This window comes from Lotus japonicus, chromosome 2, assembly GCF_012489685.1.
Source record: "Lotus japonicus ecotype B-129 chromosome 2, LjGifu_v1.2".
Lineage (NCBI taxonomy): Eukaryota > Viridiplantae > Streptophyta > Magnoliopsida > Fabales > Fabaceae > Lotus > Lotus japonicus.
This window is the reverse complement of record NC_080042.1, coordinates 94207618-94269146: the sequence shown is the minus strand read 5'-3', so window position 1 is coordinate 94269146 and position 61529 is coordinate 94207618. Positions and strand designations below refer to the sequence as shown.

The window sequence follows — 61529 nt, the reverse complement described above, 5'->3', positions numbered from 1 at the left end:
AAAACTGTTTTATGCTTACGACATGAAAATTAAACTCTTATAATATCTTGATAATTCTCGTAAAAAAATAAATAAATATCTTGATAATAATTTGGAATATTTTTTGAATGAATCTATTTTAGAATTAATTTATTTTTTCCTTATTTCTATTGGTTGACATTTTTGCAGTCATACACTGTTAGAGTTGAATTGTGATAATTGTCTACCCTAAACCCTAATCCAACAAGAGTTTCCTTCTCGAGGATTGTAGTTGTAGCTGTGCAGTTTTATTCTTTTTCGAGCTTTAAGCCCTCCATGAATTAAAAAAGAAAAGGTTAATATATGGTTTATTAGAAGTAAATATATGATTTTTATAAATTGATTCATAACTAATTTGTTAATTCTGTGGTGTGATTATAAATTGGATTATTTGTGATATTGAATATTATTTGTAAGGAGTTATTATTAAAATATATAATACAGAACCAAAAATATAACTAACATATTTTAATTTTTTAAATGATTGATTACAATTACAATTACACATATATATAAATTGAATCCTAATATAAAAGGATGGAGTATTATGTTATCTGATTAAGTTAACAACAAACGAGTAAAACCTACAGACACCATCACCCAACATGGAGCGCCTCCCTCTCGCACATGCAGTTCTTATCCCCGACGAACTCATCAGAGAGATCTTGTTATCGCTTCCGGTGAAATCTCTCGTCCGGTTTAAGTGCGTGTGCAAGTACTGGAAACTCATCATCTCTGATCCTCAATTCGTCAAACTTCACCTTCGCCGATCTTCATCTAACGTCGCAAACATGGCGTACACCCGATTATTGTATGATATCAATTCCCACAACGACTTACCCCCAAATGCCTGGCCTCCTCTGTTATTCTCATCTCAAAACTAACATGGATATAATCTCTATCCAATAAAGGATGAGTACGGTTTGATTGGAGTCTGCAACGGCTTGGTTTCTCAAATCATATGGGACCCTGTAGAGCCTTTTCAGTTCGGTTCAGCTCGTCGGGTTCGTTCATCTCTTCGGGTCCGTTTCTGGAACCCAGCTACAAGGTTACGGTCTCGACCGTCCCCAACTTTGAATTTCAGAAATCGTTCTTGTTCGTTTTTTATATTCTTCTTTTGGGTTTGGATATGATTGCATGAATGACACCTATAAGGTGGTGGCTGTAGCCGTGAGTTGTTTCAGAGAGCACAAGGAGGAACGTGTGGTGAAAGTTTACGACATGGGTGGCAGCTTTTGGAGAAATATTCAATCTTTTCCTGTTTCGTTATCACATATTTCACAACTTGGAGTTTACATTAGCGGCACGCTTAATTGGGAAGTAAAGACAGACAATGTGTTCATCATTGTTTCACTTAATTTGGGGGAAGAAGAATATTCACAATTTTCATTGCCTGAAAAAGGCAAATTTCCATTTCTTGGGGTTCTAAATGACTGCTTGTGCGTTTTGCATTATGATCATAGCTTTAAGAGGTTTACCATTTGGCAAATGAAGGTGTTTGGAGCTTACGAATCTTGGACTCAACTATTTAAGTTTGATCTGGAAGAAGATCTTTTTGCTGAAAGGATTCTTCCTGGGGTAGTCTTGTCCAAGAATGATGAGGTCTTGTTTATTTGTTCCGACAAACGAGTTCTATATAACCTTAAAGATAATACATTCGAAGTTAGTAGAAATATATTGAAACTCTTAACTATGATGATGTGATTGATAGTTGGAATGTGGAGAATTACATTGAAAGCTTGGTTTCACCTCGTTGAAATTAAGTATAATATCACTTTTGTTTGGCTCACCTTGGCGCGACAGCTAGTTCTTTTGGAGTGCACGTTCTAGAGAGACCTCCGGTGGAAGTTGAACCTTTCATCTTGAGAGTCTCGTTTTCTTGCTTGTAGTTTCTTTTACTTGTTAATCTTCCGATGAATAAAAAAAGATATGAAAAGTCTACTAATGACTAATGTTTTGTTTTTTTATTAGTTCACTCTCAATGTTATATCAATACAATTTTATTCTTTGTATTGCATTTTTTTCCTTTCTGATTTGTTGGATTTTTATATATGATTTTTCATGGAATATTAAACTCTAGGGATTGAATGAAGTTGATCGTGTTCTATTATTCTATATTTGATTTATTATGTGTTTGGAAATGGTTTTTCATTTTTCTTGGCCAAAATATTTTCTTTAGTCTTGTCCCATGGGATCTACTATTTTGCCTGAGGATAAGCTTATCTAAGTCAGAATGGGGTATGGTCATTGTGATTGCATGCTTGGATGGGAGGATAAAGTCACTACACATTTGTTAGTTACCTGTACCCCTTCGAAATGAACAGGTTTTTCCTAGGTTGCAAGATTCATTGCTTTGCTGTACATGTTGGCCTTCAGAAATTAGTGAGTTTGAATTTGGCAGCATCATTTGTCTTTTGGAACCCTGCAAGGAATTAGCAAATAGGCAAGCTTTAACTTGTCTTGGTGCTCCTCTAAATTTCCCTTTGTTATACAAGAATCTTCCATGGCCCCGAAAAGTGATGCAAAGTCATCTATTAAAACTTGAAAGCAGCCCTAAAGAGATTGTATTATTTTGATAAACAGTCTTGTTTGTGAAATGGGTGCCTTGAAACCCTTTTGCAGTTGATTTGGAAGCCATAATCAATTTTGATGAGAAGTTTCAATAACTAACTTCCAGATTTCAGAATAGATTTTGAATCTCATGAAAGAGAAAGTGATCTATATGTCTTATAAAGAATAGAGGGATTTCAAGAAATTGTGGTTGAGGTTTAATTTGATCAAAATGTTGGGGTGTTCATGATTTCATAATTGCCACCTAAACTCTGTCTGCCAATCTTCCCGTATGGTTTTGGGCCACTTTCAAGTTATTGGATGTTGTTTCGTCCCTCTTGATAGCTGAGGCGCATTGTGTTTGCGCCTGTTTGGCATGGGCTATTTGAGTGGCGATTAAAGGCTTGTGCTTAACCATATTATTTTTTAGACAGATTACTTACAGCTTTAAGTCTTTGTCAAGCTCGATCCTTCGATAAGTCTTATGTGAGACATCTTAGATTGTGGTGTTATAGCTACAACTTTTGTTTCTGCAGAGCTTTCATTTATTGGATGCTCATGAAACGCAACAATTGATTTTCATACTAAATTTACTTTTTTGGTTTCAAACTATGTAATAATATAGAGGAAGACCCTGCTGGTCGGACTCCATTCTCGCATTTTGATGTATTGAGTATTGGCGTTTTGCCTAATTAATTGATTTTGTATTGACCGTAAAAAAAGTTGGTTTGATTATTTATTTGTATATATGAAATATCATTTGTATGAAATATAATTACAATATATATGATTGGTCAATTTTAAAATATTACCTTAATTTTGAAATTTTATTTTTAAATTAAATTATTAATATCTCACTAATTATTTTTTAATATTATCTGAATCTGCTTTTTTTCAGATGTAAATCTATAAATTATTATATGCAGTAAGTCTTTTGTACATCAAATAAAATACAGTATGAATCTAGTTATTGAACATTTAAAAAAATTCGAAAGGGAACATTTTTTTAAGAGTAACATTTAAAATTATAAATTATAACTTTTTATTTTTTTTTGTTACAAGAAGAAAATTAACGAAAGAGGAAAACTAGCTAATGACATCTAAATACATCGATGCATAAACATATGAGGGAGGCCGCCGCCAAACTTGAGGAGGGGACCCAATTCTGCAAGCTTCTCGAGCCAGAGCATCCGCTGTGTTATTCCTATTGCGCTCAATCGCAACCTTGCCATACACCCGATTACTGTTCGATTTGTTCAATTCCAACATTCCTCAATTATTCTCATCTCAAAACCAAAAGTTTCAGGACGTGGATTGCCATGATGGGTATGTGATTGGAGGAGTCTGCAACGGCTTGGTTTTTCTGAAGAAATTCGACTATTCAAAGGCAATCAGTCACTCAATTCGTGTCTGTTTGTGGAACCCAGTTACAATGTTAACGTCTCAATTGTCACCACCTATTCATGGCTGTAAATTTGGTTTTGGATACGATTGTTTGAATGACACATATAAGGTGGTGGTTGTGGGCTTTATTGAAGACCACGGGGAACGGGTGGTGAAAGTTTACGACATGGGTGGTACTTGTTGGAGAACTATTCAACCTTTTCCTACTACTTCGTCACGTATCTCACAACGACAAGGTGGAGTTTATGTGAGTAGCACTCTTAACTGGGTAGTACAACTGATGTACACATTCATCATTGTTTCGCTTGATTTGGGGACAGAAGAGTATTCACAATTGTCATTGCCGTATTCTCCTCTATACGGTGAAGACTTCGAATTTCCATTTCTTGCAGTTTTGAAGGATTGCTTGTGCATTTTGGAAAATAATGAAGGCGATAATAGGTTTCTGGTTTGGCAAATGAAGAAATTTGGAGTTCACAATTCTTGGATTCAGCTCTACAACTTTGTTATTGAAGATATTTATTACTTAACTACAGACTTTATTCTTGAAGGGTTTGTTTTGTCCGAGAAAGATGAGATTTTATTGATTTCAGCCAGGGATATAGTTTTATACATTTGAAATAAGTTATGGATTTCGTTACTATTGTTTCATTCGTGGCTGGAATGTCAAGAACCATATTGAAATTTGTTATATCACTATTAGGTTTTTATTTGTTTTAGATTATAAAAAGATATTTTACAGCATCTTGATGATAATGTATATTCATTTCTAGAAGTGATTTGCTTATTTCTTTGTTTAAATTGGTTTGATTTCTAATTTTATTTAATTAGGATTTAGAGTTTTGATTTGTCTGATATGAATAGTCTACTTCATGTTTCTTGGGATGGAACTGATTACAAAAGCAATTACAAAATGCTTTTGTAATCCAAAGCTTCCTTGCAGACTCTGATCCCATGAAAACTAATAAGATGTCTTGTGAGTGATTTTTCTCAAATGCATCCGTTGCAGTACTTTGGTATGGTTTGAAATCAAAATAATACTATAGTACTGAAAATGAACACCAATTGAATGTCTTGGATAAAAGGTCACCTCAAAGTTATACAACTCATAGTGAAATTCAATTCTAGGGAGAATCTTTTGTAAGTTGCTTTAAAGTGTCAAAATTTATTGTGAGGAAATATAAATTGATCTACTAATTAGATTTAGGATAAGCTTCTTGTTCCAAGCTCCAAGGCAAAACACCAGCATTATACAATTTTCTAAAATCTTATTGCAAAAGTATGTACCTCGTGTAACCATGCTCATTCATGCGTAGGTATGGTCAGGGCCGGCCCAGGGCATGTGCAGGCAGACTCACAGTCCAGAACCTCCAAAAAGAAGGGGCCTCAAAAAAAATTACCATTAAACTTTTCCCAAAACAAAATTTAGTAGTTGCATTGAAGACCAGTTCTAGACTTCTGTATTGATGTATTGAAGGTGTTCACAATTAATAAGAGAGACATGCATATACAAGTAACTTGTTATTTATTGATCATATTTAAGAGCTTAATTAGTATTGGAATGTGGAAGGTTTCCTTGGGTTGCTTAAAAAATTGATAGGAGAGAGGTTTTTTTTAAGTAGTTAATTATTTTTTTTGGATAATATTGACTAGAATATGACGTTTTGTTTATGTTAGTCACATATTTTTTAAGTTGTTGATGCTATTTACAATTTAAATAGAAAAAAAATTATTAGGAGTCAATTTTTATTATTTGCCCAGGGCCTCCAAAATGTCGGGACCGGCCTTGGGTATGGTTATTGTGACTGCATGCTTGGATGAGAGGATAAAATCACTACACATTTATTGGTTACTTGTACCTCTTTAAAAATTCGTGTACGTTTGGATACACAATGGAAAATCACGGTAAGTCGAAATCACGCGGATAAAAGCAACTTTCCTTAACTTTTAAAACTCTTCACCGTGATTTTGTCTTAACTTTGGTTCTACACTGTGTGTGCAGACATACACGAAGTGACTTTTCCTAGGTTGGATGATTCGTTGCTTTGTTGAATGTGTTGTTTTTTAGAATGAGTGTTGAATTTGGCAGCAGCATCCATAACATTTGGCTTTTGAAATTCATTTGTCTTTCAGTTTTCAGGGATACAATATTACCCTCTGGAGAAGACAAGTGATAACACTGTTGTGGTTGTAATGTAACCCTGCAAGGATTTAGCAAGTGGCAAGATTTAGCTTGTCTTAGTAGTTCTCTAAATTCCCTTTTGTTACATAAGAATCTGCCATGGCTCCTGCAAATGTATGTTTCCAGTTCCCATTTTGATGTAATGAGTGTTCATCCTTGGTTTAATAAGTATTGACAGCAAGCAATGACACTAACACTCATGGAAATTGACATGTTCATCTTGATAGCGATTCTTGAACTTTGGCATATACAAGACAACAATGGTTGTATGTGACAAGTGTTAGTGACAGTGATGGAATGGGGAGATGCATGAAATTGTGGAGATAAATTCATGTTTCTGTGGTAGTGATACAAAATTATCACATAATTCATGTTTATGTATCACCATTTTAGTCTTCCTTTTAAATAGATCCATTGATCATTTTGTGTTTTTGGAAGAATAATTTGGTCAGTTTTTAGAAGACTAATACACGAAAGTATAATATTTGAGGATTATTTTAATGGCAAAAAACCTTTAAAGAATAAGATGGTGACACCCTATTTTTGAAGACCAAATTGAAAATTTACTTGCAGTTTTCTTTTTTTGAGGCTTGGTCTTATTGGTGTTCATCTAGTCTTTGGTATTATTCTTCGCATTCCCCACTAGAGACGGACACTGATGTCATCTTTGTCCAATGATACACTTGTTATATCTGTTCCGGTATGGAACCACAGACTAAAGGCTAACCAGTTTAGAGAGCAAACGAAAGTAACAAAGTGAATAAAAATGCGTGAAATGATAGGTCCCCACCGCTTGGGCGGTCCTCTTTTATTTATAGCTTGGGTTTTGGTCCGACTGGACCATGGGTTGCCCGGCCCATTAGTTACATGACAGTCCATAGGCCCACATTCGGTCCGCCCATATCAGTCCACAGGCCCACAAGACACTGATGTTTTAGAACTAAAACGAAAGTGTCTTATTGAGGCTTACAACTTCTGGTACGCCCGTGTACAATGTGAACCAATTTGTGAGCACGCAGGCTTCAATGAAATAAGGCTAATCAACAAAGTAAAAATATACTAGGCTAATCATTATAAAATAATTCTTTCTGCGTGACACGTGATGTCTAAGTGACGCTTTGCCCATCACCTCAATCACTATGCACCATATCAATCCCCTTCCGGATTTTTGTACCTGCAATAATCATCACAAATATACTACAGATATCTTGGAACTTGTAATGTAAAAAACCTACCTAAGCTATGCTATTCGCATTAATTGAAATGTGCATTTAAAATCCACTCATGGGATAACTTTTCTCTGAAACGACTCTTCTTCTTCGAAACGACGTTTACCTGCCAACTGACACCCCTCTCTGCTCAAGCGTTACTTTTTCCAAACGTCACCTCTTAATGACGCGCCGGTTCACCGTCTCAACAAATTCAAATGTGTGGCCTGAATGAACGCGTGGATTCACACAAACCACACGCATGCTCACAGTTTGCCTCAAGTATTTTTAACCACACCTTTTTGACACACCTTTTCATCTTCTACCCTCTCTCTATATATAGCAATCCTTTTTACCCCCAAACCACTTCACTCTTGCATTTCAAAATTTTCACCATTCCTCCGCAATTACCAAATTTCTTGCATTTAACTACAAGTGTTCTTGCACATTACCAGAAGTCCTCCAGATTTAACCGAGTTCATCACAGCCTTTTTCACTGGTAAGCATTCCTCACTCTGTTTATTCATGAAATCTTACTTCCTTTTACACTAAAAGGTTTCATCTAAATTCTTCTTCTTCCTCATTCGCTTGTTTATCCAAACCAAACTCTACTTAAAATCTATTCTTCCCCACAATTCCAACTTACATTTTACCCTTTTATATTTCATAACCCTGGATCCTTTATAATTTCAGGAATTCTTTTGAAAATGGATGCAAAACACACCCGTAGGACCTCTAAAGCTCCTAAAACTTCTTCCATTGCAGTCGATACATGGGTCACTAGCAAAGTTAAAACTAGGTTCACTAAATTCTGCAATGTTAAAACTGTAATGGATTTAATCACTGAAAACACTTTTCGCTCTGATGGTCAAGATGTGTACCTTGACATAGTCCCCTGTTTACCTACTGAACCTTGTTGTTTTGGGGCTCCTGACCCTACCGGCAAAAACCACACCTATTTCTTTGAAAACATTTTCACCGATCTAAAATGTAAACTCCCTCTCTCAGATTTCACTTGCTCCGTTTTAACCTTACTAAATGTTGCACCAACACAACTCCATTGTAATAGCTGGGCATACCTGAGGGCGTTCGAACTTCTGTGTCAAGTGTTAGGTATCGAACCCACTAGCAATAAGTTTTTTTACTTCTTTGAAACTAGTGGTAGAAGCATAAAAGGCGAATATCTTTCTTTAGCCGCCGCTAGGGGAAAAGGCCTATTTACCTTATTTAGAAGCCATTACAAACAGTTTAAAGGGAAATTCTTTAGGCTAAACGAAACAGAGAAGTGCAAGGATGTATTTTATTTCAATGATGGAAGCCCAAAGTTCCCTTTCTACTGGACCGCCCGTTATGAGGCTATCATCAAACTTCCTGATGACTCCCTCACCCCTGAGGAAATGGTGGATTGCACCTTTCTATCTAGCATTGACTTGAATCTCACCGAATTTCTAGATGCCCATTATGAAAACAGATTGGGTGAATATGTGGGTAAGATTCTTAAATTTCCACATCTTTGTATCTCGAGTATTTATTTTATTTCTAACCCTACCATTTTGTTTCAGCAAAAATGACTCGCCTCTCTGATGATGATATCCTCCGTTTCCGTCGAGAACAACAGGCTGCAAGGGAAAAAAGAAACCCAGCGAAGACTCTGTTAGATGCCGATGCTAGTCATTCAGGCACCGAATCGAATCGCCCTCAAAAGAAGAAGAGAAAGAATGAAACACCTGAATCGGCGAAAGGAAAAGACTCTTCTCAGCCCTCAATGGAAAAATTTATGGTGAAGGGTAATCCTCAACATATGACACTCAAAGCTGGGTCTTCAAGTGCTCCGCCCCCTTCATGGAAAAGCCTGCTGAAAGAATTTGAAGAACTCACTTCTGAAGAAGTGACCTCGCTATGGGACTCCAAAATTGACTTTAATTCGCTGGTGGAAACAAATTTGGTGTTTGAGGCGGATCGGGAAAAGGTTAAGAAGATCGGATTAAAGGAAGCTTGTCAAGCCATCATGACGAAAGGACTTGAAATTACGGCGATTTCCAAGATGATTGACCTGGAGAGCGCTGACTTTGATGGGATTAATTCCGCCAAGCAGTTAGAAGAGAAAGAAAGAGAGATCCTGAAGATGAAAGCTACTATGAAATTGTTGGATTCTGCCAACAAAGTGAATGAGAAGAAAGCCGCAGATTTAGCCCTAGAAAATGAACGCTTAAAGAAGCATGCTGAAGACTTAAACATCACTCAGAAAGCTAAAGAGGAAGAACTTGTGAAATCCAAAGCGGAAATCACTCATCTCAATTCCTCCAATGCTGAATTGAAAAATGAAAATTCTAAATTGCATTCAGAAGTTTCTGAACTGAAGAATTCTGTCCTTGATCAATTTGAAGCCGGATTTGCAAAAGCCAAAGAACAAATTCTTTTCCTAAATCCTCAAGTTTCCATCAACCTTGCCGGTTCCGATCCTTATGCTAGGATTGTCGATGGCAAGTTGATCAGCCCTGACACTGGTGATGAGGAAGACGAAGGAGAAGAAGATAAAAATGAAGAAGATGAAAATGTCAACGACAACGAAGGCGAAGGGGAAAACCATTAATTCTGTCTCTGTTTAAGAATGACTACCGTTCTAATCCATCCTTTAGCTCTCTTTTATTTCCTAAGTTAGTTTAAACTCGTTTATAGTTTGTCTTTTGTATTTGTAAGTGTTGAGCGAGTAGCTCCACAGTTTGTCTTAAAATATTATGTAATGTTTTATTAAGTACTATTAAGGTAATATGTTTTCTATATATCATTGGCTGCAAATTGGTTAATCCTGATGGCTCTGCATCATACTTAGATAACTGTAATACTTAGATTTATAATTTCTACCCTTAAATTATTGTTGTCACTATCCATTCTCAATGAAAACGTCAGATCTTAACTTAATACAAAAATTACTATGTTATTCCTTCTAACTTAAGAACATGATCCATTTAATAACAACTATATCAATTAGACAATCAAAATAATTAATAATACTGCGCTTTACCAATCTTTTAATCAAAAATTTCAGAGTATAACTTAGCATGAATAACATTTACTAACCTTTAACCAAATTTGATCCGCCTTCGTCGTTTAGTCGAGTATGTTACGCCCACATTTTACTGTACATAGTAAAATACCCTTGAATGAATCTCTTTAAATGTCGTAAAGTTTAAACTTAACCAACTACTTTGGAATCATAAGGCCTTTGTGAACATAACTTAGTCAAATTTTTCATTTTTGACATAGTTACTCATGGAAATCAAAGTCAACATATTTGATTTCATTAGTATGCTCGCGTGGAGACTTGTGCTTAGTTTGGACAAGTTTAAATCCAATTTAAGACTGTGCTTATGAATTCGTGGCCGAATGCTCTTGTTTTAAGAGACTTACTTTTTTCTCAATTGTCTGACGTCGCCCAATTGATAGACCTTAGTTGATAAGTTTCCGCTATGGGTAAAAGAAATAAATAAAATGATAAGCCCTTGATCATTTTAAAAAGGTTATGCCTCGTTAAAAACTCTCCCGCCTGGGGTAGAGAAAAGAGTGCATACCTGTTATTCATTAATAATTGATGCCTCGTTAAAAACTCTCCCGCCTGGGGTAGAGAAAAGAGTGCATCGAATTTAGTCTTACACAACAAACATAGTCTTAAACAATACAACCAACAAACGTAGACTTCAACACACACAAACTGAAACAACGAAACATAGTCTTGGACAAACATACACTGAAACAAACTGTACAAAACCAAACAAACCGAACGAACCACTTTGCACTTCAACTGTAATAATAACGGAGATGTTGTGCATTCCAAGCCCTTGGGACCCTTCGCCCCGATAACTCCTCCAAATGATACGCCCCTTGACCAAGCTCACGCAGAATCCTGTAAGGTCCTTCCCAATTAGGTGATAACTTCGAATCATCAGGCCCCTTTGCCTTCCTACGCAGAACCAAATCACCAACTCTCATTTGCCTCGGAACCACTCTAGAATTGTATCGCCTTTCCGACCTCTGTTTTACCATTGCCTGCCTCAAACGAACCTCTGCTTGCGTTTCCTCTGCTAAATTGAGATCAACCACTCTATTCATGTCGTTCTGCTCTTCATTATAAGTTGCCACCCTGAAAGTTACATCTTGTAATTCTGCTGGTATCATCGCATCTACCCCGTAAGTCAACTTAAAAGGTGGTTCGCCAGTAGTTGATTGAGGAGTAGTATTGTACGCCCAAATGATCGTGATTAACTCTTCAGCCCATAATCCCTTAGCTTCGCCTAGACGCTTTCTAATTCCATTGAGAATGACTTTATTCGCTGACTCCACTTGTCCATTTGTCTGAGGGTGCTCAACTGAGGCGAAACGCATCTCAATTCTCATTCCTGCACAAAAATCCTTCACACTCCTGCTTGTAAACTGTGTTCCATTATCTGAGACGATAGTTGCTGGAACGCCAAATCTGCAAACCAATTTTCTCCAATAAAACTTTTTGACTTTTTCTGCTGTTATTTTCGCCATTGATTCCGCCTCAATCCACTTAGTAAAATAGTCCACCGCCACCAAAATAAATCTGATTTGAGAACCTGCTGGAGTGAACGGTCCCAGAATATCTACTCCCCACATTGCAAATGGCCACGATGAACTCATTGAGCTAAGAGTCTCAGGCGGCGCCTTATGTAAATCTGCATAAATTTGACATTTACCACACTTCTTCACATATTCCATACAATCCCCTCGTAAAGTTGGCCAATAGAACCCTGCCCTGAGCACTTTCGCCGCCAAAGATCTTCCCCCTACATGACTTGCACACACACCTTCGTGAACCTCAAACATAATTCTTTCCGCTTCATCCTTAGAAACACATCTCAATAAAGGAACTCCAATCCCTCTTCTGTACAATTGATCGCCCAACAATGTGTAACGACTCACCTCGCGAATTTGATCCTTAGAGAATGTCAACACATTAGAGCCTTCTGCCTCCAAACACTGTTTGATACGCCCCATCCAATCTGAATTCGCTAAATTTAACACCATCATTGTCTCATCTTCTTCGATACTTGGGCTACTTAAGACTTCCTGGATAACTGACTTATTGTTTCCCGGCTTCTTGGTGCTTGCTAACTTTGATAGAATATCCGCCCTTGTATTCTCCTCCCGCGGAACATAATTGACCTGCACTGTGCCTATCTGCTTTATCAATCCCTGAGCTTTCAATAAATACTTAGCCAGCTGTGCGTCCCTCGCCTGATATTCACCCTGAATTTGCCTGGAAACTATCTGAGAATCTGTTTTAATCATTATGCTCTTGACCCCCATCTCGATCGCCAACTTCAAACCTGCAATTATAGCTTCATACTCTGCCTGATTATTGCTTGCTTTAAAGTCAAACTTGAGCGACTGCTCAACTGTCACGCCACCTGGTCCTTCTAAGATTATGCCAGCTCCACTTCCCTTGACATTAGACGAACCATCTACAGACAAACTCCATTCACCAACTTCCATAGTTTTCTCACTGGAAGACATTTCATTAACAAAATCCACCAATACCTGTGCTTTAACTAGACCTTTCCTGTCAAAAGTGATTTCAAATTCTGACAATTCAACAGCCCAAGAAACCATTCGTCCAGCCAGATCAGGCTTTTGCAAAACTTGGCGAAGTGGCAAATCTGTTTTTACCACAATTGGAAAGCCTTGGAAATAAGGTCTTAATTTCCTGGCGGATATGATTAGAGCTAATGCAGCCTTTTCAATTTTTTGGTATCTAATTTCAGCTCCTTGAAGAGCATGACTCACAAAATATATGATCCTCATATCATCCTTATTTTCTTGCAACAAAACTGAACTAACTGCATTATCAGAGATGGAAATAAACAGTGATAATGAAATACCTGGAACTGGTTTGGCTAAAATTGGTGGCTTGGACAAATGATCCTTCAAACTTTGGAACGCCCTCTCACATTCTTCAGTCCACTGAAAAGTTTTGTTCTTCCTTAAGCATTGAAAAAATGGTGCTGATTTTTCCCCAGAACACGGAAGAAACCTGGATAAAGCTGCTATTCTTCCTGTTAACTTCTGCACATCTTTAACTGAGGTTGGACTCTGCATATCGAGTATCGCCTTACACTTATCAGGGTTCGCCTCAATTCCTCTCCTCGTGATCATGAAACCCAAAAAATTTCCGCTTTGAATTCCAAACGAACACTTTTCCGGATTAAGTCTCATGTTATGCTTTCTTAGTTCGCCAAAAGCTTCTTCGAGATCAGAACAATGCGCCATCATTTCCTCTGACTTGACCACCATGTCGTCTACATAAATCTCCATGTTCCGCCCCACCTGCTTGTCAAACACCTTATCCATCAACCTTTGGTATGTTGCTCCCGCATTCTTCAGCCCAAACGGCATAGTCTGATAGCAATAGTTCGCCTGATTTGTCATGAAAGCTGTTTTCTCCTCGTCAGGCTGATACATTCTTATTTGATGATATCCTGAGTATGCATCCATGAGGCTAAGCATTCCGAATCCAGACGCCCTATCCACAAGCTTATCAATATTCGGTAAAGGATAAGAATCCTTAGGACAGTGCTTGTTCAAATCTGTATAATCTGTGCACATTCGCCACTTGCCATTAGCCTTCTTCACCATAACAACATTCGCCAACCAAGTTGGATACTTTACTTCCCTAATGAATCCAGCCTCCAGTAACTTATTTGTTTCCACCTTTACAGCCTCTGCCTTTTCTTCGCCCATCTTTCTTTTAAACTGAACAATAGGTTTCACCCCGGGATTTAAAGCCAATTTGTGACATATAAATTCCGGATCGATTCCTGGTAAATCTCTTGCACTCCATGCAAACAAATCCATATTCTCAGATAATAATTTTACCAACCTGTTTTCCTGACTTGTAGTTAAATTGACACCAACTTTTAAGTTTCGCTCACCAATTTGGATTGCCTTAGTTTCCTCTTCTGATTTCATCTTGTACTCACTGAATCCTTCTCGAGGATCCAAAATAATTTCTGACTGTTCTAAATCCACCTCATAGACTCGATGCCCCTCTTTCACTGCTTCCTTACCCATGTGCCCATACTGCTTAAAACTTTCTGAATAACACTTTCGAGCAACCATTTGATCAGCCTTTAAAATTCCAACTCCTCCTTTGCTCAATGGATACTTCGCCGTTAAATGTCTTGTAGAAATGATTGCCCCCAATCTGTTTAGTGATGGCCTCCCAATGAGTACATTGTACGGTGAAGTACATTTTACTACCAAAAACTTAATAGCAAATGCCTCCGCATTCTTCCCTTCTCCAAAGACAGTTTTCAATTCCACATATCCTCGAACAAATACTTTTTCTCCAGAAAAACCCACTAAAGAACCATCATAAGGCAACAAATCAGATTCATTTAGCCCCAACTTTTCAAAAGCGTCACCATAAATCAAATCCGCCGAGCTTCCTTGATCCAGAAGTACCCTCTCAATTTCATAATCAGCAATCCTCAGCATTACAACAATTGGATCGTCTTCGTGAGGCTGTACTCCCTCAAAATCTCGCACAGTAAACGTTATATCGGGTTGATTGGTTGCCCAACTTCCCCAATCGTTAGAGTAAACAGCATTAATGGAGTGAACGTACCTCTTACGAGCTGAATTAGTCATTCCTCCGCCACGAAATCCACCAAAAATAGAATGAATTCGCCCCTTTGCTTTTCCATCTGACTGTCTATCTTGACCATCGCCCTCAATCTCTTTTCCATCTTCAGTTCGTCTTGTTGAAGTTCCTGCTTCATCAGAATTGCTTCGCCCTTCAAGCTGCTTCATATACCCAGCCTTTATCAATTTGTCAATCTCCTTCTTCAAAGTAAAACAGTCATCAGTATTATGCCCTGAAATCCTATGATACTCGCACCACTTCTTCTTGTCCACGTAACCCGTTGACGGCTTTGGCTGTCGTGGAAAACGAATAACATTCGCCTCCAAACACGTGTGCAAAGCTTCAGTCAAATTAACCGCCAAAGGTACTGCACGGTCATTTTGGTTCCGAGTCCACATCATCGAATGTCCTGGCCCACGCACTCCATACGGTTGAGCACGATTTTTGAAATTAGAACGGTTATCAAATCGGCCGTCATAACGGTTACGATTATTATACCCTGCGTTGCCACGTTCGGTCCATCCCTTCGAATATTGATCTGTAACCGCTCCCTTCTTCGTCTCAAACTGCTGTTTCTGCCCTGGAACCGCTGCATTCGGGCGGTTGTTCTTAATCCGATCACTCTGCTCCTCCCTGATGTATCCTTGTACCCTTTCGCGCAAATGCACCATTGTCTCCACAGGTTTTCTACTCAAATTACTGTTCAAACCACCCGGCTTCAAGCCCAATTCAAAAGCTGCAATGCAAATTTCTGGCATTTTATCCTCCAAATGAACAGATAATTGATTGAAACGCCTCATGTAAGACTGCAAAGTCTCATTTGGTCCTTGACGAACATTAAATAATGTCGCCGGAGTTACTTTTTGTGCACGACTGGTAGAAAACTGAGACAAGAACTTTGTAGATAATTCAGTAAAATTGACGATTGACCTTGACGGTAGAGTGGTAAACCAAATCATCGCTGATTTCTTAAAAGTTGATGGCAACATTTTGCACTTCAACGCGTCTGATGCGCCTACAATGACCATTTTCGTGTTGAAATACACTAAATGGTCCTTTGGGTCTGAATCGCCATAGTACGAGTCAAGTTTCAATGTCTTTAAATTGTCTGGGACGGCAGTGTTCGCTATTTCCTCTGTAAAAGGTTGAAAGTCCACCACCATCTCAGCCATTCTTCGATCGCCCTCTTGTAAACCCTGAGTCTGATTGATGTCAGTAAGTTGATTCTGTAACTGTTGATTATGTTGACGAAGTTCATTGAGATCGTCCATGATCCGCTGAAGAACATCGGGAGGAACATCATTTTGTTGAACATGATTCCTCTCTCCGTTCGCCCCGGATCGAGTCACCATTGCGGTGAAAATTGAAGCCTAGGAAAGTATCCAGTGCCCCACGGTGGGCGCCAATGTTCCGGTATGGAACCACAGACTAAAGGCTAACCAGTTTAGAGAGCAAACGAAAGTAACAAAGTGAATAAAAATGCGTGAAATGATAGGTCCCCACCGCTTGGGCGGTCCTCTTTTATTTATAGCTTGGGTTTTGGTCCGGCTGGACCATGGGTTGCCCGGCCCATTAGTTACATGACAGTCCACAGGCCCACATTCGGTCCGCCCATATCAGTCCAATATCATTAGCAGATTTCAAGTTTAAGTCCATATGAATGCAACTGCCTTAAATACTTAATAGAAAAAGTTTTACATTTTTTGATCTTGATGTGGGGCAAGCCCCGAAGCTACACTAGAACAGACCTTGGGTAAGAGACACCCATGCAGTCTCCATAGAGGAGATAATTACAACCAAAGGGCCTCATTCAAGAAGTGCACCCCTATATCTAGGGCATGTCCTAAGTTAGCTAGGTGGTTCGCGACCATATTCCCCTCTCTCCAAGTATGCTTGAAAGAAACCTCCCAAAGCTTATCCTTCCAATTCAGGATTGTTCTCACAAACATGGCGTAGGGATGGCGTGAGTCACACCCCTGGTTGATCAGCTCAATAGCGATACTCGAATCACTCTCTATGATAACTTTGTGGAGACGCTTGTCCCAAGAAAAATGGAGAGCTGTAAGGATTTCCCAAAACTCGGCAACAAGGACATTACTGCCAACTTAAAATTACGATAGCAAATAAATAAATAAATAAATAGCGGACATTTATTGAAACATGATATAAAAGTTCATATACACATGCTTAAAAGTTGAATAATTTGCTATCCTTACATTTGTACCATAGAGTAAAATACAAGTACAAAAAAGAAAAAGAAAAAATGACAGGTAATAATTAAACAACTCACTTTTAGGTGCTGCTAGATAGCTCAAGTGGTAAGAGCTAGTGACATAAGGGTTTGGTTGGGTGAAGGGTGAAGGGTCTCTCGGGTTCAAACCCGGAGGAGGGAGTAATTTACTAACATTTCTAACAACTAACATTTGACTATAAAAAAAAGTGCTGCTAGATACTTTTGGTGGAATTTAATTAACAAATAAATTAAGAAAATTATATATTTAAAGGCTAAATTCTTTAGTGAAAGTTATTAAAAGATTAATGAAAAGAAATTTCTATACAACTAATCTTACATATGAATGTAGGGTTAAAGTCTCCAAAGTATGATGGGGTAGTACTATAAAATAAAATAAAATAAATAAATAAAAGCAAAACATTCTTTTTGCTCATTCGAAAAACTAACAAGAAGCACACTATGGAACCGAATGAAATCTTAGAATAAATATATAAATATAAAAAATATTTAAATAATATTTTTGGTTGTTTGTTCGAAAAAAGAGAGAAAGTTCTTAGAAAGAAGGAAGAAAGCAAGAGGCAACGCTAACGCTACCCAGTGGGTGTCGTTTGTTGAAATTCAAAGTTGAAAGTTGAAAGTTGAAAGTTGAAAGTTGATACTCTCTCTCATTCTCTGCAGAAATTCACAGGCATGGGTCAAGCTTTTCGGAAGCTCTTCGATACCTTCTTCGGCACCTCTGAGATGCGGGTACGGCAACCCTTTCTTCTTCTTCTTCTTCTTCTTCTTCGATTATCTAGCTTCTTTTCTGTAAAAACAACCTCGTTTGTCTAATTTGCTGCAAATTTAAATTTATTGTTTCTTTGATCTGGTTGGCATAGGTTGTGATGCTTGGTCTTGATGCTGCTGGAAAGACAACTATACTGTACAAACTCCACATTGGAGAAGTTTTATCAACTGTTCCTACTATTGGTGGGTCTTATTTTCTTCTATCAAAGAAATTCATGCTTAATTTCAACTTCTATCGGGGTGTGTTTGGATAAACAGCTTAATTAACCACTTATTATCGCGTATTCATAAGCTAATTTGAGAAACTTATTGAAATAAGCTCATAATAGGTTATAAGTAGGTATAAGCTTTTTACATATGCGCTCTCAAATGGGGCCTAAGTATGTATGAGGATATGCTGAGCTGAGTTGAGTTGCATAGTTGTTTCCTAGATTGTTTGAAGACATGGAGGGATTTTTTTTTATCATGAAAGTAGTTTTTCTGCAGCTGAATTTCTTGTGGTAAAAGAGAATTTCCTCTCTTCGTTGGTAGGGATAATATCTATTACTTTCAGCAGTGAGTAGAATGGAATTAAATCAGAGCTAACATATATGCAATTGTCTTTGAAGTTTCAAGTCCAACAAAAAGTTAGAATTGCACAAATTTATCAACAATTATGTAGTTCTTTCTCAAAATCAGTTTCTTCCTTCAATTGCTGGAATCACGTTTTCACAAAAGCTTAAGGAATTTGATTTTTGTTCCTGAGATGGGATTCTAGCGTCTTCAAATGCTCCGCTAGACTTTACTAAGTCCTTCTCCATTCTCTTGAATGTGGTTGTTGGTTATAGTAATTCCCATTCTGCAAGAATAGAGGTTTGGCAGAACAAACATTGATTCTATAAAAATGTTTGATTCAGACTCAAGATGTAAGTAAGAGTTGAGCCATATCTGGCAGTTATTTTTAACAAATATTCTTCTAAAGCTTTTCACAAGATCACATTTCAGTTCTTTTATCCAGCTTGAGGGTACTGTTACCTTGTTTGGTATTTCTGTTAATAAATTATGAAAAGCACTGTTTATTGTCCAGATTTCCCATGTCAAGGGAGATAAATTTCCCTCTTTTATTTTATTGAACTATTTTGATCCTTCTTTTCATTAAGGTTTTCTTTGACAGCCAAAATAATCAGGTCATGTCAATACATGCAAGCCCTGGTGTTTTTGGCTGTCAAATGGGTCTGTAGTTGTTTTTATAGGCTTATAAGTTGTATTGCCTTGCAGGCTTCAATGTGGAGAAAGTTCAGTATAAGAATGTTATTTTTACTGTCTGGGATGTTGGAGGACAAGAGAAATTAAGGCCACTCTGGAGGCACTATTTTCAAAATACAGATGGTCTGGTAAGAATATATCTCCTTGCGCCTTTTTCTTTTCCCAGTGAAAAGGAAGGTTGTGCTCTTGTAGTTCTTTTGTGAGACTTTCCTTCTTTTACCATCTTTAATTTGTCCAATGAGTCTGGAAAGACAAGTAAATGTGCATAGGCTAGCAAAATTGATATTTATAAACAGGTGTGAACTTTTGCAGATTTATGTTGTTGATAGCCTGGACCGTGAGAGAATTGGTCAAGCAAAGCAAGAATTCCAGGTGTTTTAATCAAATTTTAATATCATATTATGTGCACATATATCATATATGTCCATTTTGTGTGTGTGTATTATTACAAACTAACTTTGAATTGATTCATGGATGCAGGCAATCATAAATGATCCGTTTATGCTAAATAGTGTCATATTGGTGTTTGCAAACAAACAGGATCTGGTATGTCTTTGTTACTTATTTCTTTATGTACTTTCATCTGCATTTCCTGACATCAAGGCTATCTCCGTGACTGAAGATCTCATAGCCAAAGCTTGTAATCGGTTGAAATAGTGACATTGTTTACTGAATAAGTTAAAAGGAGTGTATAGGATGTAATAATACATATTAATGTTTGGTTTTTACATCACTCCATTTATCAAAACAATTAAAATCATATCGAATTAGTTAGAAGGCCTCTGAATTGTTAAAACTTTTTATCATATATCCTCTTGTATTAGATAGAAACTTTTCATAGTTGTACCTAGCAACTTAAATTCTCTTTGTCTGTACACCAAGTAGTCCTCCTGGTTGCTTCTTCTTCAAAGGGTCTGACTCTCCAGCCATATTTAGCTTCTCCTTAATCGCACACCAATCTATATTCATATCGAAAGTTTTAGACAAATTCTCTGCCATTCAAATTACCAGCACCTCTTGTTTATCTCGTATAATTGTGTAAGATTCCTAGATGTCATGAGTTTTATGGAGTCATTTGTGTGGATTTCCCTGTAGTAAATAATGCAATACTATCCCATACATAAAATTACAGGCTTTTGTTTGTGCCAGTTCAGTCATGGAGTATCACACCTAGACAAATTGAAATGAACACCTGGATTTGTTTTACTTTATGCTCAAGTCTGGTCATAACTCATAATTGTTAATAATTTCTTCTTCTTTTGTAGAGAGGGGCAATGACGCCAATGGAAGTATGCCAAGGACTCGGTCTGTTTGATCTAAAGAACAGAAAATGGCACATACAAGCCACTTGTGCACTTAAGGGTGATGGCCTTTATGAAGGCTTGGACTGGTTGTCTTCAACTCTGAAGGAGAGACAAGCTGCTTGATACTCCTCTTCAATTGGAACATTATCCTTCTAAATGTCAAGGTTTGAACTATAGTTACTGTTATTCACAAGTTACCATCCCTGCTTATATAATTCCATGACATCATAGGTCTTGTATGATGCAGGTATTTTGGCCCTTGTTATTGACGAACGTGTAGAGTTTGGCTAGATTCATTAAAAAATGCTGTAGAAAAGTACTCAATTTTTTAGGGTTGCATTGATTAGGTTACGTCAAAAGCTGAAGTGTATAGATGCTTTGAGTTGCAGATACTAGATATATGACTCTGGTACACTGTACATAAATTTGAGCGCGACGAATGAAAACTACTTTGGAGACACGAATTGTGTTGGCATTATGAATTCATTCAATGATTACGTGCTTGACTTACTGTATAGTTGTTGTTGGCTACTGGATTTTGGGTTCATTTTGGCTTGATTTTTCATCCTATCCTTCTCTCCACTAAGATCATGATCCTCTCAATGTATCACTTGGGGTACTTATTATGACTTATGAGGAGAGAGATAGACAAAATGTTTCACTTGACATTGTCATGTGACGAAAAAAATCTTAATTCCATAAAAATATATGATCGTGACCAAACATTTAGCTCAATACCCGTTTGTTACTCTGTATCCACTGTATGCAATTTAGTTAATAAAAAGTTAAAAACATAACATGAATCACTGCATTTTATTTGTTATGATTAAACAAAGAGCATTGATTCAAAATAGAAAGACCATTTCATACTTTAATTCCTGAAATCAATTTCATTTTCTTTTATTTTTTCGGCAATTTTTTTTTACTTTATTTTAATTTTATGAAACTCAGTCTTAAAAAGGGTAGGGAAATTGGATGAGGGTTTTTTAGATAAATAAGTTCTTGGTTTTGTATAGTGAACAAGTTTTGATTTCTGTACTTAATCATATTGAAGTAAAGTTGCTAAAACATCCTTGCGTTTAGAGAAATACCTCACTTTTGGTTCTTGTTGGTAAATGAGCTCTCGTGAGTAGTGATCATGGCACGTGACTCGCAATGTGACATGCTGATATGATGGGTGATGTGCCAATTGAGGGACTAAAACCGATCTTTTTCAAATTGTAGATCGACTAAAAAAAATTAACCTATAAAATTAGATTTTTCCCTCCACCCAAAAATCACTAATTTGAATTATAGAAGTTCATCTTCTTACCAATAAATATCATTGTTCTATAATATAATCACATGAAAAAGAAAAAAATTCTGATCATTTTACAAAAAAGTGAATGCTTATTTTGGCCCTCCAAATATATAAGCGTTGATAATTTAGTTATCTAATAATTCATATATTAAAGACATTTAATATCAAATTTTAACAAATAATTAGACCATACTTGTCGTTTTAACACGAATTCATTTTTAAAAAATTAATGTTAGAATCATTTGCCTTATTCATGAGTAGAGAATCAATTCAATCAAACTAATAAGTAATAGTGTAATACTAATAAAATTTCCAGATGTTCAAAATATTTTTTTGGAAAATAATTTAGCCAAATAATTTGATAAAATCTTTCTCACAATTTCTATGCATGTTGTAACAATTTAGTCGTTTTTTATTATTAAAATATTATGTCAGGTAATACTCCCAATTAGCTCTCGTAGCTCAGTTGGTTAGAGCACCCGTTTAGTAAGCGGGAGGTCTTGAGTTCGACTCTCAACGAGAGCAATATTCTGTTGTTTTTTCACAATAGCTGTACATTTATATTTTGGCATGGATGGAGGCATGGAGCACAAGCAAAGAGCAAAATGTCTGAATAAAATTGTATTTATATTCAATATCATAACTTTCTATATGAATTTACAAAGCTACATACACAACCACAACACTTTTGTCCAAGATTTTTTCTCTTTAACCAATGCTTACCACAATATAAATTCACCATCTTTCATCTCCAATCCAATTATTCTTCTCTTTTGGCCCTGTAGGACCTTCCTCACCATACAGCTCCACTGGGAGCTTTTTAACCAAGTTAACAAATGAAATTCTAAGCCTGAAGGGAAGGGCATTTATTATCTTATCCAACTCAGTTTTTGAACCATAAACAATTTTAGGACCCCACTCTCTCATATACTGCAACCATTGAGGCTCTCTAACAACATCTCCTAGATACTCAGCTGCAACAATTTCATACTGAATACTTGAATCAACATACAAGTTACTACTACAAGCATCATTCCTAATGCCAATCCCAAGTTTTGAAGAACCTTGGATATAGGTTCCAGGATGGGGAAAACTTGCATGTCCACTTTTTGATGAGTACACAATAGCTTTATTGCCATTAATATACTCTAAGTCATATGAATCCACCCATTTGCCACCACTGTGCTGTGAGAAATATATACTCCAAAGCTCTCCACTGAAGTTGCATATACGAAGCGTAAAATGCTCCCAGTCACCCACATGCTCTCCAACCTTGCTAAAAGCAATGCTTGTGATTCCAAATTTCAGAGTGGAAGGTCCATTGAAGGGGCAAAAAACCCACATTGCTAAGTCAGTGAATGTCCCACCAAGTGCTGGCTTCACATGAACATAAAGCTTGGCACCTTTCAAGTCCCCATGTTTGACAAATTCCCTTTGATCATCATCATCACATGGCAAATCTATCCAAAACTCACCATCATTTGTTCCTCCAATCGGCAAATTTGAGCCACCTGCATCAATAGCCTCTCCTGTAGACACACCTTTTCTGAACAACATGGCTCTGTTACTGAAAAACCAATCAACAGAAGAAGGCAAGTAAACTTCTTCAGGATGAAAATAAACAGTAGGGCCATAATGCTCTATAAGTGCATGTATTTGCTGAAGGCATGGCATTGCTGGTAGCACAGGATTTAAGTTCTTCAAGCACACAACAGGTAGCTGTTCTCCCATGTTCACACAACTACTGCAGAAAAATGTTCCAACTGAAACTCCTTTCCCCATCATGCCGCGGTCACAAGGTCTCAAACTCCATACCGAAAATGGAAACTCCGGAATTTCAGAGCTAACATCGAGTATTTGGCGGTAAGGTTCGCATTTATCAGTGAGGTCAGCGCGAACACAACTCATTTCATCTAAATTCGGTTTGTCAGGCTTTTTTGTAACCAAATAGCCAAGGGCCTTGTAACCTTCAGGAGGTTGGGGAAGCCAAAAGTATGCAGAACTAGTTACAATTTCCTTGCTTCCTGCATTGGAACACCAAACTAATGTATAATCAAGAGGTTTCCTCAGAGCTGGTAACTTGTTCTGGTCGCCTATTTCAATTTTTTCAGATGAGCAAGCTTCTACTTCCCTAGCAACAAGCACAAAACCCCATAAGGGTTTGTTGTAGCTAGGTTGACAATAGTGACTAAGGACATGAAACCCATCTGGTATTCCAACAGGTTTATAAAATGCAACAGCTTTTCTCATCTCCACCATAACATTGCTGTTCCAAACCAATTCAAAGCTAGTAACACTGCACACTTCCAATTCACCCAGGTTTATAATTCCAGAAGCAAAACCCTGTCCTGTAATCACACACACATGCACAATTACAGAATACACTGACCTATAATACACAATCACACGTACCTACGTACCCATCAATCTATGTCACAAAAGAGATAAACTTTGTAGTCTTACATTACACCAAAGGAAAATTCTAAAAGATTTATGATTTATAGCGTGTTAGGATCAGCTTCTCTTTTCTTAGAATCAATTCTGACACTGGAAGCTATTCACATGAACTTCTCCTCATAATTGATTTTGACTATAGAATCAATTGTAAAAGGAGCTATTAACCAATTACAATTATAAATCATGCTATTAACTACATAATGGAATGCAATTCAGTGGTTAGCGATTAAATTACTATGTCAACTGTCAAGTGAAAAGACAAGTGTCAATTAGAGGTAGTATGAGAAAAAATGGTAAAGTTTTTGTTTACCTTGAGGCCATTGGGGTAGTGGAGAAGGAAGGGAAAACCGTTGAGGGAGAGTGACTGCGGAATTGGCATTTGATTTCCATGGAAAGAAGCAGTTCCATTTGCAGCGAAGCATGTGAAATAGTTGCGGAGAAACGCAATAGTAGAAAAGAGTTAACACTCGGTGCTTCAGATACAAACTAATCATTGTAAATCTAATATCAATCTAATCTGCAATTTCATGAAACAGTGACAGTACTTGCGTACGTTGCGTGTAAATGAATCCTCAACTCAACTATTGCTTCTTGTTTGCACATGTTTCGATTCTTCTCCAGCATCAACCTTTGTCCCCACTGCATCATCGCTGTTCTCAATCAGCAAAGATCGGGAATTATTAGATCTTTTTTTCTTTCTTTCAAAGGTGCATCATAATTTCTATATAAACTATGGAAAATAAATATTACTAAAATAAAATGATTTCAAATAGGATTAAAAATCCAATAGTTAATTAAATTATTAACTGTATTACACTATTACTTTATGCGTGATAATTTTTATTTAATAAGGCTTGCTGGATATGAGCTTGACAGCCAAACCGACAGTGATAAATAATTCATGATAAGTTCCTATCATACTTCAAAGTTCAAATAAAAATCCAAAAATAATTAACGATAAAATCAACGACCAAATTGTGAGAATTATTTAATCAATGATAGCATGTTGATTTTGAGATGAAAACTAGGATATTTCACGATCAATCTCATATCGTTTAATGAGATGACAATATAATAAAAATTAATCTTATAATTATCAATACTGAAAAAATGAGGATATATTTTGATTAACACCGAAAAACTAACATATCTCAATTCATATCTGAACTAATAGCATAATTTGCTGTAAATATCTTTAGAAATTGACCATTTAGGTGAGATTCTATAGGTGTTTCAGACATGAAAGATTGATGGAGATGATGGAACGATGTATTAGACCCCATCATATTTGATATAGTCAACTATCCCCCATAATTTTGGCCACACTGACGTAGAATCCTAACAAAATTTGCTAAAGTTTAATTAAAATATTCAAACTACTCATTCAAATTATTTTCCATGTTAATTTTTTATTAATAATAATATTTAGGACTTTTAAAAAAAATATATTTAGGATGAAAAAAATATATCATGAATTCGAGTATTAAAAGAGAAAATACATACAAATTATAGCTCGTTTATTGTATGTGAAGAGTTTATTTTTCCTTTGTTTTATTATTTCTTTTGGGCAGTAGCCTCCCTCATTAAAAAAAAAAAAAGAAAAAAGAGTTAATTTGAGTTTAACTATAACCTACAAAAAGTTAACCGATCCTATTTATTCACACAATTTTTATGAAAAACTTATGGTACAAAATACTACAGCAACATTTTTCAAATTTAAATTCAAAAAAAAATCATTTTTCAAATTAGATGTATTAATTTTTTTTATAAGCCAATTATATTGAATGAAGTACAAATGGTACTTCAATTCAAAAAAAGTTAATTTACTTTATTTCGAATTGAGAGTTTAATCATCACACATAAAAATAAAGCAACGTTACGGTCATCCGCTTACACCTTAGTGCGAGCCTGCAGCAAAAGAATCATCCAAAAAAATTGATGTTTTAACTATTAAATGTGTCAATTTATTTACTATTTTTTAAAAGCTACTTAAATAAAATAGTCTATAAAAGATTTGGACATTAGTTATTGTTGTTGCTGACGTGGGAGTCTGATCCACACCAGAAGAAGAATGGTTGGAAATCAAGACTGAATGAGATTGTAGTCAGAAAGAAAAAAATTCAAGCATTCACCATAACCTTTCCTTTCCTTCTCCTCTTTTTCCATCCACTCATTTTCTCCCTCACATTTTCCCGGGAAAATAACCGTCTCTCTCTCTCACACACACACCATCATCATCATCATCATCATCATCATCATCATCATCTTCACTGTACTCTGCAGCTTGAGCATGAGCACAACCATGCTCTCATGCCAACGCTCTTCCACAATGTTCGCTCGTCAAACCACTTCTCCATTTCTTCACAGATTCCGTCACTTCAAACTCAAACCTCACCGCCCTCGATTTCGCTGCTTGCTCGACCAAATCGTTGCTCCCTCCTCGTCGTTGACCTCCGCGAATGTCATCGCTGCCGCTGCTAAGGCCGCCTCCGTCCACGGCGCTGTCTCCTCCGCCATCACTCAGGTTGCCGTCACCGCCTTCGCTATTGCTTCCGGTGCTTGTCTCTCCACCAAGGTTGATTTCTTATGGCCTAAATTGGAGGAACAAACAGGTCCTGATTCCGCTGATTCTGATTCCACAGACTCACTCACTTCTGTTTTGGATTTAATTGACAGTACTTGTTCTTTGCATGCGTTAGACTTGAAATTTTCTGTTACTGGTTCTGTCACTACACTACATGATCTAGGGCGTGTTTGCCTAAACAACTTAATTAGATGCTTATGTCAATAAGCACTTATCATACGAGTGTTTATTCATAAGTAGGTATGTGCGTTTGAGTAAACAATTTAATCAGGCGCTTATGACAATAACCACTTCTAATTTAATAAGCTTATTTTAATAAGCTCAAAGTAGCCTATAACCTATGGCTAACTATAAGCTCTTATTCATAAACTACCATGAGCAGCTTATGAAAATAAGCTCGAAACAGCTTATATATAGGTCATTAGCTAATTTTCATAGCTTACTCATATATGTGCATAAGCTCCTAAAGCGGCCTAGTTGTCTTGTTAACAAAATTTATCTGCATCATCCTCCGGGTGTCCTATGTTGACAGGGGTAATTTATAACATGCAGGTGCCATTATGCAGGATGGAGTAGATATTACTGGCTACACTATATTTGATGATGAAAAGGTTTGTTATATCTACTTGCGTTATGTATGGCTTTCATGTTCTCTTTTTGTATCGTTAAAATACCTTTATGTGTGAAGGCAGGTCCAGAAGGCTATAGCGTTTGCAAGGAAAGCGCACCGAGGCCAAATGCGGAAGACAGGAGAGCCTTATTTAACACACTGTATCCATACAGGAAGAATCTTGGCAGCGTTGGTTCCATCAAGTGGTAAACGAGTAAGTTATCCTCTGATTAGTTATTAGAGTGTCAAAGTGACTGAACTTGTTATCTGTGTTTTATATTTCTGCACGCGTTGACTCCTTTTCCTTCTGTGCTGGATGACTTAAATGACTGTTTGCGTCCCAAAATTGTCGGCTGCTTTGGAGGATTTTTTTCTGTCTCCCACCAGTATTTGCTGGAGACTGCATTGCATACCATTATTGAACAATAAGTTTCTTGTGCATATCTTTTTTCCAAATTAATTGAAAAGTATTTAACAATGATGTCTTTCTTCGCACCAGATTTAGCCTTTGACGTTGCTGAAATAGCTAAATGAACCTTTACTAATACTGTATTTAGTATGTCATTATTAAGCAATACGCCATACATGTTAACTTTTATGCTACTATAATTGTTGTATCTTCTGAAGATGCATGCATAGCATGTCAAAGCATTTTTCGTTTTTAAATATTCCTTTGGTTGAAATCTTGATACTCTGTTTCAGGCTGTTGACACGGTCGTGGCTGGTATTTTACATGACGTGGTTGATGACGCTTGTCAAAGTCTACAGGACATTGAGGCAGAGTTTGGGGATGATGTAGTCAAGTTGGTAGCTGGTGTTTCAAGGTTAAGCTATATAAATCAGGTATCATAAAGCAAAAAAAAAACTTTCTAATACATTTTTTTCTTGAAGGAAGTGGTGCATTGTCGCTTTCCATCTTTAGCCACCGTTGTATTTCAATATCTTGTAGACCTTGATAGAGGATGACATAAAGATATTAGTTCTTTTATATGTTGCCAGATATATAAAGCATTCGTATGCCTCTATATAATAGCCTAACAGTAAGCATTTCAGTTGTATTGGTCCTTGACATGGTTATCAAGTTGTCGTTTTTGTTAGGTTAGGACTTAGGAGTATTAGACTCTTGACATTAATCACATAATTTGATAGGAACCGAATTTATTACAGAATATTTATGGAAGTACTGGTATTCGAGAGCCAGTTCTCTCCTACAAATTCTGGAATTTTGAGAGTCCAGTCTCTCCCTAAAACAACCACCCAATTTCTGAATGTCTAAACTAACAGCCACAACTCCTATTTATAACTAGAAATTTAATAACAACCCCTAGGCAGTTTTGATAGAACATAACTAACATAAACTGATGTAAATAACTAACCCAATAAATAATTAAATAATAACTTTCTAACTGCTACTGTTCACGAGTACTGTTCATGCAGTTTCCTATCAATACCCCGCCCTAAAAGATCCACCTTGTCCCCAAGGTGATAATTCAGAAAAGTTTCTTGCACTATGGCCACAGATTTGCCAACTGATTTCACATGAAGGAAGCCTGAATCCGGTGGCTTTGCCGGAGGTCGTTTGGCGGTTACCAAATGGCATGGAATACAGCCCAAGGTGTTGGGATCACCGACAAAGAGGTCTGGTGGCTTAGTCGGCGGATGATTGACAGTCATTGTCTTGCAACGGAGTGAGTCTGGCGGTTTTCGTGGTGGCCTTCCCGTGCGAACTGCAACGCTGTTCTGGAATTGCAGAGTCTCAACCTTTGTCACCCTCAATTTCATCTTTACTATAAACTCAAAATACAGCGATGGTGAGTGTTCAACCCGCAATTTCAGTCTTCCTGTACCATCGAACCCTAAGTCGGCCTTTTGGGGCCAAACAGTGGATTCGTCCTCCGTTTCCCGTTGAAAGATGCAATCCTGTCTTTCCACCATGGTCGAACAATGCTGCAGCAACTGCTGGATGAGAGAGATCTTCTCTATTTCGTCCTTTCTCTGACGTGCGATTTCCTCTCTCAAATCTGCAATCTCCTTCTTTATTTGTCTAAGAAGGCCAATTGTTGTCTCCTTCTCCATTTCTTCACGATTCATTTGCACCACAGCACCTGGATGGTGCTCGGATACCAAATTGATAGGAACCGAATTTATTACAGAATATTTATGGAAGTACTGGTGTTCGAGAGCCAGTTCTCTCCTACAAATTCTGGAATTTTGAGAGTCCAGTCTCTCCCTAAGACAACCACCCAATTTCTGAATGTCTAAAGTATAAACTAACAGCCACAACTCCTATTTATAACTAGAAATTTAATAACCACCCCTAGGCAGTTTTGATAGAACATAACTAACATAAACTGATGTAAATAACTAACCCAACAAATAATTAAATAATAACTTTCTAACTGCTACTGTTCACGAGTACTGTTCATGCAGTTTCCTATCATAATTATTGCATAGCTTGTTGGAGATTCAAGTGTACAACTAAGTTCCACGTCAGTAAAGAATGATTTAAGTGAGGAACATGTAAGTCAAAATGCCTATATACATATACTCACTGCCCTATAGTTTTTGGGTCAAGAAATGGTGTCAAACTCACAATTCGTACATTGATTAGGAAGGGTTTAGTGATGATCATGTAAGTAAGCAGGACCCATATATCTATTACCTTAAGCTTTTGGGTCAAGATGTGGTGTCACAATCACTATTCCGGTTTATCAATTCACCTTTTGGTGGATGCCTCCCACTTTTGGGGTTCCCCTTTCCCACCTAACAGTTGGTATTGAAGCCAAGGGTTTAGCTTGGCTAAATATTTGGAGATGGTGGTTGATGCTCGTGTTTTTGTCTAACCCATATTGTGTTGCACTGGTCAAGACTTAGGCTCTTAAGTAGTAGCCCCAAGAATACTTGGAAATTCTTCTGCTTGAGGGGGAGCATACATTGTTAGGACTCACACTTGAAGTGGGGAATGTTGGAAACCTTAGTGTGAGAGATGAAATCCTAAATTGGTTAAGAATGAGGTTAAATCATGACCATGTAATAAAAAGGGCCCATATTCTCATTGTCAAGATCTGATATCAAGCTCATTATTTTCGTTGGTGGCTTAATCTGTTGATGGACATCTCCTAACATAATCATCATGCAATATCTTAAGTCTAGTGATGAAATGTATTCTGCTGTTTCATCATATTTATATGTTAGAATCTTGAAACTCTATTCTCCTATCATTTTCTTTTGCAGCTATTACGCAGGCATCGAAGGGTAAGCGTGAACCAGGGTGTCCTTGGCCAAGAAGAGGTATAGAATCTGATTTATGTATATATTATATAACAAAATATTAAAGGACACCTTGATATTTAAAAAATGCAAAGATCAATATGGGAAGTGGGGAATGCATCATATTTTGGTAGAGCTTGAAGTTGGGTCAGTTTATACATAATCTGATAATCTGTTAAATTCAGAGACTGATTTTCCATAAAAAAGTTTGACGCAACAGCATTTTATACATATCATTTTAATGCATCTGGTGGCTGCTCAAGATAATATTTAAACCAGGGTTGTTAATGGCGGATAGCGTAGCGGCAAGCCCAAAAAATGATATTTCGAGCGCTATAGCGGCAAATAGCGGTGAATAGTGGAGTAGTGGTGAACCCCCAGGGCGCTACGCTATAGTGCTATTGCACCGCTATGGCGCGCTATTAACAACCCTGATTTAAACTATATGTCTTTTGAGTAAAGCATATGATATATTGGGCGGTGGAATTAGCAACAGTGAGTTTTCTGATGTGTTACATTCTCAATCTACTAGGCAAGTAATTTACGAGTGATGCTTTTGGGAATGGTTGATGATCCACGTGTTGTGCTCATCAAGCTTGCAGATCGTCTTCACAACATGAGAACAATGTACTGGTTCTCTGAGCTTCTTCAATTTATTTGCCTTTACGCCCAATATTTTGGTTTCTTTATTTTCTTTTATTTTTCTTGTCCTTCATTTCAGACTCAAGATGAAAGGAATATTATTTTAAAATTATCAGCTTTCTCAATCCTCCATGGTTATTAGTTGTGACTTGTAAAGGTTTACTTCCTTGCAATATAAGTTATTTCTTACCAACAGCCTTAAGGCATACAGGGCATTTAACATTTTGGATAAAATTTTGCAAGTTCTAGGTATGTTTCATAGGCCATTTTATTAGGTGACAATGTCTGCTTCGCAGTTATGCTCTGCCATTGCAAAAGGCTCAAGCTGTTGCAGAGGAGACCTTAATTATTTGGTGTTCACTTGCATCAAGATTGGGTCTATGGGCTTTGAAATCTGAACTCGAAGATCTGTGCTTTGCTGTTCTACAGGTCTTCTAATTGTTTCCAACTTCCATGTTTCTTTCACTTTGAAAGCGGTCAATTATATTGATGCAATGCAACTATGTGACAAAATGAGACATCGAGCAAATAGACAGTCCAAACCCTCTGATCATCTATCCACCCCCCTTAGGAATTGTATGCTACACACCCATGAGATTATCATGTCCCCAAGTACTTGTATGCGGTATGCCTTTTGTACATAAAAATCTGTTTTAAGTGTTTATGAAACTTTAATAAGCTCAAGTTCGTTATTTGTAAATCAATACCATCTATATCCACATAAAGAAGAAAAAAAGCAGTTCTACTTGAAAATTAATTTTAAACTATTTTCTGGACCTAAATATTTTATCTTTTTCGCTTAACATGAGATTGAATGATCGTAAGAAGTGACAGTTACAGTTACATTCCTGCTTTTGGATATAAATAGAAACAAAATAGTACTATGGAGATGACTTCAGTTTGGCATTATTGAAGTTTATTGACACTTATACATCGGTTTTTGTATATCAGCCTCAAATATTTCAAAAGATGCGAGCTGATCTAGCTTCCATGTGGAGCCCTTCAAGCAGAATAGGAAATCCGAGAAGATTATCTGTGAAAGGAAACTTGATACCTTCGGAGGAGAACAATTCAACTTCTTTCGACAATAAATCCGTGACATTCAAGGAGGATGTCTCTAGTATGAAGGTAAGAGTTTTTTAAGTTCAAAGGTAATCATTGTATGTATAGTCATGAGATTTGATTAAATGTTGTTTTATGGTTTCATTTGGTAGTTGCTTTCTGTCTTACACTGGTGCTTATGACAACTGCAACTCGCCTACCTGCTTCTTCTGACCGAGTGCCTGACTGCATAATATTAATAAGCACAAATTATTAAATCATTATACTGTTTGTTTATATAGAATTTTATCTTGTTTGCACATGATGAAGTTCAAAATATGTTAAGCTCAAAAAATTTAAGCAAAATGGGTATGGTGGACAGGGGGAAAGTGAGATAAAAAAGTTTATGGACTGAGAAGTGATGTTACTTTTATTTGCTCTAACTTTCCTGCATGCAACTCATAAATAAAAGTATACTTTAAGTTAGACAGAAGATTGATCAAACACACTTATGTCCTTATGTTTAACCATAATTGGTTTCAAGTATTTTATGGTTGTGAAAAGTTCACAAAAGATAACTTTAGGTGGCTATCTCCTATCTGAAGTTACTCTCTAGTAGTAGTAGTAGTAGTAGTAGTAGTAAGCCTTTTTCCTGATGTCTGGAGTGTTTAGGATTGATAACCGAGGCAATTTTTCATTATAATTATGGTTTTTTTTTTTGCAGGATCTTTTGGACGCTGTAGTCCCATTTGATATTTTGTTGGATCGGAGAAAACGGGCTAAATTTCTCAGTACTTTTGGGAATAATATGGAGACATGCATGAAACCAAAGGTTGTTTTAGATGCTGGGTTAGCTTTGGCATCATTGGTCATTTGTGAGGAAGCACTTGAGCGAGAATTGATTATCTCAGCTTCGTATGTTCTTTTTGTCCATTATCATTTACCACTTTTACATTCTGATGTTGTCCATGACACATGCATGCTTTGCTTTGTGTTCCATGTACTGTTATATGCATTGCTGGCTGCTGTAGTGTCGTGGTATAATCAAATTGTAGTTCTTAAAAGTTTCCTTGTGCATATGCAGTTATGTTCCGGGAATGGAAGTTACATTATCAAGCCGATTAAAAAGCCTGTATAGTTTATACAGTAAGGTATTGACAATTTCTTATCTTGACCTTTGAAGTCTACAATATGTTTTTTTAGTTTAGGCTTTAGCTATTCTCACTCTATAATTGTGTAGAACTGTGGCCTTATGTAAATAGTTAGGCATAGGTTTGTGGAGAAGTTTATGTAAGAGACCACTGAGAAGAAAATTTCTGTAAGTTTCATGGTTCCCTTTAAATTTTGTGGTTGACTCTGCATCCTAATGACAGGGACAGAACCAGAAAAAATAAGTTAGGGGGCAAAAATTTAGAACATACTAAGCAAAATCAATAATGATTAATTAGATAAAGCAGTGCAAGAATATAATTATAAAACAATTCATGTGTTTTCACCGACAGGTAAATACTTTGGGATAATTCATTTATGACATGGTATCAGACACTATGATCAAGTGGTCTAGAGTTCGGTCCATTATTCTAATAAAAAAAGTTAAATTTCAGCATGAGATAGCTAGCGTGTGCATTGTAAACGCTTCAAGCCCAATGAGCTATTGCATGAGAGGATATCGTAGAAACATAGTATAAAACCATTTGTGTCTTCACCTGACATATTAAACTTGTCAAATAGTTAATTCATGACAGCGTGTAGAGAAGTGAACTTTTATGCAGGGGTTTCTGACTATTAGTTTTAATATTTCTTTCATTTTTACTAAATTCTTTGTCATTCATCTTAATGGCATAATTTTATACAGCTAGCCATGAATGCTTTTCTTTCTTATTGAGAAATGCTAGCACTTGTGAATCAATAATATTATTGTGGAGATTACTTTGTATGAACTAATTTAATGATAAAAGTCATGATTGTATGTTGTGCAGATGAAACGAAAGGATATAAGCATTGATAAAGTATATGATACTCGTGCATTAAGAGTAGTTGTTGGAGATAAGAAAGGAACCTTGCATGGGCCTGCAGTTAAATGTTGCTATAGTCTTCTTGATATTGTACACAGGTAAAAAAGGGCTAGTTTCAGTCATATAGCCTATGCATATATCATTCAATATAATTATTTGATGAAGATATTAGATATTAATTGACTATTTTTGTTGTGTTACTGTTATGTATTGGTACTTTTTTTTAATAAGAGGGGAAGAAATCTAGAAGAGGAAAAAAAAAAAGCACAGAAGCAGAGTAAGATGAGATATACTCTTAGGGAGGGAACTGAAAATAAAATAGAAATTAACAAGTCAAACTGTCCTCCATTATGTTTTCCTGCCTTTCTTCCTTTTCAGTTATTTTGTATTGTCTGTTATGTGGATATAAACTTGTGTGCTGTGTTCATTCTTTAAGAGTGTAAGTTTAGACCTATTAGATCTTTGGCATATCTTTCACTTAACCCTAATCCTGTTGGCCTCAGACATAGACTCTTATTAAGATCTATACTTTACTATATAGGCTTTGGACTCCAATAGATGGTGAATTTGATGACTACATCATTAATCCTAAGCCTAGTGGCTATCAGGTTAGGATTTCTGCTTCATATTTTATGAAATGATCATCTTGTTCTTCTAATCTTTAAAATTGTGCTTATGACTGTGTTAACTTGTTAAAATTTCAGTCCTTGCACACTGCTGTCCAAGGTCCTGACAACTCACCTTTAGAAGTACAAATAAGAACACAGGTGCTAAATTATTTCACATATCTTGCAGAGGTTATGTGTTTATACATCAGTTCTTTATTTTTCTATTATCATATTGCTTACTAGAGGATGCATGAGTACGCTGAACATGGACTTGCTGCACATTGGCTTTATAAGGAAACTGGAAATCCTTTTTCATCCATAGACAGAATGGATGAACCTGAAACAGAAGCATCCTCCTATTTCTCCAAAGATATAGAAGAGGAAAATTCTCCAGATAGTTTATTAGGTAGATATAAGTCATTAAAGGCTGGGCATCCGGTCCTCAGAGTAGAAGGAAGTCACTTACTTGCTGCTGTTATCATCAGGTAAGTAACAATTCCATTTCTAGTGAATGTTATTCTATAAAGCTACCCATACTGATTGCAGTTTGTGTTTTCAGTGTAGAAAATGATGAAAGAAATTTGTTAGTTGCTGTCAGCTTTGGGCTACCAGCCTCTGAAGCAGTAGGTGACAGAAGATCTTCTTTCCAGATTAAGCAATGGGAAGCTTATGCACAACTATTCAAAAAGGTCCGCTTAGCAAGAACGTTTTTGGTATATTACTTTAGATTATTTATGATGAATGGTTTGTGAAAAAGGCACAAATTAATTTATTGCACTTACTCAGATGACAATGCTCAGATGGATCAGTATATGATTCTTATGCTTACCAACTAGCTTTCTAAATACTGCATATCTCATCTTTTCACTTTTATTTTATTTTAAATTACATGGCCAGGCTGCTTACTGCTGACCTGCTTCAGGTGTCTGATGAATGGTGGTTTGAACCAGGACATGGGGATTGGTTTACTTGTCTAGAGAAGTACACACTATGTCGAGATGGTATGTATCACAAGGTATGCTCTTTTCTGAGAAGTTCCCTTTACTAAATCTTATTTTTGTTAATCAATATAATGGCATACGTATACTGGAAGATTCATTTTCTTGTTTAGATATGCATATTTGTCAAGTCACTGAGTCAATTTTTGAAGGATTGACTGTATTTGAAGTGTTAAGTAATCCAAAAAATGTGTAAGAGAGCTTATTCTATTAAGTAGTTTGGCATATGGTATGTAAGGATTGCATACTTGTATTTAGGAAATATGATTATTTTCTCTGATTGTCATGAAAGACCTGATTTCTATCACATGAAGAGTGTTGATATTGTAGAATTTAAACCAAGCTTATACAGCGATAAAATAATAAGATACCAACATGATTACACCTAGCTACTTCTTTGTATCAATCAGTTTTTGGAATTGTCATCAGTTCTTTTATCCTTTATCATTTACTCTCTTGATTTTAATAGTTCATATCAGTTAATCTTGTGATGTTATAGATTCTATTCGAAGGATAAAATGATTGTTTTTTAAAGATAGAATTTTTTTTGACATTATGGGAATGTAATTTGCATGTTGCTCATACATGGTGTCGCACTCGCCCCACATCATTGGATGGCAGGCTGACATTGTAAAAATTTTCCACTGCATCAAAATTAAATTCATTATAAACATCACATGAAGTACATGGCCATATTTAGTGCAAAACACATCACTGTGACTGCTTTCCCTTACTGGTTTTCTTAGACCTATAACGGGTTTGTAAATGACCATAATTGCATAATTTGCAGCAAGACCAATTTGGGCGCCTACTGCCAACATTCATCCAGGTTATCAATTTTACTGAGGAAGAAGAATCTGAATACTGGGATGTTGTTTCTGCGGTGTTTGAGGGCAGGCCAGTGGATTGCATTACATCACGGCCAAAATTTGACTTTGTTGCATCAACTTCTGTGGATGCTAGCATCAATAACAAGGTTTTTTAGTTGAACAACTTGCCTCTCTTACTCACTGCAAATTGAAATTGCTTAACTCCGTTCACTTTTGTTTCTTGTCGTGTCTAAAATAATTGCCACTCAAAAATATAATGGTGCATTTTGTTTCCCTCAATTCCATGTTATGTAACTGATTAATGAGAGTATCATTGTTTAGATTTCACGTCTCTTGAATTGATCAACTAAAATAACCAGTCACGTGTTGAAAAGTTGTTTTGACCCACTGGTATGAAATTTCTGCTTACAGCAAAATATTTATATCATATTATATAGAACATCATTTATATTTTTGGTAATGTTTGTAATGACGAACACAAACTTTTACATGCCGATTAAGATGGAAGAAATCAGTTTTTCTAATACGCATAGCAGGCTAAAATGTAGGTATGAAATTAGTGTGTTTGTGTGTGTGTCTGCCATCATGCACATTGAAAGTTGTTATCCCCCCCCCCCCCTTTATTCCAGTAGATTTATGAAATGTCGATGAATGTCTAAGTGACTCTTTGCATTCATCTTGTAGGTGCAACTCTTGAGAACAATGCTTTCCTGGGAAGAGCAATTGCGCTCGGAAGTGAGTATCAAGCAAATAAAGCAGGATGCAGAGCTTTATGATCTTCATGGTTCTCTTAACCTTGGAGAAGTGGTAATTATATGTTGGCCTAATGGTGAAATTATGAGGTTAAAAGCTGGCAGCACTGCTACTGATGCGGCTCTAAGAGTTGGTTTGGATGGAAAGCTGGTTTTGATTAATGGACAGCTAGTACTGCCCAATACGAAACTCAAAGACGGTGATGTTGTTGAAGTAAGAATCTAAATCATTCGTTTGTTAAAAAGATGTAAATATTTCTGGGTTGTGTCATGCACCCTGTTAGATTGAACAGAAAATGAAAATAGGCAGATTTCATTTGTCATATATTAATTTGGAAGTGGGGATTCTTGATAGAACAACGTTCCTTTGACTCCAACATGTTGGATAACAAATGCAAAATCATGTAAATACTTTTTTCGCTGTTACTTATCTTGGTTGTCTGTGGTAACTGGTAATTAATTGCTCATGTTTTAAACTAATTATCACCCTTTTGTGGTTATTGACCACACAACTATATGTAACAAGAAATTTTGACCATGGCCATTAGGTATTGACCGTATTTATAATTGAGTATCAAAATACAACATTTTTTAAATTTTTTTTAGAAGCTGCAATAATTTAACTGGGAATCCTTGAAAAAGAGGTACTAAGGAAAATGTGTGTATTTGAGTATTTGAAATATGGTGGACTGATTCATTTTAAATATTTAATTTTCTTGTAAACGTTAAGAGTGGTCTCTGTTAAAGAAGTTAAAAATTAAGAGAGTAGTTTGACACACTGGTAAGGAACCAAACATAGCTGACAGCTGAGATTTGATGGTAGCGTTCAACTTGCTTCAGGATGTCAACATGAGATATTCATTTCAAATGAATATCTTGCATCAACTTGAAGTGTTTATTTCTGCACGTCTAGGCATCCACTACAAAAATTTCCACAAGGGAGATCAGATTATGTCAGAATGAAATAACAAATCATGAGTTACAAAAGTCAGATAAAATTGCATCATATTGCACATCAATCAAAATTAAAGATGCAAACCAAAGATACTTATCAACATTCTCCACAGTAAATACACCTCTCATAAATTGAACATAATAGGAGTTTTTTTTTTTTTTTTTGAATTTAGAACATAATAGGAGTTTAAAGATAGAAAAACTGCTTCTATTGGCACGGCATTTTATTTATCTTTTCAACGTGTGGTTAAAGAGTTACAACAGTCCCCTTTCCATCCACTTATTGTTTCTCTGATGACTGATTACAGATACATGCATGCAAATGGAAATTTTAGACTACCTTATACAAAAGAACTTACAAAGGATGAAGATGTTACTTAACAATTGAAGGATCATCACTAATATCATAATCCGACCTTTCTTGAACTGAGTTTATCTCCGTGCATAGTGACTTTCCAGCAATCAGCTTGGAATACAAATACAGAAACCGTTTTGGGAACAACTGCAAGTTACCAAATAGAAAGTATTTGGTCATCAAAGGTTTGAAAAGAGGATATAATAAAGAGATTCCAGATCAAAGTGAAAAATCATTTTATGGCATAATTACTCAAATACCCAGAATTTCAATTGGTTGTACTGAAAGAGAAGATCAATTTTTGATCTAGCTAAAACTTTGGAGGATTCTAGTTGAAATGTGATTTAGAAACAGCTGTAAATAGAATTATTAATTAAAATCCAATTTTCAATGTTAAATTAGAAATATAACAATGTTTTACTCTAAAACAGTTTCAGATCTTCGTACAAAACATATTATCAGCACCAAATCTCATTCCCTGTTGGAAAAACTTCAGGTTTTCCTACAGAACCGAGGATATAACCTAAAGGGACACAAACTAACAAGATCGAACAAGAACCCCAGCCAAACAATATTTTATGAGAGTGACAATAGTCACGCTTGCCCTGTGGTCACTAGTAAATATAAGAAAAGCATTCAAAAACGACTGTGCACATTCATTTAAACATTTAACTACTCTGGTAATGCCAGGACAGTTTCTACTTTGAATGTCAAGGATTACCTCGAAATTTATTATCTTCGGTAATTATCCCAAATGCTTCAGAAGTTTCACGAATCATGATGCCACAAGTTCCAGTCAAATGTTTGATTTTACACTCCACAACTGCAAAACATAGATTGGCAGAGTACTGTTAATGATAAGAAGCACATATATACATAACTCTTTTCATGGTCCTTATATTTAGAATTTGGAAATACCAAGTTTGGTCAAAAAATATGCCACACTAATATCAAACGACACTCATAATAGAAACACATCTTTAAAAATTTGATTAACTTAAATAAAAAATACATTCTATTAAAGTTCTAGCAACATTTTCTTTTTTTGAGTTACAAATGTGTGGACCATATTAAGGTTATGCAAGCCAGAGGGGATCTCAGAGGCCGGAGAGAGAAAGGGAGGCAGCAAGCTCATCTTTACTATTGAACTTATTGCCAAAATAGAAACTGGTTTCCTGCAACTGCATGTCCAAACCTACTGAACATCATTAACTCTTTCTATAAACACCAAAAATAGGCTTTTGACCATTCAAGTTCAGTAACAACAACAATTTTAACACCTTTCGGATGCACACAAAAGAATTGCACATTAAGAGATAAGCATCTTTGGCCAAATAAACAAACACCCAAGCAATTGCAGAATAACTGTCTTTGCAAAATGTAGTCATACCTAGATCATCTCAAAATTGAAAGTAAAAGTATCAGGAATATAAAATGTTGTAGCATTTGTTACTATAAGATTATCATTGGTGAACTCATTAAACGGAGGGGGGGGAAAAGTGTGTTCGGACCTAAAATATTAGCACCATGTAGATCTGCAACAAGGAGACATTGAGCCAATTGATTTTTCCTGGAATATTCAACAGGTCCATGGTTATTAAAGCCATAAGAGAAGAAAAATATAAATGATTATAACCATCTTTTATCTTTCTTCCTCTCTTTATTGGACAAATATGAAATACCAATAACAATAACCATAACAACCACAACAGCAGCAGCAATAATACCCGGTGGATTTAAGAAGCTGCATTATATAGTCTTTCCACATTTCATGCATTGGCTTGAAGATATCAAACCTGCAATCAAATTAAACAATGAGTAGGGAACAAAAAGAATATCATTGTAAAAAAGTTATCAACTATAATAGAATATGCTGTATAAAATATTATTTGTCCCTAGCATAAACATAAGAATCCTTAAACGGAAGGTGAAAAATGAAAGATTCCTCACAACAACAGACAATGTACACTACCACAACTGCAGAGCTATAGCAGTAACAATAAGGATCAACAGACTACCAAGAGGTGTAGTTTAGAGACAATAAACTTACTTATGGAATTCTTGCGGAAGATCCAATGATCCATACTTTTTGTGTTGTTTCATGGACATGTGTTTCTTAGAGCGTTTTGAATGGATTCGCAAAGCCCTTGTTTGAGAACCAGAAGAAACTGTACGCCCTTGTACAAAATTATCAAGAAGGATCCAGTTGTCAATTTTCATGTTTTTAGATCCTTGCATGTACTTTGGGGCTGCATCTCCCTTCTGAAGAAGCTCGTGCAACATTCCAATAATTGAACCTCCTCTTTCAGCAGAAAACTGCAGAATACAAGTCAATGGAGAACAGATAGGTAACTGTATAATCTTTGAAATTAAAGTATAAAGAAAGTTCAACTATTTAAATTAGTTATGGGAAAATATACATCTTTATAAACTGAAGAAAAAGAAACTTCCACAACTTGGTTAGATCAAGAGCAGGAGACCTTCATATTGCAGCTTTCCCTGGTTGTTAATTGGTTAAGGAGTTGTTTTTTAAGATCCATAAATTTCTCCTTATATCAAATATTTTTTCAGAAGAGATTAATTATTGATTTTATGGAATTATAATAGAAATTTTAATCATCAAATGATTGAATTAGGCTTTTTATTATTCTTGGCCATAACATGTGCTCCAAGCAAAAAATACCTCTTCATTGGTTGTCAGCAGATTTTCATTTATAGGTAGAGAAAGTTGATCATATGCAGGACCATCTTCAATGTCTGAAAATGAATTTTAACTTCATTTAGCCCATATATATTGGAGTTATATATATACTATATGATTCACAGAAAACCTTCAAAACTCAAAATGAAAAAAAAAAAGTCAAATATCTTATATACTAAAGGGAAGTCACAGACTGCCTAGTACCTTGCGAAGTGGCATGACCATAAAAACTGATATTCCCTAAAAAGGAAGAAACAAAAGCATCTCAGCTGAATGTTAAACAAGATATTTACATATATACATATTACAAATGCAGAATTCTTAAATTAACAATAAATAGATAAAATTTTACACTCCTCCAGACAGGATGGAAATGTATTGCATAAAATGCAAGGTGAGAAGAGGAAATACTTCCTAAGACATTATTTATTTATGATACTAAAAAAATTAACATGGGTGAATGTGTAATAAATTATTTACCAGCTTTGAAAAGAAAAAGAAAATAACAAAAACCAACAAAATTGAAAGTTAACTTACCTTTCTTGTTTGCATCTGATGATGGACAATGTAAGGAAGAACCATTAGAAATAGAAACTGCGGGAATGGTTGGTTTCCCATCATCCTTTATATCTTTTTTGCTCTTCTTTTCTTTTAAGAGAAGATCATTTTTGGCAACAGCAATTCTTCTCTCCAAAGCCTCCAATGTGCGTTTTCTTGAATCTGCCGCCATAGACACCTACCTTCATTCAACATGAGAAAACAATCTATTGAATAAGTAACTGCTAATATCAAAATATAATAACTTCAAAGAAAACTGATAGCATCATTTCATTCATAAGCTCTTCTCAGACATCGAAATGTAGAATGAATGCAGAGAAAAAAATATTATGTTAGGATGCATCATTAGGAGTTAGGACAGTATAAGGACAAGTGTTAAGAGATAACTAGTTGAAGTCAGAGTACGAGGGGGCATTCTGTAACAAGAAAATATGAAGAAAACCAACACCAAGAAATGCATATATTCAATGCCGCCACCTGTTTATAAGATTCCAAAACAGTAATTAAATAAAATGCTGTTTCAAATTATTTCTACTTTATCTACAACATATGTAACAGACTTAGATTGATGTTACACTGATGAGATGGCATCAAACATCAATGCTCAAGCTGTCATAAGAAGCACATTCTCAACCATTTATTCAGAAGTAAAAACATGGATCAAAATACCACTATTAACCAAAGAAATCAAGAAATTTGCAGGCTGGAGCATAATGTAATTCATCCACATTATTGTCAATTCATCAAACAGAACAAAGACACCTCCCACTAATGAAAGCATAAAACCAAAGATAGACAATGAAATAGTTACTCATACCATATGCAGTTCGTTCTACTTCTAAGGTTACAAAATATAAGAAACCAAGACTGAAAGCACGAAAGAAGAGAAATACTGCATGAAAGCGAAGCCCTTAAAACAATGCAAATCAGAACTAGAAGAGACACAACCCAAGGGAGTCGCAGATTAGAACACATACCGTAAACGGAGAAGACTTCAATGAAGTCAACACCAACGTGAATCAAAGGTGAGTTGTATCCAATTTGAGAGAAGAAACCAAAACAATCAGCTAACCCTTGTAGCGACGGCGAGCAGCGGAGGTAGTTGTTCGGTCACTCCGGCAGAGCTTGCTTTGTGTGAGACAGGAATGGTGAAGCCTAGAGGGAGCTGGGTTTTTTTGGGTATACTTCTGGTTTCATTTGGACCAAGCCTTAGGCCCAACATACCACAAAATTATGATTTTTTTTGTTGTCTAAACATGAGTAACCATTTGGAAAAAATTTAAAATTGGTCAAGAATTGAATTATGAGAAGGATTTAAATGTTTTTAATTGACTTCGATATTATAGACTTAATTAAAGTGTTCACCAAAATAAAATAACCAAATAAAGACTTAATTACCAAAAAATTAATCTTCCATTTGTAACAAAAAAAAATTACCAAAAAATTAATGTAATTTTTTTTCTTTACAATTAAGTTTAGTTTTAACATAGCTTTAGTAAAAAGTTTAGTTTTAATTTTTTTTTATTTACTAGTTTATAATTAAAAATATAACCAAAAACACATACCACTAGTTTATATTTAGAACCACAAACGCCATATGAGGATAGATATGGATAAGAACTAAAATTGCTAGCAGCGTGGCTTTGAATAAGAATCGTAAAAAAAGGCTATGAAAAGGAGTACATTATGTTGTAGTTAAGTCCAACTTAGGCACCCACTGTCATTCTTGTATAGAAAATTGGACATAGTTAACGATCATCACAAGCACAACAATTCACCTTATTGTTATAATGACTTTAGTTTCAAAAAAAAAAATGTTATAATGACTTTGGAAATATTATTGGCAACATACATGTTTTTTAATAAAAAAAAAACACTTTAATATTGGGTAAATTAATGTAGACCCCAACATTTAGGATGTGTTTAGGGAGAGTGAAACCTAAATGGTTTAGTTGAATCTAAATGAAACTCAAGATTTTTCATGCATTGGCTTGAAAATATCGAACCTGCAATCAAAGTGAACAATGATTAGGGAACAAAAAGAATATCAATGTAGACAAAGAAAGAAACTTCCACATCTTGGTTATATCTGGAGCAGGGACCTTCATATTGCATAAATAGTTCCTTATAATTGCTTCATATTGCACAATATAATTAAGAGGACTTCTTTCCCCCCAAACATTGATGGGGTACCAAGAGAGCAAAATTTGCCTTATAATGAAAATAAGCTATTGATTCCTACCCTTTTGCCTCTAAGCTTTGTAACTAAGCAAATTCAATACTAACTGGAAATGACACTATTAGCAACAGGAGATACAGAAATTTTCCTTGAAGGACGAGAAGATTTCTTGACATAAGAGGAATTCCACTCGCCGCCATCTTGAGCATAGTAGTCCATCGGATAATCTCCGCCAAAATCTTCCGTTCCTTTTACATCTCCGCAACCACAATCAACGCAAGAGTCACTCTTCTTGCAATCTGCACCACCATCTTCACAATCCTGTTTCAACACCTCAGTTTTCTCCCACCAACCAGGTATGACACCAAGCGCAATCTCTGCCTCGAAAGGAGTAAGCACTGGTTTTCCAAATGCATCACCCCAGTCAATCGATAACCGAGGACAAGCAATCTGAATCCAAGCATCAAGAGAGTCCTCAAACAGAGCGATCCTCGTAGGGCTTATCTCAGACATCAAAACCACAGTATAATCCAACCCTTTATCCCTCATCTTCTTCTCCAACCTCTCTAAAATCTTTGGATTCCCTTGCCTCCCCAATGTCCCCAAAACAACACCCCAATTCCTAGCCCCTTTTGCTTTCGAAATCGCATCTTTCCTCGATCTCTTCATGCCCACATGATCATATTCCTCCAGAAACAAGTTCCCCATATAGGGGTCATACCTAAAAGCCTTCATTGCCGGATTCGCTATCATGAACGCCTCAAGGTGAAACCTCCCATCCGCTACAAACACCAAAACACTCTCATTACTATCATCAAAGGTATTCACCGCCACCTTGGGCGCGGTGCAGCCGAGAACCTCGCCGGCGGAGAGCGGCTTCGATTGCGGGACCAAAACCCTAAACCCTAATTTCTCCAACTCAGGCTTCGCAGCCCGAATTGCAGAAGCGAACTGAATCGTGCCGGCGAGGACGACGCTGGTTATGCCATCAAGGTTCATCCTGACTGTGTCGACTAAGTGGTCGAGATTGATTTTGATGTCGACAAAGACGTAGAGGCAGGGGATGGTGGTGGAATCGATGGGGACTAGGCAGCTGTGGCCGTAGTGAATGAGCAGATCGGCGCCAAGAGCGACGGCGGAGAAGTCGTCGACGCAGCAGGCGCCGTAGGTGACGTCACCGAGGACGAAGCAGTGGGAGACGGCGGCGAAGGTGGTGAAGATGTCAGAGAGAACTAGAGAGTACATGAGGAGACCTTCAGGGAACTGGAGAGCGACGCGCTTGGCTCCGGTGGAGAGGACGCGCCAGACGCATTTGTGGACTTCGAAGCTGTAGTTGGAAGGGAGAATGGATATGGCGGCGTTGAGGAGAGGGTCGTTGAGGATTGAATCGGGGATTTGGTTCTTCACGAAACGCTTTGGCCTGGTTCTGGTGGCGGCGGGTTTATCGGAGGTTGATGGATGAGGAAGGAGGTGAAGCTCAGGTGCTTGCTTACCTTGTTCTTCCTCCATCGCCTTTTCCTTTTCCTTCTTCGTATCAAATCGATGACTCTGCCTCCTTCTCCTTTTGAAAACACTCCTTGCTCATACACAGTGATAGTACAGGTGCAAGGTCGTATTCGTATATATTAGTTTAAAAAATAATGATTAAAAAGTATATATATGCACTAGTGAATTTATTTATGCTATTTTTAATAAATAAATAAATATTGAATATGCATTTCCATCAAAAAAAAATATTGAATATGCATATAAATTTAATTTAAGCATGAGTGACTATTTGAAAAAACTCACAGGTACAGTAATTCTCCTTATTGATAGTAGTATAATGGAATTCAACCTAATAATAAAGATTAAAGAGTCCATTGAACATAGAGTATTAGAGAGGATCGTATTGGTCATGCTCATCATGATTATATCTACTAGTTCATATTCCGTTTGTCTCTCAATAACATTAAATTTTCAACTTATGATTCACTGTATCTCCCTTCACTCAGAATTGAAATTAAGCCTTCGTGTCAAATAATGCTTTTTACTAAAGTTGGGTTCCCCATTTCCTCAAGAAATCAAAATCGAAGAAGTTTGCACTTTAAAAGGGGGCAAAATGGCTTCATGTACCATCCATTTATCTAGTTACACAATGAATTTGGGTTAATATTTGACATTCATCCTTAGAATACAAACAAAGAATTAAGACTTCTCTTTCTTTGGAAACAATAAATATCCAAAAAATTGTTGTGCCACTGTAAGATTATTGTTCTCATTTAACAATGTACAGGTAACCTATGAGTTTCTCTCCATAGCAGTATTCAACAAAGCTGCGTTATTAGCTGCTCTTAGAGGTGGCCTATTAATCTTCTCAAGTAATCTACTAAATACTAATTTAACTGGTATGCAAGCTACAGTGGTGAGCCCAGAGACCTCTGGTTTAGTCAACCTTTCTGTTTGATGAAAACTTCTACCAAGTGATGGCTTTTTACTATGATGTTCAGCAGATAATGAGGAGAGAGTTCTAGTTTTCTGACTAGATGACAAGCTCACTTTCTTCGGCGTCTTTTTGAAGGACTTGTTGTTGATTGAAGGTCCAACACTGTTATGGCCACTTTTCCTCGGAAGGCTTGCCTTATTATGACTGAAACTTCCACCATTCAATTTCTTGTATTCAGTATTTCTTTCTTGATCTAAGGAGAAATCTGCCACAGTTTCAGCACCAAGTATATGCGGACGAGGAACGCGAACATTTGCTGTTCTCCTCGCAGTCCTCCAAGCTGGTGGAAGCACCGCACTTCCCTCAAAGCCAAATCCATCATTACTGTAGTCATCAATAGCAGAAAACAGGTTATCAGATGAACCATCCTTGAGGGTTTCAATTTGGATTGGGTGCCCTATTATTGACTTCCCATCCAATTCACTAGTGATAGAAATAAAGGAGACAGAATTTTTTCGGTAACTTGCATTTGCTTGAACCTTCAAATCTACATCTACGAGCATTGGCCCATTCCGCCCATGAGAATTATAACTATCACTATATAATGGAGCAAACCCTTTAATATCCCAATATCCTCTCGAAGCAGGCTCATCCTCCCAAGCACATTCATCCCAATCAACATCATGATGAGTTTTTTTCGCTACTGCTCTAGGAGTCGGAGAGTATTCATCTTCCAATCCGAACATCTGATCATGTTCATCAAGGACATCACTGTAATCATTTCTGTAGTAATGCAAACTAGACCCTGATCTCATGTTTAAATGGTTTCTTTGCCCTTCTACATCTGCTCCATGTAAAACACCATCTTTCCTATTAGAAACAACACCAGATCTTTTTACAAGATTGCGATTGTTCCTTTTTCCTTTTAATTGCCATTTGGATACAGCTTCATTGCATGTTATAGGTTCACGACGATAGAGGTGAGGCATGTCACCAGAAATTGCCAACTCATCAGGCTCCTCACTGCTAGTACTTTCTTGTTCTTCAGGATCGCCAACAGTTTCTGCATTTACAGTTACATCAGAAGAGTGAAAAAGAATGATTTGAATTAGAAGTTTAGAACTAAAATAAAACTAACAGTCATACACAACTCCAACAACAAGTTCAAAACAGAGAGATTCACTTTAAACTCAGATAAATTTTATAACAGTCTTACAAGGCAAGACAGAAATTTGGCATGACTAGATGTGAGGCTTGCCATTCTGTCTTCTTCCTTCTTGCTTCCTCAGGAAAACACATTTACCTGGTTGTTTATGTCAATGACATCATCATCACTACTAATGATCGGGGGCGACATCCAAAATGTTAAACAACATCTATCACACAACTTTCAGACCAAAGACTTGAGCCCTCTAAAATATTTTTTTGGGATTGTGGTTGCTCACTCTAATATAATAGGTGTTGCTGTTACTTGGTTCAAATATGCTTTGGACATATTTGAGGAAATGGGCATGGCAAATTGTTACCCAAGTGATACTCCTCTGGATTCCAGCATCAAGCAACTACAAGATGTTCTTAAAATTCAGGTTAGACCAAATTCTACTCCAGCTAGCTCAGGCATAATGATTGTTTAATCCTATATAGGAAGTTAAGAACTAATTTTTCCATATCTTCTAGTTAGTGTAGTGTAGGACCTTAATACACGCTCCTCGCGACTAGGGCTGGATATCTCAGGAGTGTGAAGTTTGCAAGATTGAATATCTGCGGGTGGCCCATTTGTGGGTGGCACAATAAACGGATCTAAGGTAGGCACTGACACCATCAAGGGTACCATGGCAAATCTAGAAAGAAAAAAAAAATTGGGTGACCGCAGGTCAACTTCAGTGTCTTGCATATTTTTTTGGGTTCAAGTCTTGTATCATGGTGGTCAAAAAAGCAAACTCTACATTCCATATCTAGTACTAAGGAAGAATATAGGAGTATTGCCTCTACTGTTGCAGAATCACTTTGGTTACAGTCTCTACTTACTGAGCTCCAGATTCCTTTTACAGCTCCTCAAATATTCTGTGATGATATGAAAACTGTAACACAAGCACATAAGCCAGCGCTTCATTGCCATACAAAGCATATGGAACTTGATATTTTCTTCTTTAGAAAAAAGGTTCTAAAGAAACAACTTTACGGTTATCATGTTCCAACTGAAGATCAAATTGCTGATATTCTGACACATGCACTTGCACCTACTAGATTTCAATTTCTTTGTAAAAAAGTGAGGGACCTGAGGGTTATAGACAAGTTTGCACTATGTATGGTGTACTTCTTGATTAACGGTTGTATTCTTGTTTTCGTATAGTTTTGTTTGCACTTGCAGAGTATTATTTACTCTTTTTACCAATCAGTCAGTTAGTTGTTTAGTCTCTTAGACTTTCTGTTATTGACATCTAAGCATCTCTTTGTATAATGGCCTGTATTCATAATTGTAATCAGAATTCATTCCACACAGAAAACGAAAATGGAAACCAAACAGACCCTAATACTACTTTCAGCACAAGAAATATAATAAAGTGCAAGGGAAGTAAATTGGCACAAATAAACAGATATTAGGAGTTTTATTTTTCCTTTTCAAGTTGTGACCATTAGATGATATCGCTAAGAAATGGATAACATAGAATAAATACGAAAGAAACTAAACCTGAAAGTATAATCGTTTCTTCATCCCTGTCCAGCTCTGTCTCAGAAGAATCCGAATCCAAATTTGTAGACTCAGTTTCCGAAGAATCAGATTCAACATCATCCATAAAAGCAGATTCACTCTCTTCAGCCAAAGAACTGGAATAAGGATTCTCTCCTGCAGGTTGGGAAGATGATCCTGGAAAATTGGTTAGAGTCTCCTTGTAATCAAGAGAATCACTAGACTCAGCTGGCAAATACATGCATCTGCTCCTCTTTGCTCGGAACACTGGACCCATTTGCACCACTCCTGAAATAAGAATCACAGTCAGGTTTTATGATACCCTAATTTTAATTAGTTTAATTATTTTATAAAAAAAATTAAGCTACTTCATTAAATATTTCTCTCTCAACTGCTCATCTATTTTTCTTTCATTAAAATAATTTTACCATTAGCTGGAATTGTACTTCCTATGCAAAGACCATAAATTGTTAGAGTCTGAGCAGTGAGCACTATCGTCTACTGTAATCTGTAAGTTTCTGAGAAACATCTGGATCATCAGAAGATGAGAGCTTCCCTCTCAAAAGGCAATTTTGATCCCAAAATCCTGCATGCCTCTTCCCCAAGATGTTGTTTGTAATTTTGTTTTTTAATATCATTTCATAATGTTCCTGGAGATATGACTATACCCTTCTCAACATTATAATACAATATGGCATGAAATTGGTTGAATCAGAAGCAATACCTGATTTTTCTTGCTTCTTCAACATTTGCTTCTCAAGTTCAAGAGCATGGAGGATAGCATCTTCTCTACGTGCATATTTCTCTCTCTTTTTTAATGGCATACCATGTGCTGACTCCGCCCTTTCAATACATGCATCAAATTCACCACATCGGAATGGCTTCACACGCTTGGATTTCTCCAAATTGTACCAATCTCTGTTAAAAAAAAAACCAACACAGAAGCAAATCAATAGAAAAAAAAACATTAATAACCTAAAAAGCACAAACTCAACAGGGAACACAGATCCAATATAACAAACACATGGATATACATCAATTTTTGAAAAATATTCGACACAGAAACAGCTATAACAAACGCGTAAAATCAATACAAAAACAATATCATTTGGCTAATTATCACAGTATTCTCATCTGTGCTACTATAACAGTGAAAAAATTACAGAAAATATTGCAATGAGAAGTGTGTATGTGTGTGAATTGAGCTTATTTTTCCAAACAAAGACCAAGAATGTTAATCAGTAATGAATTACAGAAATGAAACCAAACATGAACAATTGAAGGCAAAGGAACATTACACGCTTGCATCTTCCCTGCCGAGAAGCTTAACGGGAGTTCCTGATCGAGGTGAGGTGAGATGAGAAGTAGAATGGTCATCGGAGTCAAGTATTTGCCCCGGCCACCACGACCCGTTCCGTCGTCGGACCCACACAATGGATCCGACGACGCAGTCCACCGCAGCTGACCCGGGACTCTCCATCCCTCCTCCTCCCACTCTCCCTCTCGCTTTCTTTCGCTTCCCCAGTTTTTCTCTCTCGTTTTTTCTCCCTGTCGAAGGTGAAAGGACACGGTGGCTTGGCCGCCGGCGAATGAGGACGATGGACGGAGGAACCGTCGTGAGTGGAGTGGATAGTCTGAAAAGTTAGATGTAGGTTAGGGCACTGAATTCCATTCCGATTTGGGGAAATTTGGTTTTTAGGGTTTTCAATTTTGACTTTGCAATTGAAGTTCCAACACATCAAAGTTTGAATCTTCTAGATACAATGGGATATGGTTAGGTGGCAAATGTAGCCATAGAGAAATTAGTTAAGGTGAAATTTATCTTCACAAAATAAAGTGACCTTAAAAAACATAATTATAAATTATTAAATTAAATCACCATTCACTAGCAATGTGTTGGTCCGAGTGAAAGGGGTCCAAATCTCTTAAATATGTGGCCTTAAGTTCGAATATTGGTAGAAGTGGAAATATAGGCTTAGTCCACCTGCCACTATTTTGAAGCGGGTTGTGTTAGAAATGTAACTCGGCAACCCATTTTAACCCGCCACGGCTTATAAAAAAAAAATTAAGCCACCTCAATTTGGCTCGTGAATTAATGGGTTGAGAGTTGAGAGCGGATTCACACGCGAATTCCTTGCTTTATTTATATAAAAAAAAAGTTGTTGGGTAGAGGGAGAGGAATAAGCGGGGTGTTGGTACTTATGTTGCTTGGTTGGGCTCAAAATAAAAATCAACTTTTTTTAAGGAAAAAAAGGTTTAGGCATTATTGTATGAAGAATAAAAAAACGTAGAAAAAGAGAGAGAAAATGAGAAAAAAATTATTAATAGGAAATCTATTTTTTAGTTTTTAAATAGGAAATCTATTAACAGAGAAAAAAGATAAAATTGAATTTAGAATTAAGATACATGCATATATTGAAAAACTGATGTTGCTACTGTTAACTGGATTCACTTTCCTGGCAATATCATATCTTCTATGATATTTGTTTTAAAAGTTAATCCTGCATAATTTTTGTTTTTTGTTCAAATAAGGTTCAGATTTTTTTTCTTTCATTATGGTACGTGGACCGGCCTACTAGCTCATTGGGCGAGATACAATTTGTAGCCCACTCTTTTTTGGCAGGCTAATTCATTCCGGCGTGTTTATGGTAAGCTATGAGCGAAGTGGAGTTCCAAAACCTTCGCCACAAATCACGTTTATTTTACAGTGTTTTAAAACCTTCGCACAATAAAAAATTACTGCTAAACGGGTATGTCGATTGGACAGAAGATGGGGCTTTCCGTATAAGGCCCAGTTTGGAAGTGCTTATTTAAGCTTATCTGACAGCATAAGCTCTTATGCCAGTGTTTGGGATGACTTATGCAAACAGCTTATGGCAGGCCATAAGCTATTTTCAGCTTATTTTCATAAGCTACTCAGGATAGCTTATGAGAAACAGCTTATGCTTATGTACAGCTTATTTTCAATTTATTTCAATAAATTTTTAAAAATAGCTTATGAACAAGCGCTTATGTCATAAGCGCTTATGACCATAAGCGCTTAATTAAGCTGTTTTTCCAAACGGGGCCTAAAACTGTAATTTATTTTGCTTGTTGAAAATTCAAGTGTATGGGCAATAATTCTTGCATTAGTAATTATAAGAAGTTAATTAATGATAATATCAATGTAAAGACTCACAAACTAATTGCTTTGAAATTTTAGTACAAATGTGGTGTTGAATATTCTGATATATTCTTAAGCTCATCACGAGAATTGACTCATCTTCTCGATCTTCCCTTCATATCATATATTTTTAACCAATAGACTAGTTGAGAATACTTGCTTAAAGAGAAATTTGATATTGTAACTAACTCTAGGTTCACACTCGAGCGAAGGATTTCGTTTTTGAAACCAATTGCATATATTGAGAAGAAGAAATTGGCACACAAACCCCTTCCATCCAAACTCTAAAACTAACATAAAAAGCTTAGCCAATCAATCAAACAACAACATTACACAAGTAAAGAAAAAAATAGTGAAATTAAAGCGAGAAGCTAAACCGTGGCAAAAGCTAATAATAAAGTCAAGGTAGGAAACGCCGCCTCTAAAATATGGTTTCCAAGCCTCAAACAATTGAAGATGAGATGTTGAAAAATCAAGTGTGTGAGTAATACATCTTCTAATAAGTATATAATTATATGAAAAAAATACAATCTAAATGAATATATATGTGCACCTCAATCACAAATTCTCATCACCTCCTATTCTATTCCGAATCATCTTTTATTTGTTCCAAGGTAAGCACCTAGAGTACCCATCACCATCAACATCATACATACATGCACCTCCAGACCATATCTTCCAAGAACAGAACGTACATTCGTCTCGATCCTCCTCATAAATGTCAATATAGTGACGAGTTTGGTCTTGTGGCCACGTGAAGAAGCACCAGAACAACGTTGTGGGAAGAAAATAGTTCCGATTGAACTGAAATCTGTATGAAGCTCCTACATGAAGTGTGTGATATCCCAGACTATCATCCTTGGATTTGCAATGGAGAGTCACATTTGTCACGAGTGGTGCAAGCTTAGCTTCACCGAAACCGTTTATGATTTCTACTGTTACTGGGGCACCATGAGGTAATGACAATGTATCACCAGTATTGAACCTCAATGCCAGCATCAAGAGGAGGAGTGAAACAAAAAAATTGGTTTCTAGAGCCATAGTCGATATTGGATCCACAATATGACATAGTACCATGCAAGGCATGATCATAAGGATTTATAGAAGGACCATTCAGGTTTAGCCTATTATTTCGGAGTTTCCTAGATTTCTGAGATTGCTCATAAAATTTGACGCAAAATTTTGGAGATTGCTTCTGCATTATGAGATTTTGGAGTTTCTTTCCCTATAATATAATATATTATGAGATTGCTCATAAAATTCGATGCAAAATTTTGGAGATTGCTTCTGTTTTGGAGTTTCTTTCCCTATAATATAATATTTTGGGATGCTATTAAAGATCAAATATTCATTTTTTTTTAAAGACAAAATATTATGTTTCCTTTGTGTCTCTTATTTTTCTTGTTAATGTTGTCGTATTTTTTTATTTCCTCTTTGCTGTTAATTAAAGATCGAATATGTTTCCGATGTATTAAAAAATTAAAGATCAAATATTTTAGTTATAAATAAAACGTTTCCTTAATTTTAGGATGTCATTAAAGATCAAATAATATGTTTTATTCTGTCTCTTTTTTTTTTAGCAAGGCTTTCCCAAAGCCGTCAGCTATTTGAGTGTTAGGAGATCACATTAGGTTAGTAGGTGTCTCCCAATGGCTTTTTTACCCAAGTGTTATTGTTTATTTTGGAAATTACAGCTTTAGGGTTTTTTTTTTATTTACCAAACTAGTATAAATCGTCACTGTCAGTAGCGATTCTATTTTTTTTTTTACTTTTTAAAAGAATCGCCAATGCTATTAGCGTTTTTGTTTTTTTTTCTTTTTTTAAATAAATCGCCAACCATATTGACGTTTTCTTTTCTTTTTTTTAAAAATTTTTTATTTCTTAAAATCGCCGATACAGTGGGCGTTTTTTTTTCTTCTTAAAATCGCCAATCGCCAACACAGTTGGTTTTTTCTACTTTTTGTTTTTTTAATTTTTTTTAAATAGTAATTAAAATGGTATTTAATCAATTGATAATCACACACAATTTTGCAACACTTTGATCATAAATATTTGAACCGATATTTAAGGATAAACATATGCATTACATAATTTAGTTCAAGCGAAAATTATTTTTTATTGTGGAGTCGAGTAGGAATAGATTTTTTTCCGCACACGTTGGGGTCGTTGCCTTCGAGGTTCTTCCAACACTTGATTTTCATTTCCGGTTGGAAGCACAGTTGGCGATTTATTTGGAAAAAATAAGGAAAAAATAAATAAAAAGTAAAATAAGAAAACGCAAACTGTTGGCGATTTTAAGAAAAAAAAATAATAAGAAAACGCCAACTGGGCTGCCGATTTTAAGAAAAAAAATTTAAAAAAAAAAAGAAAAGAAAACGCCAACATGGTTGGCGATTTATTTAAAAAACAAAAAAACAAAAACGCCAATAGCATTGGCGATTCTTTTAAAAAGTAAAAAAAAAAAATAGAATCGCCACTGACAGTGGCGATTTATACTAATTTGGTAAATAAAAAAAAAGTACCCAAAAACTGTAATTTCCAAAATAAACTATACCACTTAGGTATAAAAGCCGTCTCCCAACAGGTTGAAGTTATCCTTGAAGTACCTATAACCCCAAGCACTTGCTTGTATGAAGCTTGTGCTGTTATTGGAGTTGATTCCCAAATCAAGATCCCTGTAATTAGTTTACATAACTTCAAATCCGAACTACCTCAAAATATTTTTATATATTCTATTAGTAACTGAAAAATTAATAGGTCATTGTCCTCCATTAGTAACTGAAAAATTTCTAATTTGTTTCATGATATTTTCAGGAATAAATATTCGGACAAAATAGTTGTGTGCTTAATATTTATCTTAAGTTATCTCCATCATTAAATGTTGTTGACCCGAGAATATAAGGGTATTTTTATAGGTCTTTTATTTTATTCATAATTTACTTTCTAAGTTTTAATTAGCTTTTATGGTATTTTTAAGTAATTTTCGTATTTTTAATTATTTTAGGATTTTAGGAGTTTTTATTATGATTTGATAGATTTTAGTAGTTTTTATCTTATCATTAATTAGTATTTTTTAAATTAAAGATTTAGTTAGGATTTAGGTTGTTTATTTTTGGGTTATTATCTTCCTAGTATTTTATTTTGATTTATTTTGTGATTTTTATTTTATTTTATTTAGGATTTTCGGAATAAAAAGAAAAGAGAAAATCAGGAAAAGAGATCTGATCCGGAGCTGCAGGTCCACGGAGCTATTGTGCACCCGCAGGAGATCAAACGGCTGTTACTTTGTCCCCAGCCATGTGGCGCGATGGTAGCACAGGCCCACCGTAAGACTGTGGTGCGAGTAGCACTGGATGCCGCCCCTTTTAAAGCACAGGCCAACTGCTGGACGACACGTGGCAGTGGTAAAGGACAGATTTTGACTTTTCCCAAACCTGGACCACGTGATTTTGAACGGAAAAAGCAGTACTCTTAGGGATATATATATATATATATGGCTTATTTGCACTTTTGGTCCCTGATGTATCACCTTTGTGCGATTTTCGTCCCCGATCTTTAAAACGAGCGATTTTAATCCCAAACGTTTACATAATGTGCAATTTTGGTCTTGCCGTCAATTGAAGACGGAAAAAGCTGATGTGGCCCTTTTAAATGATGTGGCACCTCTAATTAATTTAAAAAAAAATATTAAATAAAAAAGTAAAATGTTTTTTAAAAATAATTTTCTTCTTTCTTCTTCATCTGCTCTCTTCTTTCTTCTTCTTCCTCCTCCTCCATAACACCACCCCACCACCATCTCCTCCTCTTTCTCTAAAACCCATAAAACCAGAGAAGAAGATGCCACTGAGAAGAACCAGCAAACAAAAATAAAACCCAGAAACGCTGCACAGAAAAGACATAGAAACAAAGGAAAAACCCAGAACTAGCAAATTACGTACCTAGAACCAGGAAAGAAAAAAACCCAGAAAAAAACCCAGACTTCATCTTCTTCCCATCATCATCATCTAAAGCACACCTAAAACAAACCCCCAAAACCAAAAAACATCGAACCCCCAAAAACCCAAACTTCATCTTCATCCCAGAAAATCAAATTCATGTTTTTTCCAAACCAAAAACCTAGAAACATCGAACCCCATAAAGCCAGAAACAGAATTTGAGAAATCTTCTACAAATCTCAGATTGATGTTGAGTCCAAGAAAAAAAAATCGAAACAGAGAGAAAGAAGAGGAAGAAGAAGAGGGAATAAAAAGAGAGATATAGAAAGAAGAAGAAGCCGAAAGAAAGAAAGAAAGAAAGAAAGAAAGAAGAAGTGTGGTGTGGTGGCTGCGAAGGGTGGAGGAAGAGCTAGACTCAAAGAGGAGATGGGGAGCTTCGGAGGCGGATTCCGACGGCGGTGGTTGTTGGCGGTGGAATGGGCGAAGATTGAAGGCTAGGACTACAGGAACGGAGAAGAAGAAGTTTATAATTTTTACTGGCGCCACGTCACCTTTTTCCATTTCCAATTAACGGAGAAAAGACGGAAGGACCAAAATTGCACATTATGAAAATATTTGGGATTAAAATCGCTCGTTTTAAAGATCTAGGACGAAAATCACACAAAGGTGATACATCAGGGACTAAAAGTACAATTAAGCCTATATATATATATATATTTTGGTAGAAGTATTAGGGGAGAAGCTTTTGGTGATTGGAATTGAGCACAGACTTCTTAGGGTTTTGAGAGCTTTTGCAAGGTTCCTCCTGGAGATTTTAGGTGCTATTTTTTTTCTCTTTAATTCTTGATTATGGCCATGCTTGGCTAAACTTCTTTTAGTACTTGGGTTGTGAATCCCTTTTGAATTATGTTTTAATTTGAATCTTTATTTATATGAATTATCTTTTCCAATCTTCATAATTGAATCAATTTATATTGTTTATTCTTGAGTGCACGCAAGGAATTTGCTAATTTCTATGAGAACGGAAGTTGATTAGGAGTTAGGGACGTAAGGATTCGATTCGATTAGGCGTTCCCTACTGCTTGATTCAAGAGTAGAACCTAGTTGCGTTGGCTAGTTTAATTAGGACTTAATCTTCAATTCTCTGGTCTAGGTACTCGTAAAACAGACTTAGTATTTGAATTGGAAGTCTAGGGCGTGTGAGTTATCAACATCCTAGAATAAAGGCTAGATCGCCGAAGAGAGGATTATTGAGTTTATATAAATATTGTTAAAATTGAATCATAGGACAAATAGGTGAAACATACCCGAGTGCTATTTTCCCTAACTGAATTCTCAAATCTGTTTAATTTTCTGTGTTACTTATTGCGTTCAACATCACTACTTCTAAATCTGAAATTGGTTTTTATTTTTGTAAGTCTGAATAAGAGAATTAATAGAAACTATTATTGAATCACAATCCTCGAGGGATCGATAATTTATTACTACGGGCAACTTTGTACACTTGCAAAGGAGCTATCAAGTTTTTGGCGCAGTTGCCGGGGATTGTTTTCCAATATTAGTTTTAATTAATCTCTTTTGTTTAGATTTTTTGTCTTTCAATTTTTGTTATTCCATCTTTATTGAACGGGTGCTTCTAATTAGTGTGTTCAGTGTATGCGAGGTACAGTTGATCCAGAGGCATTGCTTTTTGATCCAGAAATAGACCGCACCTTTCATTATCGGTTAGCACAACAAAGAAGAGCCCTTGCATCTGCAATGGCAGCTGAAACAAATGCTGAGTTGGAAGCGCGACTTCGAGCGGAGTTCGCAAGGACTCAAGAGGAACAGGTGCAGGAAGCCGTGCGCCGAATCCAGCAAGAAAGAGAGCTAGAGGAGGCCAACCGCCCCCTCAGGGATCTGAATGAACCTGTCATGAGTTATGATTACCCAGGAAGTATAGCCCCTCAGAATGTCGAGGCTCAGAACTTTGAACTCAGACCTGCACTCATCAACCTGATCAGTCAACATCAATATGGAGGATCTGCCAGTGAAGATGCCCATGCTCACCTAGAGCGGTTCATCAGGAACTGCAGTACTACACGTCTTCCCAATGTCGAGCTTGTCCGTTTGCAACTCTTTCCGTTTTCATTAAGGGACACAGCTGAGGAGTGGCTCAACTCCCAACCTCAAGGCAGCATAACAACTTGGGAAGATTTAGCAAAAAAATTCACTAAAAAGTTTTTCCCTCGTACCTTGCTGAGGAAGCTGAAGAACGACATTCTAGTTTTTAAACAGGAAGATACTGAGAATCTCCATGAAGCTCTAGAGCGGTTCAAGAAACTGTTAAGGAAGTGCCCTCAGCACAACCTCACTTTGGGAGCGCAGGCGGAGAGGTTTTATGACGGCTTGGCTGATTCTGCCTGATCAAACTTGGAAGCAGCAGCTAGTGGCGAATTCGAAGCTCTTTCAGGTCAAGCAGGTTGGAACTTAATCAATAAAATGGCTGAAAGTGCAGTGAACTCTACCAATGACCGCCAAAACAGAAGGGGTGTATTGGAAATAGAAGCATATGATAGGATGGTTGCTTCAAACAAGCAATTATCTCAACAAATGACAGCTATGCAACGACAATTTCAGGCAGCCAAGATATCTAATGTGGATAGTATACATTGTGGAACATGCGGTGGTCCTCATGCCAGTGAAGATTGCGGAGCAGATTTTGACAAGGAAGTCAAGGCTTTGGGCAATTCCCAAAATAATCCTTATTCCAACACCTACAATCCGGGGTGGAGGAATCATCCTAACTTTTCCTAGAGGGAACAGAACAACTTCAATCAAGGAGGAAATAATCAGAGGCAATATTCAAATCAAAGATTCCAGTCTCAGAATTCAGGACCTCAACAGAATCAGGATCAAGGCAGTGGCAATGGGAAGAATAGCTTAGAAGAATTGATGGAGAATTTCATTAACAAAGCAAATACTAGTTTCAAAGATCATGAAGTTGCTATAAAAAATTTGGAGACTCAGGTGGGACATATGGCCAAGCAAATGTCAGAAAGACCCCCAGGTATGTTTCCTTCAGATACTGTCATTAATCCTAAAGAAAATTGCTCTGCCATAACTCTTAGGAGTGGTGCTACCTTGAGTGAGCCTAAACAGAAAATTGTAGAAAACAATAATGTCAATGATGAGTTTGTAGGAGATATTGAACCTTTAGGAGAAAATAAGAAAAAACAGAAAGAAAAAGAAGAGGAAAAGAGAAAAGTAGAATTAGAAAAAAAGTTTACCAAAGTCCCTTTTCCCCCTTTCCCCACTAACATAGCAAAGAGAAGGTTGGAGAAGCAATTCTCCAAGTTTGTATCTATGTTTAAAAAGTTGCGTGTAGAGCTCCCATTCTCTGAAGTTTTGGAAAAAATGTCTCAATATGCTAAATTCATGAAGGAGATACTCTCAAAGAAAAGGAGGTTGAGTGAAGAGAATGAGATCGTTGAGCTTACTGAGGAGTGTAGCGCTATTCTACAAAGGAAGCTTCCACCCAAACGAAAGGATCCAGGTAGTTTCACTCTACCTGTTAATTTTGGGGCTTCAAAGCAAGTTAGAGCCTTATGTGATTTAGGGTCAAGCGTCAACTTAATGCCCCTATCAATGTTTGAGCGACTTAATGTTGGAGAACTGAAGCCGACTATGATGATGCTTCAACTAGCGGATCGCTCCATAGTGGCTCCATAGGGAGTTGTTGAAGATGTGATAGTAAGAGTAGGAGAGTTCGAGTTCCCGGTGGACTTCGTGATAATTGATATGGATGAGAACTCTAAAATACCATTGATTTTGGGAAGACCGTTCCTAGCCACTTCACAAGCGAAAATAAATGTGGGGAAAGGAACAATATCTTTAAGGGTAGCTGATGAGAAGATCACTTTCAACATATTTGACCTGAAGCCAAAACCAGTAGAGAAGAATGATGTATTCTTGGTGAAGATGATGGAAGAGTGGAGTGATGAAAAGCTAAAACAGTTCTTTCTTAAAGAAAAAGCTGGAGCATCAAATAAGAAGAAAAAGGAAGACGCGTAGAGCGACCAAACTAAGCAAGTCTACTCAATGAACATGGTTGTCAACTCTGACCAGAAGGAGGAGATCAACTCTGAGCAGAAGGAGGAGAAGGTAAAAGATGGGTGCTTCCAATGGAAGCCAAAGCGTATGAAAAATGAAAAATCTCCTGTCCTTCTTAATTCAAAACTTAATGATTGTGTTTTAGCTCTTGAGGATGCATGCAAAAATCTAACTAATGTCTGTGCTCAACTAAAAGATCCTGAAAGTGCCATGCACTTTGGGATAAACCCCGGATGACATTCCTAGTCTAGGGAAGTCTAGCAAAGACTATAAAATTGCGCTTTCTGGGAGACAACCCAAGTGATAGTTTTAGATATATTTGGTTTCATTTCTTAAGTTTTAATGTCAATTTTGTTTTGCTTTCTTAGTATTACTAATTTTTCTCTATTTGTTTCTTTGTCTTTAATGTTAGTATTAATTGGAAAAAATGCCAGCCTTACGAGCCAAACACAGGTACTGGAAAAAGCTGCATAGAATTTGGCGTGATTTCAGTGTTTATTCCGTGCGGTTGCGCAGATTCATGGCTGGGATCAAGGCTTTTGGAATTTTTGGCGCAGAACCTGACGCAAATTCAATGTAATTTCCGCGCCATAGCATGAATCAAGATGGAAAACATGGTTCTGGAAATTGTAGCGCGAACTCGGCGCGGTTCCTTTGGAAAAATGGTGCAATAGCACCGATTTCAAAACTTGAAGATAAGAGATTTTTTGTTATCAAAAGAAAAAAAGAACAATCCTATAATATCTGTAACTGGTCTAAATTCAACTTATCT

At 36.5% G+C, this 61529-nt stretch overlaps 8 protein-coding genes and 2 non-coding genes across 13 annotated transcripts; 4 read left to right on the top strand and 6 right to left on the bottom strand.

The window, feature by feature from the left end:
* Nucleotides 1–17801: 17801 nt before the first annotated feature.
* Nucleotides 17802–21111, top strand: LOC130741321 (uncharacterized). 2 transcript variants are annotated; one of them, XM_057594177.1, is made up of 8 exons: nucleotides 17802–17858; nucleotides 17940–18008; nucleotides 18140–18230; nucleotides 19305–19420; nucleotides 19605–19664; nucleotides 19773–19838; nucleotides 20558–20760; nucleotides 20844–21111. In XM_057594177.1, the coding sequence occupies exons 2-7, from the start codon at nucleotides 17952–17954 to the stop codon at nucleotides 20717–20719; spliced, it is 552 nt and encodes a 183-aa protein (XP_057450160.1). In that variant the 5' UTR covers nucleotides 17802–17858; nucleotides 17940–17951; the 3' UTR covers nucleotides 20720–20760; nucleotides 20844–21111. The 2 variants fall into 2 exon arrangements, with proteins under 2 accessions (XP_057450160.1, XP_057450159.1); XM_057594176.1 differs by having other exon boundaries at nucleotides 17848–18008.
* A 1236-nt stretch (nucleotides 21112–22347) lies between these two features.
* On the top strand, nucleotides 22348–22421 carry TRNAT-AGU (transfer RNA threonine (anticodon AGU)). The gene has a single exon. It is a non-coding gene; the product is annotated as a tRNA-Thr (tRNA).
* An 81-nt stretch (nucleotides 22422–22502) lies between these two features.
* Nucleotides 22503–25060, bottom strand: LOC130741320 (hypothetical protein At1g04090-like). The gene is made up of 2 exons (XM_057594175.1): nucleotides 24664–25060; nucleotides 22503–24244 (listed from the first exon to the last, which is right to left on the bottom strand). Exons 1-2 carry the CDS (start codon nucleotides 24845–24847, stop codon nucleotides 22632–22634), a joined length of 1797 nt encoding a protein of 598 aa, XP_057450158.1. The 5' UTR covers nucleotides 24848–25060; the 3' UTR covers nucleotides 22503–22631.
* A 1386-nt stretch (nucleotides 25061–26446) lies between these two features.
* LOC130741318 (probable GTP diphosphokinase RSH2, chloroplastic) lies at nucleotides 26447–38133 on the top strand. 3 transcript variants are annotated; one of them, XM_057594171.1, is made up of 18 exons: nucleotides 26450–26965; nucleotides 27490–27548; nucleotides 27630–27761; nucleotides 28250–28390; nucleotides 30782–30838; nucleotides 31350–31444; nucleotides 31756–31888; nucleotides 32411–32587; nucleotides 33225–33415; nucleotides 33585–33651; nucleotides 34480–34613; nucleotides 35057–35123; nucleotides 35220–35282; nucleotides 35367–35608; nucleotides 35683–35812; nucleotides 36046–36138; nucleotides 36912–37097; nucleotides 37636–38133. In XM_057594171.1, the coding sequence occupies exons 1-18, from the start codon at nucleotides 26644–26646 to the stop codon at nucleotides 37927–37929; spliced, it is 2583 nt and encodes an 860-aa protein (XP_057450154.1). In that variant the 5' UTR covers nucleotides 26450–26643; the 3' UTR covers nucleotides 37930–38133. The 3 variants fall into 3 exon arrangements, with proteins under 3 accessions (XP_057450156.1, XP_057450154.1, XP_057450155.1); XM_057594172.1 differs by having other exon boundaries at nucleotides 26876–26965; nucleotides 27626–27761; XM_057594173.1 differs by lacking the exon at nucleotides 37636–38133 and having other exon boundaries at nucleotides 26447–26965; nucleotides 36046–36124; nucleotides 36912–37093.
* Nucleotides 38134–38851: 718 nt separating this feature from the next.
* On the bottom strand, nucleotides 38852–43458 carry LOC130741319 (ribonuclease MRP protein subunit POP4). Its single transcript, XM_057594174.1, is given in 10 exon segments — nucleotides 38852–39132; nucleotides 39134–39159; nucleotides 39734–39835; nucleotides 40524–40582; nucleotides 40740–40808; nucleotides 41063–41328; nucleotides 41696–41769; nucleotides 41918–41953; nucleotides 42251–42453; nucleotides 43249–43458. Coding segments are annotated over 9 exon segments (927 nt in total). The 5' UTR covers nucleotides 42444–42453; nucleotides 43249–43458; the 3' UTR covers nucleotides 38852–39030.
* An 892-nt stretch (nucleotides 43459–44350) lies between these two features.
* Nucleotides 44351–46042, bottom strand: LOC130741317 (uncharacterized). Its single transcript, XM_057594170.1, has one exon. It carries the CDS (start codon nucleotides 45957–45959, stop codon nucleotides 44553–44555), a length of 1407 nt encoding a protein of 468 aa, XP_057450153.1. The 5' UTR covers nucleotides 45960–46042; the 3' UTR covers nucleotides 44351–44552.
* A 503-nt stretch (nucleotides 46043–46545) lies between these two features.
* On the bottom strand, nucleotides 46546–51317 carry LOC130741316 (uncharacterized). Its single transcript, XM_057594169.1, has 4 exons — nucleotides 50866–51317; nucleotides 50292–50485; nucleotides 49568–49855; nucleotides 46546–47938 (listed from the first exon to the last, which is right to left on the bottom strand). The coding sequence occupies exons 1-4, from the start codon at nucleotides 51045–51047 to the stop codon at nucleotides 46731–46733; spliced, it is 1872 nt and encodes a 623-aa protein (XP_057450152.1). The 5' UTR covers nucleotides 51048–51317; the 3' UTR covers nucleotides 46546–46730.
* A 2013-nt stretch (nucleotides 51318–53330) lies between these two features.
* Nucleotides 53331–53771, bottom strand: LOC130737331 (S-protein homolog 2-like). Its single transcript, XM_057589077.1, has one exon. It carries the CDS (start codon nucleotides 53769–53771, stop codon nucleotides 53331–53333), a length of 441 nt encoding a protein of 146 aa, XP_057445060.1.
* A 5138-nt stretch (nucleotides 53772–58909) lies between these two features.
* Nucleotides 58910–59016, bottom strand: LOC130741584 (small nucleolar RNA R71). Its single transcript, XR_009020474.1, has one exon. It is a non-coding gene; the product is annotated as a small nucleolar RNA R71 (small nucleolar RNA).
* A 130-nt stretch (nucleotides 59017–59146) lies between these two features.
* On the top strand, nucleotides 59147–60376 carry LOC130737330 (uncharacterized). The gene is made up of 2 exons (XM_057589076.1): nucleotides 59147–59390; nucleotides 59487–60376. Exons 1-2 carry the CDS (start codon nucleotides 59147–59149, stop codon nucleotides 60374–60376), a joined length of 1134 nt encoding a protein of 377 aa, XP_057445059.1.
* The last annotated feature ends 1153 nt before the right edge of the window (nucleotides 60377–61529 follow it).

Coding starts and splice junctions, on each gene's coding strand:
- LOC130741321 (XM_057594177.1), top strand. CDS start 17,952: ATGGGTCAAGCTTTTCGGAAGCTCTTCGATACCTTCTTCGGCACCTCT. Junction 18,009..18,139: donor TCGGCACCTCTGAGATGCGG/GTACGGCAACCC, acceptor TGGTTGGCATAG/GTTGTGATGCTTGGTCTTGA. Junction 19,839..20,557: donor TTGCAAACAAACAGGATCTG/GTATGTCTTTGT, acceptor CTTCTTTTGTAG/AGAGGGGCAATGACGCCAAT.
- LOC130741320 (XM_057594175.1), bottom strand. CDS start 24,847: ATGATTAGTTTGTATCTGAAGCACCGAGTGTTAACTCTTTTCTACTAT. Junction 24,245..24,663: donor ACTACCCCAATGGCCTCAAG/GTAAACAAAAAC, acceptor GTGTGATTACAG/GACAGGGTTTTGCTTCTGGA.
- LOC130741318 (XM_057594171.1), top strand. CDS start 26,644: ATGAGCACAACCATGCTCTCATGCCAACGCTCTTCCACAATGTTCGCT. Junction 27,762..28,249: donor TTCCATCAAGTGGTAAACGA/GTAAGTTATCCT, acceptor ACTCTGTTTCAG/GCTGTTGACACGGTCGTGGC. Junction 35,813..36,045: donor ATGCACAACTATTCAAAAAG/GTCCGCTTAGCA, acceptor GACCTGCTTCAG/GTGTCTGATGAATGGTGGTT.
- LOC130741317 (XM_057594170.1), bottom strand. CDS start 45,959: ATGGAGGAAGAACAAGGTAAGCAAGCACCTGAGCTTCACCTCCTTCCT.
- LOC130741316 (XM_057594169.1), bottom strand. CDS start 51,047: ATGGAGAGTCCCGGGTCAGCTGCGGTGGACTGCGTCGTCGGATCCATT. Junction 49,856..50,291: donor GAAGAAGCAAGAAAAATCAG/GTATTGCTTCTG, acceptor TTCTTATTTCAG/GAGTGGTGCAAATGGGTCCA. Junction 47,939..49,567: donor AGAAACGATTATACTTTCAG/GTTTAGTTTCTT, acceptor CTGTAAATGCAG/AAACTGTTGGCGATCCTGAA.
- LOC130737331 (XM_057589077.1), bottom strand. CDS start 53,771: ATGGCTCTAGAAACCAATTTTTTTGTTTCACTCCTCCTCTTGATGCTG.
- LOC130737330 (XM_057589076.1), top strand. CDS start 59,147: ATGGCTGAAAGTGCAGTGAACTCTACCAATGACCGCCAAAACAGAAGG. Junction 59,391..59,486: donor CAAGGAAGTCAAGGCTTTGG/GCAATTCCCAAA, acceptor ACTTCAATCAAG/GAGGAAATAATCAGAGGCAA.